This window comes from Astatotilapia calliptera, unplaced genomic scaffold (assembly GCF_900246225.1).
Source record: "Astatotilapia calliptera unplaced genomic scaffold, fAstCal1.2 U_scaffold_18, whole genome shotgun sequence".
Lineage (NCBI taxonomy): Eukaryota > Metazoa > Chordata > Actinopteri > Cichliformes > Cichlidae > Astatotilapia > Astatotilapia calliptera.
Genome location: NW_020535707.1, coordinates 156,847 through 228,935, shown reverse-complemented (window position 1 = coordinate 228,935; position 72,089 = coordinate 156,847). Strand labels below are relative to the sequence as shown.

Here is a 72,089-nt window from a genome sequence, read left to right as displayed (position 1 = left end):
CACAGACACAAGCTAAAGGTCCATGAAGTGATGTTTGGATGGGTTCAGTCAATCAGATGACTGTCATGGTGAAGCTTTGCTAGTCCTGCTGATCCCACTGAGAATTAACAACTCAGTTCCAGATGTCTGTAGTTTTCTGCTCAGTTTCTTTAGTCCCAACAGCTCTTACCATCTCCTGCATAAAGCTTTCCCTCCATGCTCAGATGCCCTGGAACAAGGTGCTCTCTTTATATCAGTGACTGGTTTAAAGTGCCAACTTGCAGTGCTCGCCAAACTTTGTGTCAGCAAAAGTAGTTCTAATGTTTCTTACATTTATTATATTTTTTACATTTTTACACACAAACCAATGAACGCAAAAACATAAACTTTTCAGATATTTTGTTTTACAATGTTACAAAACTCAGTTCACAACTACACAGTCTGATTTACAAGCAGTGTTGGTCAAGTTACTTGAAAAAAGTAATTAGTTACTGATTACTGATTACTTCTCAAAAAAAGTAATCCCGTTACTTTACTGATTACTTATTTTCAAAAGCAATTAATTACTTAGTTATTTAGTTACTTTTAAAAAACATGTTCACTACCTGAATGCGTGATAAATCAATAGACCTTTTGGGCCAATTCTATTTTTTCTGCATAATCCATCATATAAAAGTGAATCAAATGGAAAAGTGTCTTTTTAAGTGTTATTTGTTTATTACTTTTAATCTTAACTTTATAAACAGTTCATCAAACAAAAAGTTAAATTAAATTCAACAGTCTTTGACTTTAATAAATTTGTTTAACATTTGAACATATTTCTGCACATTACACCATGTTTTAAGAAAATAAAGGCTTAAACTGTATTTCTGCATACTCCAGCATATAACATAAATTATTTTTGTGTATATACACATCTTTTCATATAAATAAAGCAAAAAATAAATAAATAAAATAAATAAAATTAACAAAAACATCTTTTAACAGTTGGTAAAGTGCAGAGAGGCATAATGTTGAGATTACAAAAACAGAAAATGCTATTGCATGCTACATTCAGGCTGTTAATCCAGTCTCAGTTTGTGGCAACCCTGAAAAAGACCTATGTTTTATTGTTTTCTTTTGGACTGAAACAGTGGTTATATCGCATCAGCAGAAGTTTCTCAAACCTTCTATCAGACATTCTGTTTTTTTGGGGGGAAAGCACCAATCCACCTAAATTGAACAGCCGTTCCACTGGTGCACTGGATGGAGTTGGACTGTTGTATTTCATGTACATCTTTTTGAGATTTGGAAACTGATTCAGAATCTCAAGCTCATAGCCTGACTTTAAAAAGTCAGTTACCGCACTTCTTTTTCTGCTGAGAAGCTTTCTGTGGGCTGATTCTGAAATTCAAAAAAGTCAATTTTGGCTGGGCTGGCTGGGATTTGGGACACATTAGTGTTCTCAGTTGCAGGAGCTCCTTCACATACTCTCTCCTACGCTCATCTCTCAGCCAACGAAGTTTAAACTTGGGACAAGTGGCCGCTGCGAGAAGTCCTTCTTGGCTGTCCAGAACAGCATCAAAACGAGTCTTGAGGGCCTGTAACATACAATATGATGCAACTAAGAATAAAATTATTTTACTGTATAATTACCTATTGTCAATATTTTGTGGGCTTTACAGCTCTAAACCATCTATATTTTCTATTATCATGTATGTATTGTATGTATGTACTGTATGAGATTTAATTTTGGCTGAGGCTTTTGTTGATATTATGATTAATATTCATGATTAATGATGATCAATGTCCCTGATATTTAACAAGGGGTGAATACTTGGTCTTTTATTCTATCATTTTACTAATTGTACCCACTGCTTAAAACAAAGTATAACATCCACCCACTGTGAATGGTATAATAAATTTAACAAATCCACCCGAAGCAATTAATAATAATCTTACCTTTACAATGACATCTGGAAGGCTGGCTGTCATTCTAGAGAGGTCATCTTTCAGGGAAAGGGTCTTTGACATCAGGCTTGTGAGTGTTGGCAGTAAAGCCCCGTAGGTGCACTCATCCCCTTGTAAGATGTCCAGAGCCACTGTCAGGGGCTTCATCACAGTACAGTACTCTTTCAAGAACTGGTACTCCCTTTCATTAAGGCACTTGATTCCCAGTTTTACACACAGGGGATTAAGTTCATTCAAGGGAATTGTGATGATTCTAGAAATGGCCTCATACAGGGAATTCCACCTTGTGGATGTCGGTACCATTAGTTTCCTCCGACTGACTTCCTCCACCTGTTCAGAGGCTAATGTTGATCGACCACAGCGGCCACGTCAGTGAGGGGATCCTGGGGGTTTTCTGTCAATTTAACATTCTTGTGGCAGCGTGCTAGGTGCTTGCTCAGGTTGGAAGTGAAATTTTTCGACGTAGAAAGAAGTTTTCTTCCGATGCAGAGTGTACAACGTACGCTTGTGTTTTTGTTGCTTTTTAAAGAGTCAAATTCAAAGTAATGTCGGTATTTCCAAGTACTCGGCCCTGAAAACCTTAGAAATATGGTATCTAAGCAGATTCTTACTCTGGATGGTGTTAGGTATTTTAGTACCATGGGAGCATTTACTGGATATTGTTTTATAGTGACATTATGCAGGAAAACTCTGTCATTCAATAAGGCCCCTTTGTTTCAGTGTTTTTCTCTTTGACCCAAGAATTGATGTGTGAGAATCACAGGCTGGTACAAGGTTGAAATACCACAGAGATCACTCCCTCAGCTACATTAGTTTCTTAATCTTTTAGACGCCTGTTGAAGGCCAAATGGTTTGTTTCAGATTTCACTAATGTAAGAACTCTTCGTTTTGTGCCTTGAAAATATGTCGCTGAGATAATCACAATTGTAGCTGAACTAATAAACTACACAAAGGATGCTTCTTCACCCACGGGCAGGAAGACGCTGCCTTATCTTGGTCTGTACTGGTTTAAACTGATAATCTGCTGTCTCATGAATTTTACCCTCTATATAAACTGTTGTACTTGTGAATAAAGTTGAGTCACTTTGGGAAGACAATCTAAAGCAGTCTCTGTTTTCTTGTTCTCCCAAGCTGCTCCCGAGCTGCTCGTACTAACACGCTGAATGGCATGCTTGAATATTACTTGAGAATATATTTGACTGTGTTACAGACTAAGGGACATTCTCTGCTGATAGGTGAAGGTACATTCTCTGCTGATAGACGTCCACGCCTCGGAGGAAGCCGATCCACGGAGTAGGCCCTGGAAACAGTTTCCTTCAATTTTGGTGTCAGAAGTGGGATCCTGACGAAGGTAGGCACTTGTCTTTTTATTTTATAAGACTGTGTTATGCCTTTCTCAGTGATCCACATAGAAACGGGATACGCTGACGAGGCCTTCTTCAGTGGCCCACATAGTAACAAGTGGGATACACTGAGGAGCCTTATTTAGTGGCCCACATAGAAACACAGGAAGTTGCCTGTTGTTTTGTAAATAAAAGCAGAAAGGACACAGGAAGTTGCCTGCTGTCATAAACTAAGAAGTTGCTCACCAGCAGAAAGGACACAGGAAGTTGCCTGGGGTCATAAAACGAGAAGTTGCTCGTTAAAAAGTGAGAAGTTGCTCACTAAAAACATAAAAATTGCTAGCAAAAAATCAAGTAACCTCAGGTGTGCCACAGCAAAAATAAAAACTAACTTAAATCCTTCAAAGCGTCTAAACCCCTCTGGAAATCACTGACCATGGGTCAGAATAATTCAAAGACCTTAGACGGGTCCGATAAAAAATCAAAATTAACTGTAAAACCGAAAAAAATAAAATATAAAATCACAAATAGCGGCTCAGTACGACTCCCACTTCCGGTTACGTTTAACCCACGCTCGCGAATCAATGAAGACTTCCATGATTACGTAGCCAGAACATGCGGAAGTGCTTACGTGACTGATTTCGTCTCGAACTTAAGAACTATAACTTTAATGCATCCTAATGTATTTCCGGAGCCCTATCCCGAGCGATTATCGCCAGAAAACAGGTCAGTAGAAATGTTAAATACTATTTGTGATAAGGAAAGTAGGCTGATTAAAAAGTCCTGTAAAAAATATATGATAGAATGTCGTGATGTGACCAATCGCATGCTACCACTATGGAAAAAAGGACCCGAGCCAGACGTAAATGCTTTAAATCAAGCCAGTGCAGGCTCTAGTAAATCCACTGCAGAAAAAACTAGCCTTATATGCCCATCCGTTCAACCTACGGCTCCGCCGCCTTATGATGAAAAAACAGAATTAATAGCTGCTGCGGCGGCTGCACGTCATCAGCGCGTATATCCTGATTTAACAGCAGAATCCCAAAAGAGTGAGGAAGGCACTGAAATGACACCTAAATCAGAAGAAGATGACTGGTTTAACCTAGATCAAAGACAGGAACGAGAATACACTGAACGAGAAAGAGAGTTACAGGAACATAAAAAGCAAACAAAACAGTTAATGGCAGAGTGTGAGGAAATCATGAAAGATCCTTTAACTGAACGTACGGAAGCTGAACTGCAGGAAGCCGTTTCCGTCATAGATAATCATGTTCAGCGCCACACTAGAGTAGCGAATGGTTTGACTGTGCCAAAAGCAATAACTAACACCAGAAATTTAATAAGGAACTACTTAAAGCAGAAAAAAGAGGAAAAAACTCAAGAGGGCCCCCACAAAAACACCCGTTATAAAGAAAAGCAGGGATCACAATTTAATGACGTCAGCACCTCCCTCCCGTTCATGATAATAGGGGACATGTGTTGCATTCAACCCCCTAAAATTTCAGAGTTAGCAGCAACCATTAAAGAACTCCCCGATCCTCTACAAAATCCTACAGCCTTTGTTTCTGCATTACAGAGAAGTACCAGATACCACCACTTGGGTGGGCCTGACTATAGATATATATTATGTCAACGAATCCCAGGTGTGACTGAATCTCAGCTTATTGAAGAAGTAGAGGAACTAGACCCTAAAAACGACCAAGCAGCCAACACCACCTCGTTTTTGTGGATAAATGATGACAAAATCACAGCCTTTTTTCAAAATCTAAAGAAATTTCTGCTCACAATGTCTAGAGATAAAATTGATTTAAATGCAGTAACCATGTGTAAGCAAAAGCCAGATGAATCCATTCTAGTGTTTATGAAACGTTTCACACACTGCTGGACTAATGAGGCATGCATGCCTGAAGGAGGAAATGATCAGATTTTCATAACAACATTCTTAAACAATATTCATCCAGAATGTTCACAACTATTGAAGCTGACTGCCACTGATAATCTCTATGACATGAAAATAAAGAACTTTATCACACTTGTCAAAACAAAAGCTGGTGCAGATCTTTTCCCCAACAGCACGAAGGCTAAAACTGTTAAGATGTTGTTGAACTTTGATGTTGAAGGCTCAGAGGAAAGTGAAAAAATGATGTATGCAGGGGCCCCGTCCCCTCAACAAGCGCAGCAGGGAGATTTCAGAAGGAGAGATAGGAGTGGAGACGTATGTTTTTATTGTGGAATAATAGGACACTGGAGGAGGGAATGCAAATCAGCGGCACATAGGTCTCAACCACAAAACACAGGACCAGCTCCTGCCACTAGGCGTAAGCAGAGCTCTTACAGACAAGGTAACTGGCAACGCAGACAGGAATCACATCAAAATAATGGCCCCTTTGCACTTAGGCAGCAACCTTATAATCCACATTTTAATCCCCACCCACATGATAACGAAAGACTGGACCGACAATAGGGAGGCCCAGGTGATGATGAGGGACAGTGTGAAGCACTACACACGATGCTGCATTTGCAATTGTCCCGTAACACAGAAAGCTTGCCCATGTTAGATATAGAGATAGGTGAAAAGATTTATTCCTTTTTAGTTGACAGTGGAGCCACTAAAAGTTCACTGTCTGGAAAATTCTATAGTGGGCCTGTTTCCTCTGTGTGCATCAACACCATGGGAATAAACGGAACTCTAGTGCAATGCCCCAAAACTCATTCTCTAAAAACACGCTGGGGCCCAAAACCAGATGAAATTACATATCATCCATTCATAATTATTCCAAACTCGCCTGTGAATCTATTAGGCAGAGATTTAATGGCAAAAATGAACTTGTGTATTTCATTTAACACAAAGGGTGAAATGTTTGCAGATACTGATAACAGCTATGTTTTCTCTGCCCTATGCACCGACACCATGGAGAAGGAACAGCCTCTGTGTCAGCTGGACGCCTCAGCGGAGAATGAACTCAATATCCATCTGACTGGTATCCCACGTCACACTCTGTGTCAAAAACATGTGCAAACACCGTTACCAGGTAGCCCCATGCCTGGAAGCCACATATTTGTTTCTCTCACACTGTTCAACAACATGATAACTGCTCACACCAGTGAAGGCCAAACAGTGGTTTTGTCACATAACTCAGACATAGGCTATGACATCACTGCACCATGTCAACACATAGATCTAACCTACCCCATACACTGTACTATCTCTGCTGTCACATTGCCAGCTGAATATCAAAACATGACATTATGGTCAAGAGGTGAGAATGATGTAGGATTTATTGACTGTACACCTTATCATGCTCAGCTGAAAAACAACAAGCCGGTATATGTCAAGCAATATCCCATTTCCGCTGAAAAAGCCGCAGCCTTAGACATCATCATAGGAGATTTATTGACAGCTGGAGTAATAAAGCCCACAGTATCTCCATATAACACTCCTGTCAATCCTGTGCCAAAGCCTAACAAACCTGGCGTATGGCGTTTCACACAAGACTTAAGGCAAGTTAATGCAGTCATTATGCCTCTGCCACCTATTGTCCCAGATGTTCCCAGCATACTGACAGGTATTCCAGCAACAGCTACACATTTTACTGTGGTGGATTTGTGCTCCGCCTTTTTCTCAGTACCTGTGCATGAAGACACACAGCCGATATTTGCTTTTACACATAGAGATAAGCAGTACACATGGACTCGCTTACCCCAAGGCATGGTAGACAGCCCTGCGGCTTTCTCAATGGTAGTACGTGCTACCCTGGACGGCTTCACTCCTCCAGAGGGCTGTACTCTGATCCAGTATGTAGATGATCTCCTCCTCTGTGCTGAAAGTGAAAAACTATGTCAAACTGCCACACACATGCTACTCCAGCACCTCCAACAGACTGGCCACAAAGCATCAGCAAAGAAAATGCAGTACTGTCAGACTTCTGTTCAATATTTGGGATTTACACTGTCTCACGGACAACGTTCTATGACTACAGACAGGGTCAAAGCTGTGACCTCTGTCCCTAAGCCCACTACACAGAAAGAAATGCTGTCTTTCCTAGGCATGGTGAACTATTGCAGACAGTGGATACCAGACTGTTCTTTTCATGACCACATTCTGCGTGAATGCTGCAAAAAAGACAAGCCTCCTCGAATACTGTGGCCCACAGAAATGACTGCCTCTTTCAATGCATTACAGGGAGCGCTGACCTCCGCCCCTTGTTTGGGTCTGCCTGACTACCACTTACCGTTCCACCTGTACGTCACAGAGAACGGCACAACCTGTGCAGGTGTATTGGCCCAAGAGCATGGCTGTGGCTACCGTCCAGTAGCCTTCTACTCAAAGGTACTGCCAGCAGTAGTTCAGGGGATGCCGGCCTGCCTGAGAGCAGTAGCAGCTTGCTCTATCATGATAAGGGACTGCGAGAAGCTCACACTCTCACATGACACTATTCTACACACCAATCACCAGGTCACGACCATTCTAGCAAACATAACTACACAACACATGACCGCACAACGTCGCTCAGGTTATGAAGCTACACTAACTTCAACAGCAAATCTCACTATAAAAGCAAGCAGCACACCCAATTCGCCAGCACACTTACTCATTCGTATGCTGTGTTCCTCTGACCGACAGGATGGTTCAGACGACCCTGACGATCATGATTGTATGACACGTATACAGGAATCCACAGCACCACGCCCAGACTTAGAGCAGACACCAATCCCAGACTCAGTCATTGTTTATGTGGACGGGTCCTGTTCAAAACCAAATGACAACTTATTTCTTTGTGGCTATTCGGTGGTGACATTGCCTGACATCATACTAGAGGCTCACTCATTACCATTTCACTCAGCACAAAAAGCAGAGCTCATGGCTTTAATACGCGCCTGTGAGTTACATGTGGATAAGCGGGTAACAATTTACACTGATAGCCGTTATGCATTCGGTGTGGTGCATGACTTTGGCACATTGTGGAGACAAAGAGGATTTAGATCTGCTGATGGAAAATCGATCGCTAATTCTGACCTTGTTCAAAGACTTTTGCAGGCTATACAGCTGCCATCGGCAATTGCAGTTGTTAAAACGAAGGGGCACAGCACGGCTGACACAGACGAAGCAGTGGGAAATGCTCTTGCAGACGTAACCGCGAAAGCAGCTGCTGCCTCACAGCAACCACCCAGAAGGGAAGTATTATCTTTGCCTTTACAGCTGCCACTTGTCATGCTCCCAGACTATTTAGAAACAAATGTTGACCTAAAATTCATACAAGAGCAAGCCTCTGCCTTAGATTACACTTACTGGGAAAGTAATGATTGTACCTTAGATAACAGAGACGGCTTATACAAAAACCTTGAGGGTTTGATTGCCCTCCCATCTTCACTACTGCCAATCCTTGTCCGCCATTTTCATGGTGTGAGTCATGTCGGACAAAGAGGGGTAATAGGAGCAATAAAATCAAGATTTGTAATCAAGAAAACATCACACGCAGTAAAACGCATATTAGCAACCTGTCTAACATGTGCACGAACTAATGTAGGAAAACCAAAAGCAAAACATCAGCATTTACCACAACCAGATTTCCCATTTCATACATTACAAATTGATTTTACACACATGCCAGCACAAGGAAGCATCAAGTACTTACTGGTAATAGTGGACCAATTTAGTAAATGGGTAGAAGCTTATCCAACATCAAAAGAAACTGCAGAAGTAGTCTGTCAAAAGTTGTGCAATGAAATAATACCCAGATTCGGAATACCTCACCAAATTAACAGTGATAGAGGACCTTCATTCACATCAGAAGTAATTCAAAAGTGTGCTAAAACTCTAGCAATAGACTGGAAATATCATGTGCCATACCATCCTCAGAGTTCAGGAGTTGTAGAAAGAATGAATAGGACCATAAAAAATCGCCTGACTAAAGCAATGATAGAAACAGGAATGACCTGGATCAAACTACTTCCTCAAATCCTCTGCGAGATTAGAATGACTCCATCCGCAGCAACCAAATTATCTCCATTTGAAATAATCATGGGAAGACCGTTTCCAACACCATGGTCAGCCTCCAGAGGGGCACCGCTATTGGAAGGGGACATAGACACTGCATTGTCTGACTATGTTCATAACCTGGTAGAAACACTGAATAATAACTATCAGAAAGTTTGTCTCTCTCAGCCTCTCCCTTCCATAGATCCAACCCATCCGTGGAAACCAGGAGATGCGGTATTGGTAAAGTTGCTAAAACCAAGGGCACTCGGGGAGGCCGCGTGTTCCAGCCCCCAGACTGTACTTGCAGTGACGAGAACCAGCATCCTAACAGACGGACAACCTCAGTGGATTCATGCCAGCAGGGTTAAGACCAGCCCCACCAAACCACCTAAGGCGTCGGATCAAGTAGATGACGTCTCCGGCGAGCCAGCGCCCGGATTCAATACACCTATAGATGACGACTCAAGCGAGCCAGCGCCCGGATCCAATCCACCTACACACACACAATCACTGATTAACACACAACGCCTGAAAGAGCCAAGACTCAGAAAGCCCTCTGATCCCCCGCCTGAACAACAACAAGGTACTCGAACATCCAGCAGGAACAGAAAGCCTAGAGTACCACACAATGTCTAACCTGATAAAGATAGACTCGTTTCATCCTGATAATGGAGAAAATGAAATGCCCATTGTCATCACACGACGCTTATACGGTGTCTCTCGAACCTGGGACCAGGCCAGGAGACGACTAAAGAACTGTCTTTTTTATATATTTAGGTTATTAATCATATCTACTGCATTAACCTTAGGATTTTTATTTACTATTTCGTATTGTAAAGTGCAACCCTGTTCACATTTCTGCAAGCCACATTTTGCTGACAATACCTCATGCTCCACTTGGCAAGACACCCACCTAGTACACTCGTCACGTTCTCTAAAATCAGTAGAAAGCAACACAGATACCACCAATAAACCATCTTATGCACCCCCTAGAACAGGAACTAACGCCTGGTATGACAATGCCAGAACAGCCGCTCGTGACTTAGGAAACAGTAACTGTTATGTCTGTTCAAAGGGTAATCCAGAACAGGTAATAGTGGGATATCCAATTTCAGGTTTTCCCTTAACAAAGATGCTATTCAAAAATGATAAAAAGGGGCCCTTAACGGTAACCCTGATTGAAGCGCTGCGAGTAGAACTAAGTCCTTTAGATTGTTTATTCATATACACAGCACAAGTCTCTAGTAAGGATGTTAGCATGATTAATGATTCTACCCACCCCTGCAACCAAATGAAGCGCCCCGAAGACCGCACTGAACCTCTTTCGCCCCCAACACAGGTGCGCCATCACCCAAATATTTTGATGACATGCATACACCGACCAAAACTTGAAAACATAAATTATGACACACAAAACTATACGTTCTTTTCTGACTCTCCAGGAGCACGCTGTAACGAAACATGGCTAGCAGCGAGTGTTGACAGGACACAATATAAACATATGTTTTCTTATATATATGCATATATAAGTACGCATTCAGATAACTCAACAATCCTGCATTCGCCCAACACACTAAACGACTCGTACTGGGGAGGCATATTAAAAGGCTTTACAGCTTCGCGCCTAACCAGACCAATCCCACATGCTTATTGGATGTGCAATAATACTCTTAGATTAGCCTTACCTGTTAATTGGACCGGTACCTGCGGTCTAGTAACTTTAGCTCAAGAACTACTGATACAACAAACCTCGGATCTGCCTGTATCCAGCAGACGGACGGAACGCTCCGCTTATTCACATAACGTTTACATAGATGCTATAGGAGTTCCACGCGGGATACCAAATGAATTAAAGGCACAAGGAGAAATATCAGCAGGGTTTGTCTCAATACTACCGTGGATACAGGTAAACAAAAATGTAGGCTGGATCAATTATGTTTATTACAATCAGCAAAGACTTACTAATTTGACCAATACGGCCCTTAAAGCCCTAGGAGAACAGATGTCTGCTGCCTCCTTAATGACCATGCAAAATAGAATGGCCTTGGATATGCTGTTAGCTGAGAAAGGAGGTGTTTGTGCTATGTTTGAAGATGTTTGTTGTACTTTTATTCCCAATAATACCGCCCCTAATGGTTCATTTACACAAGCTATGAATAAACTTGAAGCATTGCAGATAGAACTAAGAGCCAATACAGGTCACGGTCAGTGGCTAGACAAGTGGCTGCAGGACACGTTTGGAAAATGGAAGGAACTCATTGTAGCCTTTGTAACAGTTGTAGCATGTATTATTTTGTTTTTGATGATTATTGCCTGTTGTGTGATACCCTGTGTACGCTCAATGATAACCCATATAGCTACCAGTACAGCTACTTCAATGTATTTGCAATTAGCACAAATTGATCCTGAGGATGTGCCAGATGTTACCAATGATGTTCCTGATGTGTATATTGAACATTAGGTTGTGAACTATTACATTTTATGATTTGCTTTTTATATTATCTTATTACATTTGTGATTTTTCCTTTCTATTTGAGTTATTATTTTTAAAAATAATAAAAGAGGGGAACTGTTAGGTATTTTAGTACCATGGGAGCATTTACTGGATATTGTTTTATAGTGACATTATGCAGGAAAACTCTGTCATTCAATAAGGCCCCTTTGTTTCAGTGTTTTTCTCTTTGACCCAAGAATTGATGTGTGAGAATCACAGGCTGGTACAAGGTTGAAATACCACAGAGATCACTCCCTCAGCTACATTAGTTTCTTAATCTTTTAGACGCCTGTTGAAGGCCAAATGGTTTGTTTCAGATTTCACTAATGTAAGAACTCTTCGTTTTGTGCCTTGAAAATATGTCGCTGAGATAATCACAATTGTAGCTGAACTAATAAACTACACAAAGGATGCTTCTTCACCCACGGGCAGGAAGACGCTGCCTTATCTTGGTCTGTACTGGTTTAAACTGATAATCTGCTGTCTCATGAATTTTACCCTCTATATAAACTGTTGTACTTGTGAATAAAGTTGAGTCACTTTGGGAAGACAATCTAAAGCAGTCTCTGTTTTCTTGTTCTCCCAAGCTGCTCCCGAGCTGCTCGTACTAACACGCTGAATGGCATGCTTGAATATTACTTGAGAATATATTTGACTGTGTTACAGACTAAGGGACATTCTCTGCTGATAGGTGAAGGTACATTCTCTGCTGATAGACGTCCACGCCTCGGAGGAAGCCGATCCACGGAGTAGGCCCTGGAAACAGTTTCCTTCAGATGGCATTACCTTGGCCTCCAGTAACACTGTGAGGAACTTTGGAGTCATTTTTGACCTGGACATGTCCTTCAATGCACATATTAAACAAATATGTAAGACTGTGTTCTTCCATTTGTGCAACATCTCTAAAGTTAGAAATATCCTGTCTCAGAGTGACGCTGAAAAACTAGTTCATGCATTTATTACTTCCAGGCTGGACGACTGTAATTCATTATTATCGGGAAGTTCTAAAAACTCGCTGAAAAGCCTTCAGCTGATCCAAAATGCTGCAGCAAGAGTCCTGACAGGGACTAGAAAGAGAGAGCATATTTCTCCTGTTTTGGCTTCCTGTTAAGTCCAGAATTCAAAATCCTGCTCCTCACATACAAGGTATTAAATAATCAGGCCCCATCTTATCTTAATGACCTTGTAGTATCATATCACCCTATTAGAGCACTTTGCTCTCACACTGCAGGCCTACTTCTTGTTCCTAGAGTATTTAAAAGTAGAATGGGAGGGAGAGCCTTCAGTTTTCAGGCCCCTCTTCTGTGGAACCAGCTTCCAGTTTGGATTCTGGAGACAGACACTGTCTCTACTTTTAAGATTAGGCTTCAAACTTTCCTTCTTACTTAACGATTAAGTCCCTGTATTCCACCGTTATATGGAAATCAGCCATTATAACTTGTGTCAAATCTACTTGTACCTCACAGTTTTCTAAGCACACAGAGAGCAGTAAACCTCAGAGCAGCAGCACATCAGACTGTGCAAAAAATCTAGAAGAGAAAATATTTTGACCCATTTCTAAATTATTCTTGTGACCATGCTGCACCACAATACCTGATCTCTATTTTCCAGACCTCTTCAATCCCACTTTAATACTTGACTAAACTCATTTTCCTGTTTAGGTGTTGAGGCAAAGCCGCCCATCTACAATGCAGGCAACAGCAAACGGAGCTATTTTCTACTTTTGTGCTACAAAATGTTCAAGCTGATTAAATTTATTAGAATAAAAGTTCAGATAATTTGCTTTAGTCCAAAGAGCAGAACATTTTGCAATGCTACTCCTATATACAGCCTTGGTGTCTGCACAGGAATTTAGATGTTTGTCAACATCGCTTGTTGAAATCAAGTTAATTGTGTGATCAAGTTAATTCCCCTTGTCTGGTTATGTCCAATGAATCCTGCTGTGTCTCCCTTTTCTCATTCCCTGATGGCTCTTTTGTGTATATGAGCCCTTTGTTTTCTCCTGCTTGTTGCTGGTTCGTCTGTGTTATCTCCCCGTGTCTCCGTTTAAGGTTTCAGGTTAGTTTTTTAGTTTTTCAGTAGAGGTTATCTTAGCTTCTGCACAGGCCATCTTCACTGCACTTCACCGTTTCAATAAAGCTCACTCACTTCACAGCAGTGTCGGCATCTTGGGTCCTTTATTAAATTCAACATGGCTCGCCCCGCTAGCCGTGACATAAGATGTGAAAACAATATCCAAAAAACATGAGGGACAAACAGGGAATAGTTTTAAGGTGCAGGGCCAACAAACTGAGTCTAGTTATAAACTCAGAGATGATTGAATTAGCATTTTGAATTGGCTGATCTGAGTTACTTCAATCAAGTCTATGTTCACTTTGAGTTAAGATTATACGTGATTAATGTCAAAGAAACAAGCCATCATCAGCAACTGATTCTGATTTAGCAGGTTTTCAAATCTAAACGGTACCCATCCCTAGCTGGCTGTAGTTAAACCTTTACTTAAAAAGCATCCCTAGACCCAGCTGTCTTAGCTAATTATAGGCCGATCTCCAACCTGACAATCCTTGAAAGAGTAGTTGGGGAGACAGTCAGAGGGGCAGTGTGATGATCTTACAAACTCAGTTCAGCTTTTTACAGGAAAACAAATGTCCCTGAATGCAACAGTAAGACACAGTCTGCCTGTGTGGCTGTGATAGCTGCCGTTAGGAGCGCTCATGTGTTTGCAGTTAGACGAGGAGATGTTACCATCATGGACACGTTAACAAATCCTGCAGCATCACGTGGCACAAACACTTTGTGTTCCTGTCATCTGCAAGCAACAGGAAGTTCATTAATAAAGGCGGGATGGAGACGTGACTGTGATGGTTCTCCTTCATCCAGCTGTTACACACATCTGGGCTCACACGACGAGCCTTTGTCTAATACAGCAGCTGCTCTCTGACCACTTTTCTGAAGAGGAGCTGCACAAACCTTTGTTTGCTTTCTAGAGCAGCGTATCAAAGTCAAACTACCCACTGCTAGCAGCTGTTTCTATCATAGTTTAGGATCCAGATGTGTGAGGTCTAAATTTACACCTCTGATTAAAATACATAGTTAAAAACAGCCAATTGAGTCCAAATGTGTCTTAAACCAGATAAACTGACAGTTACAGCTGAGCCTGTGTGTCCTTGGAGACACTGCTCTGCTACAGAGATGCATTTTAGAAACCAGGAAACATCAAAATCATTTAAATCAGAGAGTTCTTGTTACTAACAGCTCACCTCTCTGCAGCAGACACTGGCTGGGATTTAAAATTAATGCCTCGAGGATTGGACCGGTCACTCTTTAAGGACACAGAGCTGGATGGTTTCTGATTGACGCTAAAAATAAGTGAACATGAAACATGTGTCACATCCAATGTGTCCAATACATTAGATAAAAACTATAAATAAACTATGTAAATAGTTTATTATTTAAATCGTTAAATAGTAAAAAGCTGATTAAAATTTCAAACATTTTAATACTGACATGAACTTACTTTTCGTCAGATGACTTCTTTTGCCCTAAATTACGAAAGAAATGCTTCACCCGTTTGCTCTTAGACGACACAGAGCTGGGTGGAGGTCCAGGCTGGTTCCTGTGAATAATGATGGAGCAGTGATGTGAGTGCTGAGCTGTGACATGGAGAAGAGTCATGGACAGTTAGAGATGGTCATCTCACCTCTGAGCTGTGGTCTGGCTCTCATGTTCCCCACACAGAGTGCTTTTAGAGGGAGGGACTCCCTCCTCTCTGTCCTCACACTGATCCATGCTGCTCAATCCACATCAGCTCACACACACTTTCTACCTTCACCTGCAGAGGAAACACAAATCATTCATGTGCACATCAACTGAGAGCTGCAGAGGTCGTGTCTGATGTGTTGGACTAACATCCATCTGAGACGCAGCTTTCATCAGTTCACTACAAAAAGTGTCACAGAGCCCAGTTCAGCCTCCAAATCCTCCATTACTGTAGTCCTACAAAGCAGCAGGTCAAACATGGCTGCAGAGAGCAGCTTTATGTCAGTAACCATGTCCAGGACCGAGCTGACTGCTTACAGAGTTCATACTCTAACTGCTAGCTGCTCTGCTAGCTAAGCTAACTCAGTAACAGTGACTCTGACAGCAGTTACTGTGGAACAGCGGCCGAGCTCAGGACACATTCAGTGTGTTTAGTCTGAGTCCTGGACTCTGATTCAATGGATTCAATCCAGCTCAGAGTTTCATGTGTTCATCAGAATAAAATACATGTACTAATATAACAGAAGTAATGCTCTGAATGCAGGACTGTAATGGAGGATAAATAAGGTTTTTACAGCCTGAAAGAAACATTCAGTTCATTTATTTGTAGACAGTGAAGCAGTTTTTAATACTGCAGCTGTTTCCTTCACCTGTGTGTGTGTGAGCCACACCTTCATGTGCTGCTTTAGAAATATGTGGTCTGACTGCTCAGACTGAGTCTAGGAGGAAAGTTCACATGCTGGAGAAAGTTTTGTTCCTAACTTTGTCAGAGTTCGGCTCCAAAGACGAAGAAGACGGAGCTCACAGTCTGTAGATGCAACAACCAACAAATAAAAGAATTTGGTTCATTTCAAAGAAATTCACACGGTGACCAAGTAAAGTAACCGTAGTAAAGGAGACAACATCCCGTTGATGGTGGGATTATTTGAAAGATTTGCTTTAGTCACGTCACCAAATGCAGTTGAACCACCCGTGGATCCATGTTTGACCATTCTACCACTCTGAGCTCTGCTTTTTAATCATTTTATTATTATCATCATTCATTTATTCATTCTTTGGAGGGGGGCTATTTCCTGATGCCGCCCTAATAAGCTGATGTTCAAGGGGAAATATAACAGAAACTCTTTCAGTGTTATTCATTAATAAATTAACAGATAAACTGTGAAGAAGAAAAAACTGAGATTTAAAGGAGAGAGTGAGAAACTTGATCATCCATCCTCATAATACATGTTTATCAGTATCTGCTGTGACCATACTGCAGTAATAACTACAAGTCTACATTTCTGTGACTGTTGATCAATCACAGCAGGAATCTGAGCTCATCTCTGCACACAGAGCAGCTTCAGCTCTGGGATAAACTGCTCGCTTCACGTCCTTCTCAGCTCACAGACACTCACCCTGATATTTTCCTTTAACATTTGATGGTATAATTCATCTGAGTTTGCACTTTATCTGCATGAATACAGAAAAACAGACCCAAACACCAGAAACCATCAGTTTCACCATGTAGAATATATTGTTGTTTCCTTGCTTTTAATTCAGAGAAAAACTCTGATTTGGATTTTCTCTGTTCTCTTTGCTGCTTAGTCACTATCTCATCTTCACTCTCAAACATTTAAAAAGCAGCGAGTCTGCAGCTGAGGGAACACAAACTCAAACTGTCGGAACAGGTTTGATCGTTTCTTGCGTTTATTAATTTGGTGATTCATCAAATGTATAACTGTCATAATCTGCTGCTGAGTCTCTTACGCTGATGAAAATGCAGAAAACACAGATCACGAACACCAGTTCAACCAATCACATTCATTCCACTTTGATCTGTGACAGACTGATGCATTCATCTCTGTTAAAGTGTTGCGTTAGTCTGCTATATATTTTTGTGTTCTTTATGCTGTAGATTTTCATGTCTCTGGAATAGTTGGCAGCAATAAGGATGATTTTCTGTAAAATCATATTGATATGAGCCGTGAGTTATTCGTAGATGAGCGTTAGATTAGTTTGATGGGTTAACTCAGAGAGCTGAAGATATCGTGGACATGCTGACCTCGCTCCGTGGTGAACAGGGCCGTTTACCCTCATGATTAATATTCACAATAAAAAAACGAGGCGAACATCATGAAGTCTGTGTGTGTTTCATAGTGTCGAACCACCTTTGTACAGTTAAACCTAACAGTTACTACATGACGGAAACACCAACGTTATTTCTTTTATGCGTTTATCAGGTCATGCTGATTATTGAACAAAAACCCAAACATCAGCTGTTAATCGAATTTTTTTGCTCTCTCTCCTCCTTAAACATGTTTTTAATGTTAGTTATAATTCAGAATTGGCGACTGGAACACGTATGACACATACGAACATCAGGAAATAAAACCTCAGTAAATGAAGTCAGTGTACAGCGGGGGTTATGGCAGCTGTGTACCGGGACATGCGCTTTGTCGGTGGTAATAACAGCTCGATTGCTTGCGAGGCGAGCGGGTCTGTCCCACGCTTTGCCGTGAGCAGGGTTCCTACGCCTTTTTCAGGGTCAAATTCAAGCACTTTTTAAGCACTTTCAAGGTCCCTTTTCAAGCTTTTCCAGCACATCAGCCCCCCTGCCAAAAAAAAAAAGAATGCATGTTTCAATTCGCATTACCTCAGTAAGACCATGTGTAAATGAAAACAAATCATCCTACGTGAACTTAAATACCTTTGTTCAACTTTTGCTAAGAAATAGAAAAACGCACCACACAAAAATACAGTGGAACCCCGACTTACGAATATTTTACGAATATTATATTACGAATAATATTTCTGCCCGTGTTATGGCAAAATGCCCGAGTATCAAAATCCGCTGGCTCCGATTGGCTGAGCCTACAACGCCCACAATGCCTTCCGAATCATGTGACAACCCCTTGGTTTCCACACTTGCGCTTCACCGTTCCACTTGAACGACGAATTGTTGTTCTAGTTAGCAATTAGCCTATAGCCTATCGTTCAGCATCGCCTCACTTAAAACGCGCAACTCAATTACGAAAGACCCTCGGGAATGAATTCATTTTGTAAGTCGGGGTTCCACTGTACTGTACTACCTTATATACATAGTGTATAAACTCTAAATGCCCATTTCACTTAAAAATTAAGATGTGAAAATGTGAACAAAAAAAGAAAGAAATAAGTCTGCTCATCAGATATTGATGCTTCTTTCCTGTGTGACAAGAATTAGGAGACAGATATTTGTTTGTTTTTTAAGTTAATTCCCAGTAAAACTGTTTTATTGCTAACTACATTGCTGTCTGTATTATTGCTGAAGTCCTAAAGGATCACCTTTAAAGTGTTTGTGCTAATAACATGTACAGTGAGACAGGCATGGAGAACAGCACTGACTGGGAGGCTTTGAACAGATCAAATAGTTCAATTCAACATATAAGACTTTAAGAATGCACAAGCATCTACTTAAAATCTATTGAATTTGTCATCTGTGATATTATTTTGTACAATTCCAATGTATTTTGTTCATCTCCCTTAAATAAACAGGCAGTCTTAAAGTATGAAATATTCATATACAAACACATATAAATGTGTGAACTGTCTCAGTGGCTGATTGTGCCCCACAGGCCTCAGTGTGAGCTTGAAAAGACATTTATAATGTTTAAGTAGTTTAATGTGCAGGTGCTGACCATAAACACATTTTGAATGAAAGCCGGGGAACTTTGGTAGCACAGAAACAAGTGGCTATTCTTTGTGACTATATGGACCACTCATATTACCGTTATTTCAAATACTCCAGAAAGCTGGTGTCCAGGGTGTAATTGGCCGTTTTTGACTACTTTTGATGTGGCCTCTGTATTTCACATTTAAAAACTGTTTATCTTGCCAATCTGTTATTTTCTCATTTTGACAAAATGTATCAGCAGAATTTATCTAAATTCAGACAAAATTTAAAATACGAGTAGAAAGTGATATTTTTGACTGTAAAAACCACAAGCATGTTAAACAAATCATTTTCATAACTTGAAATGCAAACAGAAATTGTACATTTTTTAAAATACACAAAAGTTTTGCAGACAACAAAGTTATATTTACCTAAAAATGCAGCCAAGGCTCAGACGCTTTTTATGTAACTATTTCAAACTATTTACAGAACAATCAGGCGCAAGGCAGCCCAGGCGGGGAAATTTTGCTTTTACATTTTGCAACGCATTTTATTTCTCTATCTGATAAGAAAACTATTCAATCAGATAGTTGTTTGTGGTGAGCAATAATAAACAATGGATAATCCGTATACAAACAAATTCAAGCTTTTCTCCTCAACGGAGAGCCTCCCCCGATTGAACAACAACGCGTCAACAACATGCTGTGACTCTTCTTCCCTCTAAAGTCCTGGTGTTAACACTCACCCTGCATCAGCTTCACCTATTTTAAATTGTTTTTACTTTTCAAACCGACGAATCATTTGAAGCCAACCATCCAAAAACTGCTTCAGCTGTGTTTGATGTTTATGCTACAGCCTGTTTACCAATATAATCAATATCAGATATCAGAGCAACAGAAACCTCGGTGATCAGGACGCTGGGACTGACAACAGGAAGTGGCTCAAACGTCACAGTTTCATAACGTCACCCTGAACTCCACTCACGGAGTTTCTGTCGCCATTGTAGCTTTTAAAGTCCCGTGATAAAGGCGGGGCATTCTGTGAATCCGCACGCTCATTGGCTAATAGCTCGAGATTGACACATCGTTATCCAATGAGCGTGCGGGAACTTCCGACATAAAGTTGTTTCCTTTGAAAAACCAAAGTCTGATTATTTTTGCCTCCACTGACGGAGCCTGTTGTTCCCGCCACAGAGACACAGTAATGTCAGAGCGGTGTTAACACTCACCCTGCCTCAGCACAGCTCTCACTCTCCTCCTGCTCTCTCACACTAAACGGAGGCTCAGCTAAACTCACTTCCTCTCTACTTACAGGAAACCAGCGCTCAGAGGAGCCGACCGGCCTCACATTTCACCCACAGACACGAACAGCGTGGAATTATTTTATGTCATAAGAAGAAACATATTCATGTTAACACTCACCTGCAAAGGCGTAGATTTGGTTTTGGCATTGGTGGGGACGGATGATTCAACCACCGAACCCTGCTCTGTTTCTTTTGTTCCCCTTTTTGTCTTTGCTTCTTGATAAAAAAGGAGAAGTATACTTGCCTACATATGCTATTCTACCTGCTTTTAAACCATTTAAAATTACAATTCATAGTTTTATATGTGAATTTTGCAAAAAAGAGTGAGCAAATATTTCCACATCAAGATGTGCCATGCTAATAGGTTCCTACCCAAAAAGACTGATTAGAGTGATAAAAGGCAAAGGTGCTGCAACAAAGTATTAGTTTAAGGGTGTGCATATTTGTGCAACCGGGTTATTTTAAGTTTTTTATTTTCACCTGTGATCTTGTGTCACCATTACTCTCTGAGCTTTGTGTTGGTTCTTCTGTCACCTGACAAATAGAACATACATGACAATAAGAATAAAATGTGGAGCTGCTTCAGTGTTTCTGTCACTTTGTGCAGATCTTGACTCGTCAGTAATGTTTGTAGGGTGAGTGCATTTTTAAAACAATTTGTGCAAACTGCACTACAAGGTTTTATTTTTATTTATTTGCAAAATCATGACTACCTCGTTATATTTTGTCTCAAAAATGAACCCTATGAATATATCAGTGCCATTAGGATGAAATTATTGTGTCACCAGCATTTTAACGTCAGACATATAATTTTAACAGCCTCTGTAAACTAATATCCTGGCTCGCTCGACGCTGCCGTTTTCTCTGACAGTTTCAATCAAAATTAGAAATGCTGCTCAGAGACTGAGAGAACAAATAGTGCTGCCTGTTGTGCAGTTAGTTTCCAAAACACGTTATTCATGGTTACATACAATTTTAGACTGATGTCTAATGAATGGCTATCGTGGCTCAAGAGTTGGGAGTTCGCCTTGTAATCGGAAGGTTGCCGGTTCGAGCCCCGGCTCGGACAGTCTCGGTCGTTGTGTCCTTGGGCAAGACACTTCACCCGTTGCCTACTGGTGGTGGTCAGAGGGCCCGGTGGCGCCAGTGTCCGGCAGCCTCGCCTCTGTCAGTGCGCCCCAGGGCGGCTGTGGCTACAATGTAGCTTGCCATCACCAGCCTGTAATGTTATTGTGATGGACACATTTTATGAGTGAGCTTGACTTTAAGTAACTTACAGGTTTCTTTGAAAAACACTTTCTTATATCCAGGTTCTTCCTTTTTGCTGCCACCCACCTCTCCTCCTTGCAGGCTAGCTAGCAGCGCAGGCTTGCCGCTGCTAAAACTGTGCGGATCGATACTGAAATATCGATTCTTCCGATACCAGCAATTTATGTTCTAGAATTGATTCTCATATTATAATATCGATATTTTAGTACTCTGGGGTAAATTTGTAGTTTTTCCATTAAAATGAACGCAGTGGAAAGAAACTATATCATTCGGATCGTCTAATTTGGAAGGAACTACTTCCTCTTATGCCTTTCATAGTCATATGCGAAATACGGCTGTATAAATGTGTCGCAGCCCATTGCGTGCACACTCACCACAATGGCAGAGCGCAAACAGAGTCATGTGTGGACGCGTTTTACCTCCACAAACAGCCCAGACGCGGTTTGTGATATATGTGGCAAGACAGTGAGGTGTTGTGGCAACACCACTGACCTTGTCAAACACCTCGGAGTAAATCACATCACAGAATATGATGAGCTTATGTTGAGGTGAACTGAAGAGGAGGACAGGGACAGGTGCTGCTAGAGCGAGACAGACGTCTCTCGCAGAGTCCTTTAGTGCTGCAGGCAGGCAACATGCTCAAATAGCGCACAATGTCAGTTTTTTTTTATTTCTATACGATTATTCTGCATTATTAAGCAATAAAAACAAGTTGTCTGATATCCTCTAATCATTATGAAGCAATATGGTTATGTTATTATTACAATTACATAATACAATTATACACAGCAAATTCAAAAGTGTTAAATTTTTTGGTGTTAATAGTCTTCTTGCAAAAGTAGAGTTAATTTTACTCTAAGCAGAGTCACATTCTTTTAATGTAACTCTGAGGTGTAAAATGATAGTAGTTAAAATCGAGTGTTAAAAATGAGTGTTTCTATGTCAAATCTGGAGGTGTTACAATGGAAACATTAACTCTTGACCTCTTAACTCTGAACTCCTAGAGGGGCTATGACACCAATAGAGTAAATTCATAGACTCCACCCCCAGCACAGCTCCAATCGAAGCTGAAGTGAAGCCGTTTCGGAACATTTTGCTCTACATATTTGAGTTGTTTGCCATGCTTGGTAAGTCATTCTTTCAAAGATTGTTTCAATTATTTCTATTAGCTTTTACTTCTGTGGCTCTTTGGAGTTGAGACGAAGCTGTGTGAAAGGCATTAGCTATGTTGCTCGGTGATAGCATAACATTCTGTTTTAGCTAGCTGAAAGGTATTGTTTGCGGCAAATACCACAGCCTTGAAAAAAAGCTTGAATGTGAATTTTCAGTCAAACTTTTGGTCAAATACACCTAAAACAATGTCTAGAATGTGAAACGTTGGTATAATGGTGCTACTTGAAGCCTGAAAACGATCGCCCATAAAAACAAAAACAAACGAGCAAACAGCAGTAGCAGGCGTCCTGACCGGAGTCTATGTTAGCATTTAGATCCCTCCAGTTTTATGCACACGGTTTAGGTAAAAATGAAAAAAGTTGAGGTTTTACATTTAGTTCAGTATTACCTGTTGCCTGTGTCCTTGTCTTTTGGGAAAATACTTTACACAAGTAATGGCTCAAAGAGGATTCCTTTTTTTTTTTTACTGTGCTGCAATTGATTACTGGATTATTTGTGCCATTAATTAGTGTCAACTAATTTTTATTCAATCTCCGCACAGGATATGCTTGTGAAGATGGAATATGGGGGAGAGCAGAAGTGCGTTGAAGTTCCACAAAGGGATGAATGAAGGACATGCATATTGTATTGAAGAAATAAGTGATGAGAATGCTGTTATTTGCATTTACCATGTCAGACCTTTTGATAAACACAATTCTAATGAAAGTGAGAACATGTACACTGTTACATCTTTCAGAAAATGTTTTGAAATTGTGGTGCACAGTTCAGAATAAATGTTTTTCAAAAACCATTGCATCTTTTTAGTAAATGTTTATTTCCAAAAGAAATTTCTAGAAGTTCAGAACAGTAAAATTCCCGCTTTTTAGAATGAATTAGAAAATAACTCTTAAGTAGTTAAACTAAAATACTCTTTGAGAGTTAATATATAAACTCTTAACACTAAGTGTTAAATTATCAACTCCAGACAGATTTGGTGTTTAACACTAAATCAGAGTTAATGTACCAACTCTCCAAAAAGAGTTAAATTAACACTCTCTGGTGTGGACCCATATAGACACTTTAATAGTGTTGAAATCAAATCCGACAGTGTTAATTTGGACATGCTGGATTTGCTGTGTATATTGTATTATGAAATGCAATGAAACATTAAGTTTTTGTACAGAGTATCTGTATCGGATCAGTATCACCAGATACCACCCTGAATTTTACTTGGTATCGGATCGGAAAGGAAATCAGTGGTATCGCACATCACTACTAAACAGAGCTCCCTGAAAGGCACAGCCAATCACATTGGCCATATTTGTCACATGACGTAGGACTCCAGTAGAGAACGTAATTTAACTCTTTCTGCACCGCTGGGTGAACGAGATGTTGACAGATTGTTTTTTTCTTTCTTTCTATCGGGTTTGTTTTTCTTTTCTCGAAGAGATCAAATTATTGGTGGGGACACGTCCCTCCCGTCCATGCAAAATCTATGCCTTTGCTCACCTGCCTCAGCTCCACCTTCCTCCTCCTTCTCCTCTCAACGGAGGCTCAATACTTTCACTTTCACTTCTCCTCCCTAAACACAGCGGATGCTGGGACTTGTAGTTTTTTCCTTCCGGTTCGGTCTTCCTCTTTGTTTGTTTGTGTTTGTGTTCAAGTTACTTCGATCACGAAGACATAGGGTTGCCAACTCCCTGAAAAATAAATAAGGGACACCTCGTGGCCAGGGCCGGGCAACCCAGTTGTCTTCACCCTTCCCAGTGTGGTGAATTTTTTAGCTCTTTTTTTTTTGTGTGTGAAATTATTTTTTAACCATTTGACTTGAATTTGATTTAAGTAGATGCATATTCTTTGTGATATGAACACATGGGAAACAAATGATCATTTGGCCATTTATTTTTAGCTCAAAATGACAACATTAACACAGTAAAACAGGTCTCTTTCTTAAACAGAAGCCTGTCATGCTTAACTTTTGAGAATAAAAGTAAATCTTTCTTTAAAAGAACTCTGTCCTGCTTAATTTAAAATTATATAAATTAATAGAAAACAATAGAAGGCACCATTTCCATTGAGAAAAATGGACATTCAAAGTTTGAATTTTTTTTTTTTTTTAAAAGAGCCATGGCTTGAAAAGTGAAAACTGCAGTAATAAAGGCCCCAAGTTGAAAAGTGCCAGAAAAATAAGTTTCACTATGTCCTGAAACTTTACCAGTGCTGGCTTAAAAGAAAGGATGGTACATATTCGAAGAGGTAAACATGTTGTTCCCACATCATAACTGGAAAACTGTTCAATCGTACAGTCTGGTCCTGAAAACCTGGGCCTTCTTTGAAAGGCTGTTCCTTTTGAGCTCCATAACCAGTTTCTATAATATCTCAAAGGTATACTTTTCCAGTGGGTAGGTGAGGTTCAAAGTGTACATTAGTCCAAACAGCATTTCAGCTGCTAGGGTATAGTTATCCAAATCCTGCCAGACTCTCTGGCCTTCAAGGACTATCCTGATGTCCTCAAGGCTGCCATTGCCATCTCTTGACTTTTTGATGTAAATTCCCATGGTTGTTTCCTTATTAGATCGTTGGATAATGGCTTCATCTGTGGCCTAGAAAATGCAGAATTCCAAAATTTAATTAAACAGAACACTGGTCAAAGAACATTATACCAAATCTTATTTTAATCTGTGTCACTATTCCAAAAAATGTTAACATTAACACATTAGGTGAACAAAAAACGGATTCATTACAGCATGTGATTTGAGTCCTCAGAATGCTTAAAAAGGTAATGCATGAAGTGAAATCTCCATGCAAAGAAGCAGAATACTGTCAGAGCATAGAGAGGTGTTCAACTATGAACTCCACACACAGTTCTAATGCAGGTAAAAGAAAAAAAAAGAAAAATAAACGCACCCATGGTAAATTGTGAAAATCCCAGGTGATTTTCAACATACTCCTGGGATAGAGTGACAAGCAGCCTTTTGTTAAAATTATTATTTTCCCTAAAGTGTATACACAAATTTATTTTTTTCTTACCTGGGCCGTGGGCTCCAGAATGTTCTGAAGTCTTCTTCCTATTTGTCCTTCTCGACTTTTCAAGACCTTTATTAGTTTGTCAGATAGCACATCTATCTGCGAGAGTAATCTGGACTGCAGTGGCATGGTGGTAATGCGCTTAAACTCTGCATTTATCTAAAAAGAGAAGTTGTCACATAAAAATGCTGCCAAAATCTCAAATCTCACAAGGTTACATCCACACAAAGTTGTTATTTTATGTCATATTACTATTTATTAGCTATGGGTCCCATGTTTTTTTTGTTTTTTTTTTTGTTTTTTTTTTTTGGCTTGTCCCGTTTGGCTCTTTTGCCATCAGAATTGTTGTCTAAAGGCAAAGAAAGATGCCCAACGGATTTACTTTACCAAACTGACCATCCCAGCCTTGCCGTAATGGTCCATTTGATTCACCTTTTATTGTTTATTTTATTTTCACTTACTGAATACGGGACAGACTTGACTGGGGGAAAGAAGGTGTTAAGGTTCAAAATTGAGGAAGGAGAGTACAAACCACCCTTGGTCCAGAAGCTCTTGGTCAAACAATGATTTTTAATGAATACACACGTGTGGGAAGAACACTCTGTGCGCAGACAGCAAGTGGTCTTCGACTTCCTCAAAGCATACACAGATTTTATACCGTCAGGGCTTGATTTACTGACGCCCCTTCATGCGTCACAGACAGGATATATACACATACGTCAATATCAAAACCACAATGACTTTTAACACAGTTTAAAAGAACGTTGTCTTCGTCTCGTCTGGAACACGAGCCCCACATCCTGCCAGACGCTGTTCCTCTTTCCAGAGACAAACATGACCAACTTCTCACCTATAAATGAGTCTACTAATGTGTGTGTGTGTATGTGTTGACCTTACATGCCCTCTCATCTCACCCGTTGCACTTCTGACCTTTTACCAGACCAGAGGCTCATCCTTATGTGTAATAACCTAACTGAAACTATATGTACTATGTTGAATAAATGTTTTAATCAAGAACCTCTACTAAGAGCTTAATAAAAGAATATAAAAGTATAACAGACAATTTGAATAACCTAGTAATTCAAATAGCCTCGTCTAACCTGCTCAGAATAACTTAGACTCTGCTTTCACTTCTGCTTTCCCTTCTGCAAACTCTCTGCAACTTCCTGTCAGCCTGCAACTTATTCTTTCTAAAACACACACACTGTTTAAACCTCTGAATACAATATTAATGCTGCAGATTCTATTATTAATGCAATGGTAATGATGATTATTTAACAATAGCAGTAAAATAATTTCCCTGCTCCTCAAAGGGGAGAAAGAAAGAGGGAAAGAGAAACAGCTGAGAAGAGGGACGGGGGAGAAGGGCAAAAGACAAAAACCAACAGAACGGGCAGAGAAAAAAAAATGCATATATCAATCACCTGGATCACCTGCTGAGAAAGAAAAAAGAAAGCAAGCAGAAGAGAACAAGAGTAATAGAATAAACAACATCACAATGATATATGGGAATATGACAGTAAATACTAAATGTTAAACATTATTTTGCAGCACATAAGATCAACAGAACACAGTGTGCTTTGAGGTAGGAGCCAAAAAGGGTGTAGTTTGTGGGTGTGATCACCCGTGTGTACACCTGTGAGCATGGACACGCTTGTTTTTTGTTTTTTTAAAAGGTTCCTTCATGTAATAATCTGCTAGAGGGTGTTGGGGGGCCACAGCCCCGTCCTCCAGGGCGTGAAGCAGGTGTGGAGGAGATCAAAACTCCAGACATCCAGAGGCCCCCAGAACACAAGAGACCAAGGAAGACCAACAGAGGGGTAGCTGCGCCACTGTCCCGGAAAGAGCTGAGGAGAGTCCCAGATGAGGGCTCACTCAGCAGCCGCGGAGCAGAAGCCAGGGGGAGTTGCAGTGACGCGCCCGTGAGCTCCGCCGGCAGCCAGCTGCGCCTGAGTGACCGAGCCGGGGGCACCCCACCTCCGAAGTGGCCCGAGCGAGCCCCAGGCTCCAGGCCCCGATAAGCGGCCGCCAAGGAGTGAGCCGGTGTGTACCTGGACGCCCATCCCCGGACACAAAGAACCACCAATGCACCGATGTCTGAGGGGGTCCGCCACTGGCAGGGGAAGTGGTGGTAGGGGGAGATAGGCCTCCAAACCTTGGAGGGCCTGAGATGTCCCCAGAGAGGTGGCGCCTGACACCCAACCTGACATATAGACACAGACATACAGGCACACACAGATACAAACATCCATTCCCACCCTCATGCTCTCATATGCACTTACTCCACACTCAACCAACGTGGAGACAGACATAAAGAGACGTTGTACACACGATCACACTCCCCAAGCGTACTCTACAAACCGGGTCTAGGTGCCCCCGCCCCTGGAGGGGGGAACTGCACCCAGACCCAGGTGGTGTTTCCCTTTTCCCTGCGGTGGGGGGAGGCAGACCGCCCCGACTCCGCAGCAGCAGGAAGGCTCCACACTCCAGACCGCAGTCGGACGGCCTACTCCTCCTCCTAGTCCTAGCCCCCCTGCTCCAGCAGGTCGCAGAGAACGGGGGTGAGAGAAGACTCCGAACCTCCCTCCACCCGCTCATTGTAATGTTGATGCATGTGTGTTCTAAGGTGCATTTAAAACCCAGGAGGGCTTGGAGCTACCTGCCAGAGAGCAGCAGGTAAGCGCATGGTCCCTCCTGCTAGCCCTCAATGTCTACGTGTATTTAAAATTGAGAGGTGGGCAACGATGCCAGGGGTGGGGTGTACACCCTGATGGTACTTTGGACTCCGTGTATCGTGCCCACCCCCAAGATCCTATATGTATGTGTAATGAGAGTGTGAGTAATGTGAATGTCTAAGTTGTGGGATAAAATTGAGGCAGAGGCAGCCAGAAGGGGACAGAGGGGGGGGTAGCCTCCTCTGCACCCTGGTGACATACCCCTACTCCAAGGCCCTGCATGTGTGGGTGGTTGTGGTGGAGCGGGAAGAGGGAGGCAGCTGGAGATGGGGAGGGAAGGAGGGGAGGGGCAAGTGACCCCTCCCTGGGGCCAGCTCCCCCGCTGACCCCAGTAGGCACCCCCATACTCCGCGACCCGCCAGGGAAAGTGGGCCCAGGCCCATCCAGACCGGGCCCAGTGCAGCAGCGCCGCCCGGCCCCACAGAGCCCGGGACAGTCCACCCAACCCCACCACAGAGAAAACTGCACCCACCCCACCATCCACTCATCTTCCAGACTACATAAGACAATAAACACCCAGGCTGAGATCTTCCTCCACCTCTCCTGTATCTCCCCCTCCTGCAGAGGCAGCTCCTGAGGAGAGGAAAGCTCCTGCAAGATGTGACAATCTCCCCCACCAGTTGAAGAGCCCCCCAGGTGGCTCGACGCACCGGCGGCACCCTGCTCCAGGGCTGGGCCCCCATGCACCCACCCGCCCACAACCCCGGCAACACACCAACCAGGACCCAAGCCCCCGAGGCCCGGTCCGGGTCCCAGCCCAGAGACGGAGCGCCCCCAGAACCTCACGCCCATCCCGGACCCACCCAGGGGCAGCCAGGCTACCAGGTCAGTAACCCACGTCCGTCAGCACAGACCCTCCCCTAGCCCCGCTGCACGCAGCCGCGAGGAAACAGTCACCGGAGAGCCAACAGAGCCCCTAACCGGACATGACCACTACCCCGGGTTGAGCCCCCCAAGGAAGATGCCTCCGGGGAACCCCCCGATGCCGAAGCCTGTCCCTACCCCCACACCAATCACAACAGTGAAGGCGGGACCAAACTATGACCCCCCACCCCCACTAGGTGATGGAGCTGATCAAAGGAGCCCAGAGCAATTGATCTGATGTGGTGGCAGAGGCTGTATCAAGACTAATGTAATCTAATAGATAATTTCTATATTGGTTAGAATTAAGATTATTTTTATTTTTCCAGTTCATGAGGACTGTTTTCTTGGCTATGCATAGGGCAGTGAAAACCATATGGGCGATATTCTTTTCTGAAGTGACATTATCTAAGCTGCCCAACAAACACACTAAGGGGGAAGTTGGAATGTTACATTTCAGACACTTTGATAAGTCTTCACATATCTCGCGCCAAAACTTCTGAACTGGTGGACAGAACCAAAGAGCGTGGATATAATTGTCCGGTGAATTGGTTTGGCAGTGTGAGCAGTTGTTGGTAGACGTAAAGCCCATCTTGAACATCCGATGACCTGTATAGTGCACTCTATGTAATATTTTGTATTGAATTAATTGAAGACTGGGATTTCTAATTAGATGAAAGGTTTTTAAGCAAATCTGAGACCAGAAGTTTAGGTCTAAGTTAACTGATAAATCCGCTTCCCATTTTGCAATAGGAAGTGATATTGATTCATCTGTTTTAGAAAGCATTCTGTATATTTTGGATAGTAATTTGGGGGGTTTAAGAGTAAGAAATTGAACCACACTTGGTGGTGTTTGTAGTTCAACTTGACCCGGTTTAAATTTCTTTTTTACTATGGATTTAATTTGTTGATATTCTAAAAATCTTTTCTTGTTGATCCCATATTGTGTAACTAGTCCATCAAATGAAATAAATTCTGTTCCTTCTAGTATATGTTCTAAATATTTGATTCCTTTATCACTCCAATCTGAAAAGTTTATCATATTATTGTTTTGTAATATGTCAGGGTTGTTCCAGATAGGTGTACGTTTGCATGGGATTAATGAAGACGCCGTCAATTTTAGAAACTCCCACCATGCTGTCAGAGAAGAGCTGATGTTGATGCTTTTAAAGCATTCATGTCGTTGGATGTTTGAGCTGATAAATGGTAGGTCTGAGATCTCTAGATTATTGCAGAGTGCTTGTTCTACATCTAGCCAAGGTTCATCTAAGAGGGTGTGTTTTAGCCATCCTGAGATAAACTGAAGCCTGTTGGCTAAGAAGTAGTGCTGAAAGTTAGGCAGTTCTAGTCCTCCTTTATCCTTGGTCTTTTGTAGTGTTTTTAAGCTTATACGTGGGGGTTTATTTTTCCAAAGGAATTTGGACATACATGAATCTAGAGATCTGAACCAATCTTGTGGCGGTTTAGTTGGGATCATTGAGAATAAATAATTTATTTTTGGTAAGACCTTCATTTTTATAGCGGCAACCCTTCCCATGAGTGATATGGGTAGACATTTCCATCTAGCCAGATCATCTTCTACCTTCTTTAAAAGTGGGATATGGTTTAATTTAGTTAAATCTCACAAGGTTACATCCACACAAAGTTGTTATTTTATGTCATATTACTATTTATTAGCTATGGGTCCCATGTTGCTGAGCAGTTCCATAGTTGCCCTTACTTCCATACCACCCAAAGCCTGTTTGCAACCACAGCAGTTGCCTCCTTCTGGGCCATTTTGCAGTTCTGCCAAATGACCCAGAAACTACATCTATTATTGTCATATACACATCAAGGTCTTTCATTAATACTTAGTTAAATTAGTTAATTTGACCTTTCCAGAAAATTTACCTTACAGAATGTGAGATAACATATGCAAATCTTCACTAGTAAATAAAATAATGTTATTAAAACCTTAACTGTAACACCTCTACGTAACAGTGCTAGAGAATTGTTCTGAAGCAACACCAATCTGCCCTTCAGCAGGGATAAGCACCATATATCGATACAGAAAAAATAAATTTAACATATTTATATTGTCATTATTTTTATCTCTTTAAGCCCTCCTTTCAGTCTTTCTATAAATCAGTTAAAACAATTTGGTGTCATGCCCTAAATAAACCGACTTTAGTGAAGACCCCCCCCCCCCCCCCCCCCCCAACCAACACACACACAGAGCCCACCCCATGGCAAACTAGCTTATTTAACTGTTTAACTAAAACATTTTAGGTACAACCAGGGGCCCGTTCTTCGTACCTCGCTAAGTAAGTTAGCTGGATTTGATTGTTGACGATTTCGCATTGATCTTGGATCGTTCGGTTCCCCGAAGCTCATCCGGGACTTGCTGTCATAGCAACAGAGCCGTAAGCGTAAACCTGCTCGGGAGCAGGTTTACTTTATGTAAACAGGATTAGATCGCGGCCACGCAGGTATGTCCGCTTCATTTATACGAAAGCAACAGCGATATTCCACCACTGTTTCACCATAAATAAATAACATCAATGTAACTAAAGATAATGCAGCACTTGATCCTTGTATTGATGTCACACAGATACATACAGGTCATTTCCTAAAAAAGGGAAATGTACTATTAACATTCTATTACATGTATGTGATTATTACAGATGTAATTCATATTTCAGAGTAGTAATTGTAAATTACTTCGTGTAATCAAGATGAGAGACCACGGCTATAAAAGCGAAGGTGGATTTGGGAAGCCTGTCGCAGCCATGTCCTGTCCGTATACGCGACCAACCCATTGCGGAAGGTGCAAGATTGATAAGGAGAGTCCCCAGAATTCAGCGTATATTGCGGGATAGACAGGATCCTTTAGCTCAGCGCGACAGTGTGCTCATTGAGAGATATCGATATTCCCGTGAGGGTATTATTTACTTAACCAACTTGTTGACGAGGGGGTGCAGGACCACCACCTGTCTTTTTTTCCTCTGCCCTTTTCTTGGTTGCTGTTATGAACAAACTAACAGAGTATTACAGGCCAGTATTACCTTGCCAAGAGACGAAAAGCAATCTAAGAGATAAATATTACCATTCTGCAGAATACTCCTGTATTCCACTTTTACTTGTTCCCATGTTCTTGTGGGTCCTGTTGTGGCTCTAATGTGAAAGGGGATATAATATAACATATTATAATATAATATAATGCCATATGATATTGGACAATATAGTGTCATATGATAGATCTACCCTACTGCCTACTGGTGTTGGCCAGAGGGGCCGATGGCGCGATATGGCAGCCTGGCTACAACCGTAGCTGCTTCCACCAGTGTGTGAATGTGGGAGTGAATGAATAGTGGTATCGTAAAGCGCTTTGGGTGCCTTGGAAAGCGCTATATAAACCCAATCCATTATTATTATTATTATTAAATTACCTACGAGTTTGATTTGTCAGCAACTTTCTGCCAGCCCTCTCTCCTTGCTTTTGCAGCCTTTGCAGTGTTCTCTTGCGTTTTAATTAAACTCTGAAACTCCTGAAATCCCTCACTCATGAGTTCTTGCTCTGCTGCCGGAAAATACCGAGCACGCCCCTTCGACATTTTCGCCGACCAATCAGCGGGTTGCCGATCAATGTTTCTACTATCGATGCGTAGCCCCTTTTACGACACCCAGTGATGTCACATTACTGCGTCCAGCTGTACTAATCGTCAACAGCAGGTGTGTTCGGGGAACCGGATTAGCGAGCTCACGGTTAGCGCGATGGTTTGGTCTTGGATGTGTCATTTGATCTTGGATGTAGTAAGCGACGTACGAAGAACGGGCCCCAGTTAACTAAATGGACACAAGTTTGTTAGTCTGTATTCACTGAGAAAAAACAAGCGAATGTGACTGGGCACACACTGAAAAAAAGCTAATGCACATAATATTGTCTCGCAGCTTAAGCTAGCATTATCGTTAGTTAACTTAAGGAATGACTTGTTTTTTACATTATGTTGCACAACAGCAATTCATGAGAAAAACTTCCCCATCTAATGGATGTTCTCTTCGTGTCCTCTCAAACATGTAGTTTTCAGTTTACCTCTACAAAGTAAAGCTCAGCACCAAACGTAAACGAAGCGAAGACAAAAAATGGCGGACCGCCACAGTGAATTTTCCCTCGCAGAACACACCCGGGGGGGGGGGAGTTTCAACAGAAAGCATAACTATTTTCTGTTATTTTGATATGACTGGTTTTAAAAGACTGAACATCCTTCTAAAACAAGTGAAAGGCGTGAGACTTAATTATGTTTATGTTCCGTTATTTGAGGTTATGGATGTTCCTACCACTTAACATTTACCTGATACTACAGTTTAGACCAAAAATATAAATGATTCATGTTGGATATATTTACTGTATTTTTACTAATTTAACAACCTCATCATTGCATTAGTCGCTTTATGCTATAGCATTACGCTTACATTAGCTTGAAGCTCAAGGTCGTCATTTTATTTAATTTCTTTTTCTGGGCTTACAAACAGGACACACAACATTTAGATAACCGTTACACTGAATCTTGGGTCTGTGTTGAGTCTTCCAGCTGCTGACTACAGAAGCTAGATTGACCTTTCAGCATGTTTATAGCGGCTGTGGCTATGTGCTGGTAATGTTACCTTGTGTGAGCAGTCACATTGGCAGCAGACACGTTTCAACAAACTAGTCATATCCCAGCCCTACATTAGCTTGTTTAATGGTTAAGACACTGCAGGTACCACCACTTACTACAGACACCGATGCAAGTTTGTAATAGTCTGTTAATTTAGACTGAAAGAATATACAAACAATATTAACTCACATTATATATGTTAATTACTAATTTGCTTATCGCATAATTTCGGTTACCATTAGCTAACTGGAGCCTTACATTAGCCTTTCATGGTTTTCGATAAACAGCCCACATACCTGTAAAATAACAACACCCCAGTAAAAGTCCACATGTATAAAGGGTCTACACTCTTTCTCACTGGTGTATTAGCTTTAAAATCTTATTTACCTTCAAGTGTAAAACTCCAGATGGTAGTAGATTTTCCAACGCGAGAGACAAAAATGGCGGACAGTGCAGCCGATTTTTCCTTTCCAGGGGGCGGAGCTTGAGGATAAAACACGACTAACTTGTTTCTTTTCAACATGATTTGTTCTAAAAGAATGAATATTCTTAAAGAATATGTGAAAATTAAAAGACAAAAATATGTTTAGATGTGAAATTTAAATTAGTCATGCTGGATATATGAAGTAATTCTATGCAAATTCAACAACCACCCTATTGCATTTTTTTCAGTGTGCTTAACTTTTGAGAATAAAAGTAAATCTTTCTTTAAAAGAACTCTGTCCTGCTTAATTTAAAATTATATAAATTAATAGAAAACAATAGAAAGAAAAATATTCTTGTAACAGTGCACATTTAGTGCATTTAGTGCAATTGGCTTCAGTAGAGGCATTATTTCAGCTTTTGCTCCCATTTGTAAACCCGCTTGAGTACGCATCTTAACTCATCATCATTATTCATCTATGTATTACTTTTATATATTAGTGATCTATTTGTTGTAATCATCTATCCTTGCAGTTGTCTATTACACAAAATAAATTATATTATCACACTTCTGGCCACATAGCGCTGATATTCACTGCACATGCCCATATTAACCTTAACCAGAGGGTTTAAAAAACAAACCAGTGTTTACATACCATATCTGCTTCTGCCGTGGCCTGGTGGACAAGAAATTGGTTAAGGGTTCCCCGAGCTTTCACGCCCCTCATGTTCTTCATGTGCCCACCACTAGAAGCATGCCTATGGAAAAAGTGCGCCGGCACACAGTGCAGTGCGCTTTATAGGTGTTATGGTGACCTTTTCCAGCCAGGTGTTTCCCTTTTCCCATTCCTCCTGTACTTTTGCAGCCTTTTTTTCTTTCTCTGAGGGGAACAAACATTTCTCGCTCGTCAGGGTGTCACCGCAGCCGCTCACACTGCTCACGCGCAAACACGTAAACGTCGGTGAAAAAGACGGAGCAGCACGGCTGTGCGGCGTGTGATCTGGACACAAGCGATGGAGACACAACTTGTAGAACTTTGGAAAGCTCATCCGAGCCTTTTCGATGTGGCATCACAAAATGATCACGACCACAACAACCGTGAAAATAGTTGGATTTACACTGCTGCTCAATCACAGCTGCCTGATCAATGTTTTTCATTAGCAATTTAGCAAAGTTGATGGTGGTGGTGTGTCTGTGTGAGTGAAAGAAAGAAGGAGAGCGAGCGACAGATTTTCTGTTATAAGCTTCATTTTATGGAGGCACAGTGTGAGCACTCGGGTCGCATCAGAGCATCGGGCGATATAGTGTGAGACCTGCATCGTGACCTACGAACTTATAACCCCTGCGAGCCAATCGTGCAGTTTGAAAATTGCAGTGTCTGCCCAGCTTTAGGTGTACTGTCGTCCGAGACTTGCACCGCAGTGTCGGCATTTGTTTCCCCGTTGGCCAGGGCTGGACTGGGACAAAAACTCAGCCCGGGCATTTTGACTAGAGACCGGCCCACCAGGTATTAAAGCCATAAAGCCTTTGAATGAAAACAAACGCTGTTGTGACACTGATGTACAGTCTTGTTGGTATATGTATGATTTCTATACATTTTACATCAGATAAAAAACTTTGGTTGTAAGATTCAGATAATTATTTGTTAAAAGCGAGACATTTTAAATGAGAATAAGAAAGAAAAGTGTTTCTTTGTGCCCCCCTCTCCCTGTTAATGCCCTACCTGCCCCCCTGGCAACACTTTGCTAGACCCGCCCCTGCACAGTTACCAGCTGTCAGCTACATAGAAAAGGATCCTGGTGTAATTTGTCTCTCAGAAACAGTTCATAACTTCCCTTCAACTCATTCATGTCACCTGAAAGGTAAACCTGTTTCTCCATCACCTGTTCAGCTCTGATGATCCAGTAAGGACATCTCCTGGTTTCATCTTCATGTTTCCCTCTCACCACATATCCAAACTGATATTATGACCAGCAGCTTTTACAGCTGTGGCTCAGCATGAACGTTTTCTTTTGGTTTTTTTCTGCCCATGCCTGTGATGCCGCCCCCACCACGCTTTAATCATAGACTGTATTTTAGGTGTTGCATTTCTTCTTGTTAATTGCGTAGAATGATGCACAGAGTGAACCTCAGCCAAGACCAGTGCGCTGGAAAAAACGTGACAGACAGGGAGATTTTATTCCTCAAAGACCATCATCCAGTCGAAGTACTAGTTGCCATGTGGTCAGTGTTCTCACAACCATTGATTTTATCTCACAACTTGTTTTCACCAAAGAATTTCAGTAAGTAAATATTCTTCGATCTCTTTTCCCCCCCAGTGTCTGCAGATCAGCATCAGTGTCCACGTGAAGAACCTAGTTATGTTGCCAGTGTCAACCCAACAAAAGGTACTTTACCTTCTTTTATATGTTGTTATTCCTTTTTTAAAGTTTACTTTTATATTTGTTGTTATAGTTGAGTTAGGCAGGGCTTTTGTGCAGTCCTAAGAAACATACTGCCTAGAGTGTTTTTCACTTTGTGGAAGAGTTTCTTTATTATTTTCTGTTAGTGTGTGGAACTGAGGTGCTTCGTCAGGAGCTCCTTCAGTTGTTGGAGGATGGAGAAGAGGACGCAGCCATGACTTGTGAGACGTCGTCTGAGGCAGCTGCTACTCACTGGGCGATCAGAAACATGGTGTCCTTGCTAAAGTGGAAAGAGGCCAGGCCTTGTCTTATAGACAATATGTTAGCTACTCTGGATCCACAGTCACACCGTGTGTGTCAGTGTGGCAAACAAGTAGTTGTGAGGTGTCTGGACTGCCTGCCTCTTCCATTCCTTTGTGCTGACTGTGATATTGCAGTTCACACACGCTTTGTCCTGCACAGCAGAGAGGCAGTAACAGGAGGGTTTTTGAAGCCTTCATCAGAGTTTCACAGGCCAATAGGTACGGTTTTTAAGTCCTATGCATTTCTTGCTATGTACTATGAGTGTGTGCTGTTATTGTATATTTATTGTGTATCAGTTCATTTCTAATTCTTTTTGTATATATTGTGTGTTTTAATGTTAGTTCGGCTGTTGCCTGTGCAAAGGCCAGACTGTGTGTGACTGCCCAGCAGGTAACGTTGAGGTTTCACCCGGTGCAATTGTGGCTCTTGTAACCATAAATGGTAAGTTACTCTTTTGTCACACACTACATACACAATAGATGTGTTTGCAGGTTTTAGTGCAAATTGTACATTGCTACATTGTTTTGAATTACCCTCGGCCCGCAGTATATGTGGGCACCTGTCAAAGGTCATTTGGATTTACCAGACCGCTTTGAAAACAACATGAAATCTAGTCTAATCTAATCTTATGATGACTGTCCTTGAATATTCTGTTGTTTGTCCTCTACTTAAAAGACTGGCCGAATATCAGCTGATGCCTTCAGTAAAAGTTTCTTGGAGTGGAGTGCTGTAAAGTGTGAAGTGGACAGGATGTGCAAGGAGCCATGCTTTAGCTTCCCTGCCTGCACTCCAGACATGCTCGCCGTGTCAGTTGATGGAAACCGCAAGCTTTATCGCTTTCAATCAAATGCAAGGTACGTTATGCATTGTGGACATAAATCAAATATGGATTTGTACAAAAATTGTATTTTGATGTTTCTTTTCAAACAACTGTCACTGTGTTCGTTCAGCACTTCAGAGCAGGGGAACTTTGAAGGTGTCTTCATTGAAGAAAATGAGGAAGTTGCTGAGTTTGTGAAATACATCCAGAGACACACAAATGATGTAAGATACACATATATATCAGTGCTGTCAGCGTTAATCTTGTTAAAATGACGTTAACGCCATAACCATATACTCATACGTGTGTGTGTGTGGATACATATTTGGATGGGTGGATATTTATTTTGTTTTTCTCTTGGTGTTGTCGTAATACTATTTACTTGACTTTATCTTAATGCATACTTCATTTTGTCACCATGTGTATTTAACAAAAAAAATGATGCAGTGATAAGTGGAACAAAATTCTTTCTTTCAGATTCAAATGATTCATGTTATGCAACAAATAATGTTTAACACATTAATTTTGAGGAAGCATTTTCACTATCACTCGCAGCTCAATTCACTTTGATTTCCTTTTGTTTCCAGATTCAGATCAATCATGGGAGTGGCTCTTCAGTTTGGTTTCTGTAGCTAACTGACCTGTTCAAATGTGTTAAGGCTTAATAAAGCCAAAGTTCTTACAGGCTACCAGCCAGTGGCAGTCAATAGTAACATTTTATCAGACCCAAAAGTGCAACAAGTAATGCTGTAAAAACAAAAATTAGTAACTTTTAAACTTTTCTTTGCATCTCACTCAAAAATAAAGACCTGCCTTACTACAAACAAAAGCTTGTCAGTCCAACAAACCCCACCCTGTAGTTGCTGTGATGCGTGTTTTCAAGCTATATAACACAGACTATTTGTTTTTCCCTGAGTAAACCAGCAGATGATAGTAACGTGCACGTGAGCCTGGTTGTGAGTGTTGTACTTGTCTGAGCAACGCCCAGTAGAAACTGACTGTTAGTCAAACCTGAGTAATTATACAAGTTTGAACTGGTCTAGTTCACTGTGGTTATTTTCCGTGTGAAACTCAAGTGTATTGATTCACTTCCACACACACTTTAATTTGTAGTTCAAATGCATTCTTTGCCTTTGAACATTAAATCTGTTGCAATAATTTGTACAGAGCTGCATGAGATATCAAGACTGTAACAGTTCTCCAAAACCACATTCAAGTTAACGCCTCCATTATTGGGCCACAGTTTGTGTTGATACCTGAATTTTTATTTAGAGAGAAAAAAAAAACAAAAAAACAACTTTTTACCTCAGGCCTGATCAGCTGATTATGACTACATAATGAACAAAACTCAAATCCATTATTGTAAAATGTTTCCAGTTTACTCTTCATGTGAACAACCTGCAAAGATCACAGCTTTCATTAGACCAACATGCCTCAGTGACTCATTAACAGCTTCAACTATCACAATACAAGAAGATGGAACCATGACATGATACTGGAAATGTTTCCGTTTCAGAGTAATTGAAAACCAAGATGCACCCCATGTGAACTGTTGTATTCAAGGATTCATTCAATATATTTTTTACTCAACCAAAATTTCTGTGTTTCTTGAAATTGGCAATAAATGCCATTGAAGCTGGCATTTATTTTCTGTTGAGAAGTTGTTCTCTTGTGTGTTTTCCTGAAATTTGGATTTTGGCTTTTGACTTCTCTGGATTTTTGGGTTAGCTTTTTAATCCTTTCTGCCTGTGAGTTCACATTTTGGTTCTCATATACCCACAGCTACGAGGAGTAAAAACTTTAGGACTCTAGTGGAACATTCTAAAGTGCAGATTTAAGAGTGGATATTTTTTTTACAGGTTTTATTGATTATTTGTAAAAAAAAAAAAAAAGAAAAAAGACTAAAGTAAAAAAAAGAGTTGTCTTTAATAAGGCCCTTAAACCTTTAATGGAGTTAGATTGGTTTTAGGGATTTTTTATCATTATTTTTTTTTAATTAACCACACTAAGAAGTGTGGAAATGATTTAAATGTGTCGTTGTGCAGTTAAAGCTGTTTATGTGACACCCTGACCTCCTGTGGAGCAGCTCTGAAAGAAATAGTCAATCGGCAGAGGACACATCGACAGTTTAGTCCATTCACAGAAGAAAAGACCAGAGAAAGGCCTGGACGTCCACAGAAGACACGTGTGGATGATCCAGATCCTATCATGGTAAAAAAAAGCCTTCATCACAACATCAGCCAAGTGAGGAAGACTCTCAAGGAGGGAGACCATCATTACCCAAGTCTTCCATTAAGAGAGTTCATTGTAAATCCAGTGTTTGTAACTGTCTCTAAAGCCAAACACCAAAACAGACCACATAAAAGTAAAAATTAATACAAGCTCAATTTATCTATTCTGTTGGTTATGATTAACAGAGCAAACAGTGGATCATGACAGATACATTTTTCTGTTTCAGTAATTCTTGTTTACCTGCTGTTGTCATAACCTTTCTTATGAAAAAGAGTCAATATACTTTGTTTTTTTAAAACTAAGAAAAAAGGGGGTTGTGTTTGTACAATATCTAAATGTATGTATTTTTTCTAAATTGTGCTAAATTTGCCCACAGAAATTTGCCCATTTTGTACTGAAATCCAGCGACTGAATACCTTCTGTAACATCGCCACTTTGAATAAAATTATGTTTGTTTTTAGGCAGCAGTTCATTTTTTGGTAATTCATAAATGTGTGTAAATATGATGTTAAGACGACTGTGTATTTATCTTTCAATTTTCTGAGTGATTGACAGACTGATTTATGATATGTTAACATGATAAATTTTGTCAGTCTAATCCCATCAGGATAACAAATATTTACTTCCTGTTGTAGAAAATCCATTAGTTTGTGAAGCAGTGTTTTGAATCAGGTACTTACATATTTAATATTTATATGAACTCCAGATATCAAATGTCATCTGTTCATCAAACTATTTGATTCCAGCCACACTAGAATTTCACATGTCAAATCACAAAAAAGTGATCTATAATATAATAAATATATAAGTTTATGGTAAAAAGAAGAGAGACTTACAGGTTGTTCAAACAGAGCAGAAGCTGAAGAATCTCTACTATACACCCAAGGTTTGTCACTGTGTTCTTGTCTCAACTTGTGTTGTCTGGCTCCAAATGTTCATCAGCTTTGCTTGTTTTTCTTGTTTGTATTTTTTTTCTCCACCCATTTGATTAAGGGTGCATTGGGAATATAAAATACCATAAAGGCACAAATAAGTCACATAAAAAACAAACAAACAAAAAACAGCACAGAGTGATAAAAAAAGTTTACATTTATTTTTTATATCTCTCTTTGAATGTGTTGGTGTGAGATTCTATCCAGAAAGAAGAAAACAGGAAACTGAGAATAATACACAAATTATTTCATTTAAAAATAGTTTTAAATATTCTTGTTACTGCAGTCAGTAGGTTTTAATTTGTTTAGAATAAATTCATAATTATTCTATAGATGTCACATTGACTCCAGAAAAAAATAAAATAATATAAATATATATATATATAATATAAAAACATAATATAAAAATAAAATTAAATAATAAATAATAAATAAATGCTTCAAAGTGTTAAAAGGGCACGAAAGAGAGCATGTGAGCACAAAAGCATGACCATGGCAGTCAAGAAAAAAAAGGTTAACCGTTGTATTTCAGACCAACCCATTCTTTCTACATCTCAACCCCATTAAATGATCTTGCTGTTTGCTCTCATTTACATGTCGTCTCAGGCCTAAATGTTTGCTTATTCCAGTATCATTCCATAGATGTTTTCTAATCTAATCGAGGATGTATTCCCTGCTAGTAAAATTAATAATGTAGTTAACAAGTAGAAAAAAAAAAATATGTGAGTGCCCTGTGTGAGAAAACAATTTGGTTTATTCTGCTGATACCCCTCCATTATCCAAGTGTGTGCTTTTTTAATGACTTAAAAGTATAAAACCTCAATTTCAATTCCATGAATACAAACTTTGTGTCGTGGATTATGAATCTATAGATTAAAGGTCATGATTACTTCACAGCCTGGCTTGAGACAGAGTTGTGAGACTGTCAGTCTACATTGTCTCTGCAGAAAATGACCCTATGAAACAAACTACAGCTGATTATTTTACACACACCAGACTGGATTTATTTAACCTCCCAGCTTCAGGACACATTTGATCATTTTAAACCAAAATATCAATCATCATATGTTAAAAATGGCATTAAAATCAGCTGACTACACTTCCTGCAGGTGAAGAAATAAAGTAGAATTTTATTACAGCTATAAATTTTGTGAACAGCAATGTTAACATTACTTTTATTTTTGTTACACAGAACTATAAAAACAAGAACTTGTGAGCTGCAGCCACATAAGTCTAATTTCCCCCTGTGGAAACCTGCAGATAATGTGCACTCCATGTCAGTGTTTTTTATCATGGTTTGCAATCCATACCGGGTGCTCTGCCATGGTGATGTGTCCTCATGTTCCACACACACTTTAGTATGCAGTGTGTGTTTCCTCTTTGCCTTTGAACATTAATATATTATTAAAGAATATTTCTTTAGTGGGAAGAAGGAACAAAAGACAGGGAAACAGTGCAGCTGCTCAACATCTGGAAGCCCCCCCCCCCCCCCTACACAACCAGAACTTTGTTTTTGTTGTTTGTGCAACAAGGATTTCTGCTTCTTTGAGGAGCACAATGCAGCTGGAATGTAGGAGTTACCCTCCTGAGCTGAAAATTTACATTTACATTTGCAATGATTGATTACACAGCAGTGGGGAGTAGATGTCATCACAGTAGATGTCTTTCTGAAAGTGCTGTAACTAAGTTTAAGAATATAATGCACCCACTGTTATCATCTTCAATGCCCTGTACCAACATAGAGCAGAGGAGCTATCTGAACGCTACCCCAACAGAGGTCGATTATCTTGTTAATAATTTTACCTCCTCACTACGTACGACTCTGGATACTGTAGCTCCTGTGAAAACTAAGGCCTCAAATCAGAAGTACCTGACTCCGTGGTATAATTCTGAAACACGTACCCTAAAGCAGATGACTCGTAAGCTGGAGAGGAAAATTTAGAGGATCATCATTTAGCCTGGAGAAATAGTTTGCTGCTTTATAAGAAAGCCCTCCGCAAAGCCAGAACATCTTACTATTCATCACTGATTGAAGAAAATAAGAACAACCCCAGGTTTCTCTTCAGCACTGTAGCCAGGCTGACAAAAAGTCAGAGCTCTTTTGAGCCAACCATCCCTTTAACGTTAACTAGTAATGACTTCATGAACTTCTTCACAAATAAAATTTTTATCATTAGAGAAAAAATTACCAATAATCATCCCACAGATGCAATATTATCTACAGTTACTCTTAGTACCATTGATGTTAAGTTAGACTCTTTTTCTCTAATTGATCTTTCTGAGTTAACTTCAATAATTACTTCCTCACTTCACTGTTAATTCCTCCATCAACGGTTAGCTGAGCTGGTCAGAGCGTGGTGCTAATAATGCCAAAGTCATGGGTTCAAGTTTTTTTTCCACTATGTTGAAGTAATTTCTTGTAAACACACATTTCTCTTGTGTTCTTAACAGTTCTTCCACCCTCTTTTTTGGTATATTGGACAACAAAAGGGGTCGGTTTAGGCACAAGTTGTGGGCCGGTTAGCTCAGCTGGTCAGAGCCTGGTGCTAATAACGCCAAGGTCATGGGTTCGATCCCCATACTGGCCATTCCAGCAGCCATCCAAGGTGCTGTCTCGTGATAGACTGTGGATTTTATTTGGTGGGATCCAAGAAAAAACCTCTGCCAACTTCCAGGTGAGTGATGTACGCAACTACAAATGACAGCAAACCACAAAATTCACTGACACATGACACGCTAATGAATACATTACATGCTTAGCTACAATCTCCAAATCACTTTTCCAGCTACTTTCTGGATAAATCACTCATTTCCAAAGTCTGACACAGCATACTGCATCAAAAACTGCTGCTTTATATCCTCACCTATCGACCCTAACAGTAGAAGACGCACACCATGTATTGTTTTGTGGCAAATTTCTTCTGAAAGCATTTTTTGTAAGTCAACAGAAGAGGTTTTTTTCCCACTATGTTGAAGTAATTTCTTGTAAACACACATTTCTCTTGTGTTCTTAACAGTTCTTCCACCCTCTTTTTTGGTATATTAGACAAAAAAAAGGGGTCGGTTTAGGCACAAGTTGTGGGCCGGTTAGCTCAGCTGGTCAGAGCGTGGTGCTAATAACGCCAAAGTCATGGGTTCAATCCCCATACTGGCCATTCCAGTATGGAAGGTGCTGTCTCATGGTAGACTGTGGTTTTGTTTGGTGGGATCCAAGAAAAAAACTTCTGCCAACTTCCAGGTGACAGATCGGGCCACGTAAGCTTTATGACGTCCATTGGCAGTTGATACTCTGGCTTAGTGGGTGGATCCACTGTGCATGTGGCAGGTAGGACTACGTTTTTAAGAGCGTGATACATGGGAGAAATGCTGTGGCATGCACTTATTTCAAGCAACAATCAATTATTTCAAGCAACAATCAAGCAATATCCACCAGCCACGTGACCAACCCAACACCAGCAGTTGGCTCAAGCAGACTCCAACGAACGTTCGTGAAAAGTGGGAGCTTCTGCCAGACCACGTGGCCTAACGGACAAGGTGTCTGACTTCGGATCAGAAGATTGAGGGATCGAGTCCCTTCGTGGTTGGTTGTGAGTCCTTGAGGAGCAGGCATGCGTTCGCAGCATGCCAACCTCAGCTCCTTTATGTCATCCAAAATTGCTACGCTGTTGTCAACTTCATGTCCTTCAACAGAGACTCTACGAGTTCTCAAACGAGGCTCGAATGGCCAGGTTGGGGACTGAAGCCATGAACTTGGCCTTATCAGTGCCAGGCTCCAGTAGTCTTGGCTTAGAAGCAACCATAGAAAGTCAATAACATGCCATGACCTCAAGCGACACGGGTGAAAAAATCACGACTTGGAAGCAGGCTGTTGGTGGAACTCCACCTGCATAGGTGGCTTCTGATCAGTGGGAGCTTCCAAGAGTTGGCTTTCATTGGTACAGCTTGAAGTAATTTCTTGTAAACACACATTTCTCTTGTGTTCTTAACAGTTCTTCCACCCTCTTTTTTGGTATATTAGTCAACAAAAGGATTAATTTGCACACAAGTTGTAGGCCGGTTAGCTCAGCTGGGCAGAGCGTGGTGCTAATAACACCAAGGTCATGGTTTCAATCCCCATACTGGCCATTCCAGCAGCAATCTAAGGTGCTGTCTGGTGATAGATTGTGGATTTTATTTGGTGCGATCCAAGAAAAAACCTCTGCCAACTTCCAGGTGAGTGATGTACGCAACTACAAATGACAGCAAACCACAAAATTCACTGACACATGACACGCTAATGAATACATTACATGCTTAGCTACAATCTCCAAATCACTTTTCCAGCTACTTTCTGGATAAATCACTCATTTCCAAAGTCTGACACAGCATACTGCATCAAAAACTGCTGCTTTATATCCTCACCTATCGACCCTAACAGTAGAAGACGCGCACCATGTATTGTTTTGTGGCAAATTTCTTCTGAAAGCATTTTTTGTAAGTCAACAGAAGAGGTTTTTTTTCCCACTATGTTGAAGTAATTTCTTGTAAACACACATTTCTCTTGTGTTCTTAACAGTTCTTCCACCCTCTTTTTTGGTATATTAGACAAAAAAAAGGGGTTGGTTTAGGCACAAGTTGTGGGCCGGTTAGCTCAGCTGGGCAGAGCGTGGTGCTAATAACGCAAAAGTCATGGGTTCAATCCCCATACTGGCCATTCCAGTATGGAAGGTGCTGTCTCATGGTAGACTGTGGTTTTGTTTGGTGGGATCCAAGAAAAAAACTTCTGCCAACTTCCAGGTGACAGATCGGGCCACGTAAGCTTTATGACGTCCATTGGCAGTTGATACTCTGGCTTAGTGGGTGGATCCACTGTGCATGTGGCAGGTAGGACTACGTTTTTAAGAGCGTGATACATGGGAGAAATGCTGTGGCATGCACTTATTTCAAGCAACAATCAATTATTTCAAGCAACAATCAAGCAATATCCACCAGCCACGTGACCAACCCAACACCAGCAGTTGGCTCAAGCAGACTCCAACGAACGTTCGTGAAAAGTGGGAGCTTCTGCCAGACCACGTGGCCTAACGGACAAGGTGTCTGACTTCGGATCAGAAGATTGAGGGTTCGAGTCCCTTCGTGGTTGGTTGTGAGTCCTTGAGGAGCAGGCATGCGTTTGCAGCATGCCAACCTCAGCTCCTTTATGTCATCCAAAATTGCTACGCTGTTGTCAACTTCATGTCCTTCAACAGAGACTCTACGAGTTCTCAAACGAGGCTCCAATGGCCAGGTTGGGGACTGAAGCCATGAACTTGGCCTTATCAGTGCCAGGCTCCAGTAGTCTTGGCTTAGAAGCAACCATAGAAAGTCAATAACATGCCATGACCTCAAGCGACACGGGTGAAAAAATCACGACTTGGAAGCAGGCTGTTGGTGGAACTCCACCTGCATAGGTGGCTTCTGATCAGTGGGAGCTTCCAAGAGTTGGCTTTCATTGGTACAGCTTGAAGTAATTTCTTGTAAACACACATTTCTCTTGTGTTCTTAACAGTTCTTCCACCCTCTTTTTTGGTATATTAGTCAACAAAAGGATTAATTTGCACACAAGTTGTAGGCCGGTTAGCTCAGCTGGTCAGAGCGTGGTGCTAATAACGCCAAGGTCATGGGTTCAATCCCCATACTGGCCATTCCAGCAGCCATCTAAGGTGCTGTCTGGTGATAGATTGTGGATTTTATTTGGTGCGATCCAAGAAAAAACCTCTGCCAACTTCCAGGTGAGTGATGTACGCAACTACAAATGACAGCAAACCACAAAATTCACTGACACATGACACGCTAATGAATACATTACATGCTTAGCTACAATCTCCAAATCACTTTTCCAGCTACTTTCTGGATAAATCACTCATTTCCAAAGTCTGACACAGCATACTGCATCAAAAACTGCTGCTTTATATCCTCACCTATCGACCCTAACAGTAGAAGACGCACACCATGTATTGTTTTGTGGCAAATTTCTTCTGAAAGCATTTTTTGTAAGTCAACAGAAGAGGTTTTTTTCCCACTATGTTGAAGTAATTTCTTGTAAACACACATTTCTCTTGTGTTCTTAACAGTTCTTCCACCCTCTTTTTTGGTATTTTAGACAAAAAAAAGGGGTCGGTTTAGGCACAAGTTGTGGGCCGGTTAGCTCAGCTGGTCAGAGCGTGGTGCTAATAACGCCAAAGTCATGGGTTCAATCCCCATACTGGCCATTCCAGTATGGAAGGTGCTGTCTCATTGTAGACGGTGGTTTTGTTTGGTGGGATCCAAGAAAAAAACTTCTGCCAACTTCCAGGTGACAGATCGGGCCACGTAAGCTTTATGACGTCCATTGGCAGTTGATACTCTGGCTTAGTGGGTGGATCCACTGTGCATGTGGCAGGTAGGACTACGTTTTTAAGAGCGTGATACATGGGAGAAATGCTGTGGCATGCACTTATTTAAAGCAACAATCAATTATTTCAAGCAACAATCAAGCAATGTCCACCAGCCACGTGACCAACCCAACACCAGCAGTTGGCTCAAGCAGACTCCAACGAACGTTCGTGAAAAGTGGGAGCTTCTGCCAGACCACGTGGCCTAACGGACAAGGCGTCTGACTTCGGATCAGAAGATTGAGGGTTCGAGTCCCTTCGTGGTTGGTTGTGAGTCCTTGAGGAGCAGGCATGCGTTCGCAGCATGCTAACCTCAGCTCCTTTATGTCATCCAAAATTGCTACGCTGTTGTCAACTTCATGTCCTTCAACAGAGACTCTACGAGTTCTCAAACGAGGCTCGAATGGCCAGGTTGGGGACTGAAGCCATGAACTTGGCCTTATCAGTGCCAGGCTCCAGTAGTCTTGGCTTAGAAGCAACCATAGAAAGTCAATAACATGCCATGACCTCAAGCGACACGGGTGAAAAAATCACGACTTGGAAGCAGGCTGTTGGTGGAACTCCACCTGCATAGGTGGCTTCTGATCAGTGGGAGCTTCCAAGAGTTGGCTTTCATTGGTACAGCTTGAAGTAATTTCTTGTAAACACACATTTCTCTTGTGTTCTTAACAGTTCTTCCACCCTCTTTTTTGGTATATTAGTCAACAAAAGGATCAGTTTGCACACAAGTTGTAGGCCGGTTAGCTCAGCTGGTCAGAGCGTGGTGCTAATAACGCCAAGGTCATGGGTTGAACCCCCATACTGGCCGTTCCAGCAGCCATCTAAGGTGCTGTCTGGTGATAGATTGTGGATTTTATTTGGTGGGATCCAAGAAAAAACCTCTACCAACTTCCAGGTGAGTGATGTACGCAACTACAAATGACAGCAAACCACAAAATTCACTTACACATGACACGCTAATGAATACATTACATGCTTAGCTACAATCTCCAAATCACTTTTCCAGCTACTTTCTGGATAAATCACTCATTTCCAAAGTCTGACACAGCATACTGCATCAAAAACTGCTGCTTTATATCCTCACTGTTAGATTATAATATTATTTTATGCCATGTTAGACCCCTAATTAAAGATTGTGAATTATTATGTAGTTTTACTTTGCATTATTCTCCTGAATTAGAAGAAGCCGACAACTATTGCATTAGTTAAACTGATTTGCATTAAAGTAGACTGCTGATTTATTGTGAATGAATGATATTGTTTTATGATGCATTATACTGCTGAGTTATAAGAAATACTGTTCGCAGAAAGTCATTGCCTTATTTGTCTGATTAGAAGAGAACAGAACATACTGGAGTTTTCTGCCCCATCTCAGCAGGAGCAGATAAACAGGGAGCCAAGGTCGTAGCTTAGGCGCTGTGTGAGAGAAAGCATGTGAATGTTTAGGCTTTTATGATAAGGTGGGAGAACCAGAGGCTATAAAAGTTTGAGCAATGCTCCACCATTTTGAGATCTGATGCTGTCTGCAGTTTCCATCTCCCACGTGTGTGATCATTAAAATCATCGTTTGCCTCAACCCGACCGGACCAGTGTTGTTATTGTGGTTTTTCTCTTGTCTCCATCCCCAATATTTTTGAACCATAACATCACCTATCGACCCTAACAGTAGAAGACGCACACCATGTATTGTTTTGTGGCAAATTTCTTCTTAAAGCATTTTTTGTAAGTCAACAGAAGAGTTTTTTTCCCACTATGTTGAAGTAATTTCTTGTAAACACACATTGCTCTTGTGTTCTTAACAGTTCTTCCACCCTCTTTTTTGGTATATTAGACAAAAAAAAGGTGTCGGTTTAGGGACAAGTTGTGGGCCGGATAGCTCAGCTGGTCAGAGCGTGGTGCTAATAACGCCAAAGTCATGGGTTCAATCCCCATACTGGCCATTCCAGTATGGAAGGTGCTGTCTCATGGTAGACTGTGGTTTTGTTTGGTGGGATCCAAGAAAAAAACTTCTGCCAACTTCCAGGTGTCAGATCGGGCCACGTAAGCTTTATGACGTCCATTGGCAGTTGATACTCTGGCTTAGTGGGTGGATCCACTGTGCATGTGGCAGGTAGGACTACGTTTTTAAGAGCGTGATACATGGGAGAAATGCTGTGGCATGCACTTATTTCAAGCAACAATCAATTATTTCAAGCAACAATCAAGCAATATCCACCAGCCACGTGACCAACCCAACACCAGCAGTTGGCTCAAGCAGACTCCAACGAACGTTCGTGAAAAGTGGGAGCTTCTGCCAGACCACGTGGCCTAACGGACAAGGCGTCTGACTTCGGATCAGAAGATTGAGGGTTCGAGTCCCTTCGTGGTTGGTTGTGAGTCCTTGAGGAGCAGGCATGCGTTCGCAGCATGCCAACCTCAGCTCCTTTATGTCATCCAAAATTGCTACGCTGTTGTCAACTTCATGTCCTTCAACAGAGACTCTACGAGTTCTCAAACGAGGCTCGAATGGCCAGGTTGGGAACTGAAGCCATGAACTTGGCCTTATCAGTGCCAGGCTCCAGTAGTCTTGGCTTAGAAGCAACCATAGAAAGTCAATAACATGCCATGACCTCAAGCGACACGGGTGAAAAAATCACGACTTGGAAGCAGGCTGTTGGTGGAACTCCACCTGCATAGGTGGCTTCTGATCAGTGGGAGCTTCCAAGAGTTGGCTTTCATTGGTACAGCTTGAAGTAATTTCTTGTAAACACACATTTCTCTTGTGTTCTTAACAGTTCTTCCACCCTCTTTTTTGGTATATTAGTCAACAAAAGGATTAATTTGCACACAAGCTGTAGGCCGGTTAGCTCAGCTGGGCAGAGCGTGGTGCTAATAACGCCAAGGTCATGGGTTCAATCCCCATACTGGCCATTCCAGCAGCCATCTAAGGTGCTGTCTGGTGATAGATTGTGGATTTTATTTGGTGCGATCCAAGAAAAAACCTCTGCCAACTTCCAGGTGAGTGATGTACGCAACTACAAATGACAGCAAACCACAAAATTCACTGACACATGACACGCTAATGAATACATTACATGCTTAGCTACAATCTCCAAATCACTTTTCCAGCTACTTTCTGGATAAATCACTCATTTCCAAAGTCTGACACAGCATACTGCATCAAAAACTGCTGCTTTATATCCTCACCTATCGACCCTAACAGTAGAAGACGCACACCATGTATTGTTTTGTGGCAAATTTCTTCTGAAAGCATTTTTTGTAAGTCAACAGAAGAGGTTTTTTTTCCCACTATGTTGAAGTAATTTCTTGTAAACACACATTTCTCTTGTGTTCTTAACAGTTCTTCCACCCTCTTTTTTGGTATATTAGACAAAAAAAAGGTGTCGGTTTAGGGACAAGTTGTGGGCCGGTTAGCTCAGCTGGTCAGAGCGTGGTGCTAATAACGCCAAAGTCATGGGTTCAATCCCCATACTGGCCATTCCAGTATGGAATGTGCTGTCTCATTGTAGACGGTGGTTTTGTTTGGTGGGATCCAAGAAAAAAACTTCTGCCAACTTCCAGGTGACAGATCGGGCCACGTAAGCTTTATGACGTCCATTGGCAGTTGATACTCTGGCTTAGTGGGTGGATCCACTGTGCATGTGGCAGGTAGGACTACGTTTTTAAGAGCGTGATACATGGGAGAAATGCTGTGGCATGCACTTATTTCAAGCAACAATCAATTATTTCAAGCAACAATCAAGCAATGTCCACCAGCCACGTGACCAACCCAACACCAGCAGTTGGCTCAAGCAGACTCCAACGAACGTTCGTGAAAAGTGGGAGCTTCTGCCAGACCACGTGGCCTAACGGACAAGGCGTCTGACTTCGGATCAGAAGATTGAGGGTTCGAGTCCCTTCGTGGTTGGTTGTGCGTCCTTGAGGAGCAGGCATGCGTTCGCAGCATGCTAACCTCAGCTCCTTTATGTCATCCAAAATTGCTACGCTGTTGTCAACTTCATGTCCTTCAACAGAGACTCTACGAGTTCTCAAACGAGGCTCCAATGGCCAGGTTGGGGACTGAAGCCATGAACTTGGCCTTATCAGTGCCAGGCTCCAGTAGTCTTGGCTTAGAAGCAACCATAGAAAGTCAATAACATGCCATGACCTCAAGCGACACGGGTGAAAAAATCACGACTTGGAAGCAGGCTGTTGGTGGAACTCCACCTGCATAGGTGGCTTCTGATCAGTGGGAGCTTCCAAGAGTTGGCTTTCATTGGTACAGCTTGAAGTAATTTCTTGTAAACACACATTTCTCTTGTGTTCTTAACAGTTCTTCCACCCTCTTTTTTGGTATATTAGTCAACAAAAGGATCAGTTTGCACACAAGTTGTAGGCCGGTTAGCTCAGCTGGTCAGAGCGTGGTGCTAATAACGCCAAGGTCATGGGTTGAACCCCCATACTGGCCGTTCCAGCAGCCATCTAAGGTGCTGTCTGGTGATAGATTGTGGATTTTATTTGGTGGGATCCAAGAAAAAACCTCTACCAACTTCCAGGTGAGTGATGTACGCAACTACAAATGACAGCAAACCACAAAATTCACTTACACATGACACGCTAATGAATACATTACATGCTTAGCTACAATCTCCAAATCACTTTTCCAGCTACTTTCTGGATAAATCACTCATTTCCAAAGTCTGACACAGCATACTGCATCAAAAACTGCTGCTTTATATCCTCACTGTTAGATTATAATATTATTTTATGCCATGTTAGACCCCTAATTAAAGATTGTGAATTATTATGTAGTTTTACTTTGCATTATTCTCCTGAATTAGAAGAAGCCGACAACTATTGCATTAGTTAAACTGATTTGCATTAAAGTAGACTGCTGATTTATTGTGAATGAATGATATTGTTTTATGATGCATTATACTGCTGAGTTATAAGAAATACTGTTCGCAGAAAGTCATTGCCTTATTTGTCTGATTAGAAGAGAACAGAACATACTGGAGTTTTCTGCCCCATCTCAGCAGGAGCAGATAAACAGGGAGCCAAGGTCGTAGCTTAGGCGCTGTGTGAGAGAAAGCATGTGAATGTTTAGGCTTTTATGATAAGGTGGGAGAACCAGAGGCTATAAAAGTTTGAGCAATGCTCCACCATTTTGAGATCTGATGCTGTCTGCAGTTTCCATCTCCCACGTGTGTGATCATTAAAATCATCGTTTGACTCAACCCGACCGGACCAGTGTTGTTATTGTGGTTTTTCTCTTGTCTCCATCCCCAATATTTTTGAACCATAACATCACCTATCGACCCTAACAGTAGAAGACGCACACCATGTATTGTTTTGTGGCAAATTTCTTCTTAAAGCATTTTTTGTAAGTCAACAGAAGAGTTTTTTTCCCACTATGTTGAAGTAATTTCTTGTAAACACACATTGCTCTTGTGTTCTTAACAGTTCTTCCACCCTCTTTTTTGGTATATTAGACAAAAAAAAGGTGTCGGTTTAGGGACAAGTTGTGGGCCGGATAGCTCAGCTGGTCAGAGCGTGGTGCTAATAACGCCAAAGTCATGGGTTCAATCCCCATACTGGCTGTTACACCCCGGCCTAGGCAACCGGGGTGCAACGCAGGAAAATAAAAATAAGGAAAATAAAACTACGAAGAAAAACACTAAGGCTCTCCACCAAAATCCCAAAAAGTGTCTCAAAACGAATTTATTTACATCAAAACACAAAACGTCAAACTATTTACAACGGGGGGGAAGATCGCGACCATGACATACAGAAACACAGGGCTTAAATACATAGAAGGAGCAATCAGGGAATGGACCACAGGAGGGAAACACAGCCGGGGCAAATTAGAACTGACGAGACAAGGAAACGTAAACTGAACACACTAAGATGACACAGACTTTCAAAGTAAAGTAGGAAACACATAACAGTCACGCAAAAACAACACATTACCAACGCCAAATCGTAACATACCCGGAGGAGCACCTAGACACTCAAATCCCCACACAATTACGGCCACAGTCGTAACACCCCCTTACCCAAGAATTAACATTAACCCCAAAATGTTTAATTCAAGGAGACAGTGCTCTAGACAGGGTGTCAGCCAATACGTTAACCTTCCCTTTCTTGTAGCTGATCTCAAAGTTAAAATCTTGCAACAACAAGGACCAGCGCATAAGTCTTTGATTGGAGTTGCACATTCGGGAAAGGAACACCAGTGGGTCGTGACCGGTAAACACCTGCACAGGCAGCACACTTGACCCAGCATAGACCTAACATACCCCCCACCCAAAAAAAACAAACATTTAAAACATACAACCCCAACGAAAAAATGAAAAGTTCCATGTCCAGCCCATACGGCACCGGCCACCGTCCCGCAGGCGACGCTGATGACTGGACGGGTCCTCCAGTGGAAACGGAAAACCGGAGCGGGCCCTCGGATCCTCCAGCGAAGACAAACGAAGCTGATGAAGGCTGGAGCGGTCCCTCGGACACTCCAGCGAAGGCGGATGAAGGCTGGAGCGGCCCCACGGACCCTCCAGCAGACGACGAAGGCTGAGGCGGTCCCTCGGACCCCCCAGCGAAGGCAAATGAAGACTGAAGCGGTCCCACGGACCCTCCAGCGGAGGCAGATGAAACTGATGGAGGCTGGAGCGGTCCCCCTGACCCTCCAGCAGACGACGAAGGCCGAGGCGGTCCCTCGGACCCTCCAGCGGAGGCAGATGAAACTGATGGAGGCTGGAGCGGTCCCCCTGACCCTCCAGCAGACGACGAAGGCTGAGGCGGCCCCTCGGACCCCCCAGCGAAGGCAAATGAAAACTGAAGCGGTCCCACGGACCCTCCAGCGGAGGCAGATGAAACTGATGGAGGCTGGAGCGGTCCCCCTGACCCTCCAGCAGACGACGAAGGCTGAGGCGGTCCCTCGGACCCCCCAGCGAAGGCAAATGAAGACTGAAGCGGACCCCCGGACCCTCCAGCGGAGGCAGATGAAACTGATGGAGGCTGGAGCGGTCCCCCTGACCCTCCAGCAGACGACGAAGGCTGGAGTGGTCCCACGGACCCTCCAGCGAAGGCGGATGAAGGCTGGAGCGGTCCCACGGACCCTCCAGCGAAGACAGACGGAGGCTGAAGCGGTCCTCGGACCCCACAGTGATTGGACGAGCCCCCATATGTTACACCCCGGCCTAGGCAACCGGGGTGCAACGCAGGAAAATAAAAATAAGGAAAATAAAAGTAAGGTAAAGACACACGAGAAAAAAAACTAATACGGGTTTCCACAAAAATCATCCCAAAACGACCACTATTTTCTTTAAAGCAAAATGATATTTATTTACATCAAAACACAAAACGTCAAACTATTTACAACGGGGGGAAGATCGCGACCATGACATACAGAAACACCGGGCTTAAATACATAGAAGGAGCAATCAGGGAATGGACCACAGGAGGGAAACACAGCCGGGGCAAATTAGAACTAACGAGACAAGGAAACGTAAACTGAACACACTAAGATGACACAGACTTTCAAAGTAAAGTAGGAAACACATAACAGTCACGCAAAAACAACACATTACCAACGCCAAATCGTAACATACCCGGAGGAGCACCTAGACACTCAAATCCCCACACAATTACGGCCACAGTCGTAACACTGGCCATTCCAGTATGGAAGGTGCTGTCTCATGGTAGACTGTAGTTTTGTTTGGTGGGATCCAAGAAAAAAACTTCTGCCAACTTCCAGGTGTCAGATCGGGCCACGTAAGCTTTATGACGTCCATTGGCAGTTGATACTCTGGCTTAGTGGGTGGATCCACTGTGCATGTGGCAGGTAGGACTACGTTTTTAAGAGCGTGATACATGGGAGAAATGCTGTGGCATGCACTTATTTCAAGCAACAATCAATTATTTCAAGCAACAATCAAGCAATATCCACCAGCCACGTGACCAACCCAACACCAGCAGTTGGCTCAAGCAGACTCCAACGAACGTTCGTGAAAAGTGGGAGCTTCTGCCAGACCACGTGGCCTAACGGACAAGGCGTCTGACTTCGGATCAGAAGATTGAGGGTTCGAGTCCCTTCGTGGTTGGTTGTGAGTCCTTGAGGAGCAGGCATGCGTTCGCAGCATGCCAACCTCAGCTCCTTTATGTCATCCAAAATTGCTACGCTGTTGTCAACTTCATGTCCTTCAACAGAGACTCTACGAGTTCTCAAACGAGGCTCGAATGGCCAGGTTGGGAACTGAAGCCATGAACTTGGCCTTATCAGTGCCAGGCTCCAGTAGTCTTGGCTTAGAAGCAACCATAGAAAGTCAATAACATGCCATGACCTCAAGCGACACGGGTGAAAAAATCACGACTTGGAAGCAGGCTGTTGGTGGAACTCCACCTGCATAGGTGGCTTCTGATCAGTGGGAGCTTCCAAGAGTTGGCTTTCATTGGTACAGCTTGAAGTAATTTCTTGTAAACACACATTTCTCTTGTGTTCTTAACAGTTCTTCCACCCTCTTTTTTGGTATATTAGTCAACAAAAGGATTAATTTGCACACAAGTTGTAGGCCGGTTAGCTCAGCTGGGCAGAGCGTGGTGCTAATAACGCCAAGGTCATGGGTTCAATCCCCATACTGGCCATTCCAGCAGCCATCTAAGGTGCTGTCTGGTGATAGATTGTGGATTTTATTTGGTGCGATCCAAGAAAAAACCTCTGCCAACTTCCAGGTGAGTGATGTACGCAACTACAAATGACAGCAAACCACAAAATTCACTGACACATGACACGCTAATGAATACATTACATGCTTAGCTACAATCTCCAAATCACTTTTCCAGCTACTTTCTGGATAAATCACTCATTTCCAAAGTCTGACACAGCATACTGCATCAAAAACTGCTGCTTTATATCCTCACCTATCGACCCTAACAGTAGAAGACGCGCACCATGTATTGTTTTGTGGCAAATTTCTTCTGAAAGCATTTTTTGTAAGTCAACAGAAGAGGTTTTTTTCCCACTATGTTGAAGTAATTTCTTGTAAACACACATTTCTCTTGTGTTCTTAACAGTTCTTCCACCCTCTTTTTTGGTATATTAGACAAAAAAAAAGGGGTCCGTTTAGGGACAAGTTGTGGGCCGGTTAGCTCAGCTGGTCAGAGCTTGCTGCTAATAATGCCAAAGTCATGGGTTCAATCCCCATACTGGCCATTCCAGTATGGAAGGTGCTGTCTCATTGTAGACGGTGGTTTTGTTTGGTGGGATCCAAGAAAAAAACTTCTGCCAACTTCCAGGTGACAGATCGGGCCACGTAAGCTTTATGACGTCCATTGGCAGTTGATACTCTGGCTTAGTGGGTGGATCCACTGTGCATGTGGCAGGTAGGACTACGTTTTTAAGAGCATGATACATGGGAGAAATGCTGTGGCATGCACTTATTTCAAGCAACAATCAATTATTTCAAGCAACAATCAAGCAATATCCACCAGCCACGTGACCAACCCAACACCAGCAGTTGGCTCAAGCAGACTCCAACTGACGTTCGTGAAAAGTGGGAGCTTGTGCCAGACCACGTGGCCTAACGGACAAGGCGTCTGACTTCGGATCAGACCATTGCAGATTCGAGTCCCCTCATGGTTGGTTGTGAGTTCTTGAGGAGCAGGCATGCGTTGCTAAGTGCTGCTGGATGTCTGCTGGAAGCTGAGACCTGCTGTTATTTGACAGCTACTGGATGTTGCAGGTGACTGCTTGAAGCAGAGGGCTGCTAGCAGCTGAGAACTGCTGCAGGGTGAGATCTGCCAGTGGTTTAAAGCTGCTTGAAGCACCTTGAGGCTGCTTGAGGCTTGAAGCTGCTGGAAGCTGCTTGAATCACTTGAGTTTAAATTATACTACTCTTCATATTCAGTATGTTTGAAACCTTTCATCGGTCTGGTTAGTGCTTTTATTCTGTTGTTGCCAGAGGCGGAGCCAGACATTTGAAACACCCGGGGCTTAGCCCAAAAGGGTAGTATGCATGTGGGATTTCTTTTTTTTTTTTTTGGGGGGGGGGTAGAAATTACTGAAAGATTAATTGGCTCTGTTTTGAGTTTTGTTCAAAAAACAATGACTTCATATAGGGAAAAATATATATCACATGTGCAGGACACCTTAAACTAGTTTTTTAATTAGGCAGCAAGGCAGAACAAAATCGGGGCTGCATCAAGACATAAGGACTAAACCCCAATTCAACCAGACCCAGAACTGATCCGGAATTAAAACAGGACTACAACAGTTCAAAATCAGGACTACTGAGGACTTAACCAAGACAGAACCAGAATCAGAACTAGATGATAGTAGCACTAAAAGTCATCATAGACCTGCAGTACATTTATTGTTTAATTCTACCAAAGTACAATATTTAGATTGAGAAAAGTTTATATAATTATTTAGCCTTGTTGTGCAAACAAGCCTGCAGAACTTAATAAATATAGAATTTGAAAAATAACAAACCTAAAAAGAAACACTAGGTACGAGATACATGAGGACGGTGATACTTTTGGTAAACAACCATTTGACTAACATGTGTGTCTCACCTGCTCTTGTTCCACCTCTGTTCTGTCCTCATTCTCCTCTCTCTCCCTCTCTGTTCCTCTCTCTCTCTTTGTGCTGACAGTCATCAAATATACAGTTGAAACCACATATTTATGTACTCTTCAGATCAAAACACAAACACTTTTTTAATTGTAACATCAAATCAGACTAAATGTTTATTTTTTAGACTGATAAATCTAAAAAACATATTTGTTAACTTTAAGAGTAAAGAGAGAAACTATCTGTATTTCTTAATTGCAAATGGCACCAAATTGTATTCAAACTGAGCCACACTTATGGAGCTCCACAATTCTTTTCCTGGTGTTTTGGTTGACATCTTTTGATTTTCCCATGTCACAGAAAATTTACTCACATGGACTCTACTAACCTATCAGAAGCTTCTTCAGCTCAGAATGGAATCGTCTGGAGTTTCTTATTAGTTAACAATAAACTTAGTGTACATTGTCGAGGAGGGAAATTATTTTACTGCTATTGTTAAATAATTGTCATTGCATTAATAATATAATCTGCAGCATGGATATTGTATTCCAAGGTTTAAACAGTGTCTCTTTCAGAAAGACTGAGTTGCAGGCTGACAGGAAGTTGTATGCAGAAGTGAAACCAGGAAGTTATTTTGAGCCGCAGGCTAAGACGAGGCTTTAACAATGTAACAGATAGCTTTAAGAAGGCCTTAAGCAGCTATGACTATTTTATACACAATGCATATCTGTGCTTATTAAAGAGTTGGAGCTCGGTCAATTAATTGGGGGTCGGAAGCTTTGTTCGGCGCGATGTTCGGACAATCTATTGTGCAAGTGACTTGGAGCCATAGAAGGAATTGCAATACATGCTTACAAAACACTTATATCAGGTCATTTTATATTAAGGTTCAAGTAGAGGTTCTTGATTAAAACATTTATTTAGTAGAAGACATACACATAGTTTCAGTGAGCTTCTGGTCTGGTAAAAGGTCAGAAGTGCAACAGGTGAATTGAGAAAGAGCATTTGAGGACGAGACACAGACAGTAGGTGAAGAGGTGACACAAAGAGCATGTGAGGTCGTGACACACACACATAGAGTTAAATTTATTCAGAGGAACCGTTTCTTGTTGTCTCGGCAAGAAAGAGGAACAATTCATTTTAAGATAAGAACGGAAAGTACCAAGCCATGAAAATAGAAGATGATTTTCTGGGTGAAAAGTCATGATGATGTTGATCTGATCTATGTATAAAATGTGTCTGTGACGTATGAAGGGGCGTCAGTAAACAAACCCTGATGCTATAAAATATCTGTTCATGCTTTGATTGAGTCGAAGACTACTTCCTGTCTGCGTACAGAGTTCTCTTCCCACGCGTGTATTCATTAAAATCTTCGTTTGACTTCAGCCGGCCGGATCGGTGTGGTTATTCTTCGATCACCTCTTGTACCCTTCCTCAATATTGAATCTTAACATTTGGGGGCTTCGTCCGGTTATTGAGGAGGGAGAGTTGGAGGTTTGGACGGAGAAATCCGGGGTCTTGGGTGGTCTGACGGGCAGACATGAATTCCAGTGGTCTAAGTGAGTGGGCATAAGCCGGCTTATCCAAAAGGTAAGGCACTACCTGTTGAATTATTTCCAAAGTGTGCCAAATTGGACATGATAAAATTTAAGTCTACTCACTGAAGTTACTGGTGCATGTCTGTTTTGATTTTGATGAAAATCTCATGAGTTGAAGCAGTTAGAGTTCTGCTAAGAAGAAATGAAAGTAGTTAAGAGTCTGATAAGAAAAGTTTAAATACTGGGTTGAAGTCCCAAAGAAATTGAGTTAGAGTCTCAAGTAGTTTGGTAGGGAATTGGTTATTGTGTTGGTTAGAGTCCAAATTTGGTCATAAGAGTGGACCTGAGCGGTCATTTTGTGAGTTGGAGTCTCCATTTGACCACTAGGTTGCACCTGCTTCAGTTATACACTTGTTTCGGGTGTTGATTGTTGTTTCAAAGTATTATAAATTATTCTAGAACGGCAGTTCGAGTCTGCTAGGAAGCGCAGAGCCCGGAGGTTACGCTCCCTCCTTGTCGTGGACGCGCGACATTGACCTCTCGGCGAAGAGGGTTAGTTCAGTGTGGTTTAGCTGTGGGGTACAGGGCATCCCGGAATTAAGCTAGGAGTTAGAGTCTCCTTACCGTTTGCAACGGTATCTGCGCTTTTTTGGCCAGCAGAAGTGGACTTCGGGCGTGTAACTTTAACCTAAAACTTCAAAAAAGTTTGGGTTGGTTGACGCTTTTAAATTGAGTTAGGGATTTTAGAAATGAGGCCAGAAACAGTTAAAGTCTTGATACTGGTTAATTGATCGCAAAAAACGGTTATGTTAAATTTGTCGAAATTCGATAGGTGTTAAAAGGTTTAAAATCTGTGCAGTTGTAAATATAAGACGTCTCTGTAATAAAAAAGATCTCTGTGGGTCGAGTCAGCAATGCACTGACTGCCTGCTGCTATTCTTAGATGAAGAGTGTGTGTGCATGCAAATGAGGCAGCTGATGCAGAGCGCATGAGAGGACTATGCTTTCGGTTTTGTGTGTCATTCAGCTCTATAACTATTGTTTGCAAATGTGGATAAATGTCTGCAATTAAAATGCTGGCTTAGTAAATAATAACATTGTAAATATATGAATGGTGACAGCGTTTCAAAATAGAATATAAGAATTGTTTGTGTTTAAAACCAACGTTTAGGTAAAGAAGATTTAAGGTGGATTTAAAGGCATAAACAAAAAATAAAAGGGTTACAGTCTGCAAGGGTTGTTAATTCATGAGCTGACTGGATGCAGAGTAAGTGGAGTGGTCATCCTGAGAGGATTGAATGATGCTCTAACTCTGTGGTCAAGTCAGACATAGGCTTTAAGCAACCATGAGCCACTAATAAGCGTGACAAATTAATGAGTATGTGTAAATTGAACTTGTTAAATAGCTTTGATAGGAGTAACTCAATGAGCACGCAATAAAGTGGACTTTTTAGGGGCAGTTTATCACTGACACCATAAAAAGCAACTTAATTAGTAGTTCAATAACAAATTGTAAAGATAACCTTTGTTATTTGATAAGAGAGAGAAAATTCAGGTTACATATAGTGAATAAATAAGGAAATGTTAATCTCTGCGTCATTCCACACTGAAATTTCAATTGTAGGGGATCATTTGGAGGTGAATTGTGTAGGACACGGGGAGACAGAAGAATCTCCCCATGAGTTTTCGGTGTGCATAGAAATTGAGGAGGCTGAACTGGAAGCCTGCCTGGGTCGTTGTTTTTGTTTATTTGAGGGTCTGCTGGAAGTTTGTGAAAACGACCACCTTGATATGTGGGAGCCTTCTCGGGCAGCGATTTTTTGTTAAACCTGTGGCAGGCTGTGCAACATGGAGAAAGCTTTGACATAATGTCATAAAGGTGATTTCTTGGTTTTAGATTTATTAGTACGGGATGCTTGAGGGTGTGTTGCTGTAAAGTATATAAGGGACGCGCAGCGCCGTTAATGGGTTTAAAATAAATGAAAAAACACTAATCCGAGGAACTATTGGAGAGGTAAGTATACGGAGGTGAGCGCGTTGCGCATAAGGGTTGCTGGTGTCATATATTAACACTTTGAGGGCGAATAATTTTGATTGAGTGTCAACGCTTGAGAACGCGAGGACAGCGTCTAAAGTGCTGGGTTAAACTTTGTGTATCACCGAGCAGGGGAAGAGGAGCCAGTGGTTGCGAGAACAGCGAGACGAAGACTGAAACCGAAAGTTAAGCGTGTCTGGGTGACCTAGACCAAGAAGGTGGAGTCGACCAACGCCATTGGAAGAGGTAAGTCTGTGTTTCAGAGAATGGCTGACAGCTCGGGTGCGACACCTAGTGGGAAAAGGGGATGCAAACCTCTGAAGGATCAGCTTGAACAGCTTAAGAAAGCTATTCGTTTGGCCTCACCTGGAGTATTAAAATCAGCAGAGAAAGAGTGCCAAGCGATGGAGGTTGAGGTAAGTAAACCTATTACATCCCAACAGAAAGGGCTGGGTGATAAAATACCTCTGAGCTTGGTACTAAAAACTGAAGGAGAAGTGTATGGACAAATGCATGAGGCCCTACGTGCGTCCATAGAGGCATTAACGGCATTGGAGGTTATAAAGCAGAGAGTAATGCAGGGAGGGCCAGAAGAGGAGAATGAAGACCGTGCGACGTCATCAGAAGAAGAAGACGATGAGGAGGACGAAGATGGAGGAGCTGAACCTCAACCAAGTACAAGCCTAATTTTGAGGAAAAGAAGTGTGAAGAGAGACCAAGCACAGAGACGGCCCATATTTAAGAGCTCAAAGGGGAAAGGAAAGTGGAGGAAGAGTAGAAGAGTGAGTTTTGAACAAGGAGCTCCTGACCCTGGTTTAAATCTGCCTCTAATAGTAGGTCCAGAGAACGAACCAGTTTATCGCGCCTATAAGGTGAGAGATTTGGAAGCATTGGTTAAACAACTTCCACCAATAACCAAGGGAGAACATTGGGAAGGAGAAGAATTAGCGCTGGGCGACTTTCGCGCTTTGGCCGGACAGCAACCCTATTTCCCTATTAAGACCAAAAATTTTAATCACATCTGCCCATTTTTTCAGGGAAAAACTTACACATAAATTTTGCATCTGATATGCCTGTGGTAAACTCTCAAGGGACCCCAGAACAGACTGTATTGGGAAATCCATCAAGGAAAGCTCAATGTCCTTCCATTTTGCCTCAAACTTAGAGTTACACCAGCACACTAGAGGTCTGATCTGGGCTGCCAGATAGTAATCCTCAAAGCACGGTAGAGCCATGCCCCCCCGCTCACCAGGCAGCTGCATTGTTGCATATTTCACTCTCGGCCTTTTGTTTCCCCATATGAATCTTGAGCAATGCATATCCCACTCCCTAAATTGTTTTGCTGGAACCTCAACTGGAAGTGCTGCAAACAAATATAGCAGCTTTGGGAGGATATTTATCTTTATCGCTCTAATTCTGCTGCCCAGATCGAGGGGGAGCAGACCCCACCTCTCCAGATCTTCATATATCTTCTTGTTCACCCGATTATAATTAACTTCATATAACAATGCAGGGTCTTTTGTCAGCAGGATCCCCAAATACTCCATTTGAGATTGATGCCATCCGAATCTATATCTTGCTACCAATTGTCTTGAGGGGTTAAAGAAGAATGTCAAGATTTGAGTTTTTTGAATGTTCAGTCTATAACCAGACAGTCTGCCATATTCTTCCAGTGTTTCCATAAGCAGAGGAATTCCCTCTTCCGGGTTTCCTAGCGCTACCAGCACATCGTCTGCATACAAGCAGATTTTATTTTCCACATTCCCCGTTGTAACCCCCTCCAATCGAGTATCTTCTCTGATGCATTGAGCCAACGGCTCAATGAAAAGGTTAAAGAGCAGTGGGCTCAACGGGCAGCCCTGCCTGCAGCCACGTTGTAGTGTTATCCGATTTGAGAGGCTTCCATTAACTTTGATCCTCTATCTGGTCAATAATATGAATGGCCCTTCTGATATTATCGTGTGTTTGTCTGTTACCAATGAAGCCTGTTTGATCCTCCTCTATCAGCATGGGCATCATTGTACTCAACCTCCTAGCCAAAATCGCGGCAAATAGTTTATAGTCTATATTTAACACGCTAATAGGTCTATAACCTCTGGGGTCAGTTTTATCCTTCCCTCCTTTTGGTATGACAGAGATATACGCCTCCCGCCACGATGGTGGGAGCGCCCCCCCACTCAGAGAGTAATTAAAAGAGGCCTTTAGTAGCGGGATTAAGGGTTCCCTCATCTGCCTATACCACTCTGGTGGAAATCCATCACATCCTGGGGCTTTAAAAGTCTTGAGTTTTGAGATCCCAATGTTAATCTCTTCTGCTGATATTTCTCTTATAAGTTTTTCATTCTGCAGCTTACCTATAAATGGTAGATCTAGGCTGGATAAGAAATTCTGAATCCTATGCTCATCCGCTTTATCCGGTTGTGTATATAGCTCAGCGTAATATTCTTCAAATGCTCTCTGAATTTCTTCAAGTTTATTAGTTATCTTATTTGTTTTTAAATTTCGAACTTTATGAATAGTGTTCTCCTGTTGTTGCCTCCTGAGTCTCCATGATAATAGCCTAGCAGCTTTGGGTCTTGCCTCATACCACCGTTGTCTATTATATTTTAATTTTTTTTCAATTTCTTCACTTAAAATTTTGTGGATCTCCTGTTTAACCGGCCTCATCTGATCCAATACCTGGGGGCACCTTGTAACGGTGTGCAGTTGTTCCAATTTTTCCAAATTTTCCTGTAAATCTGTCAGCTTTTTTGCTCTCACCTTCTTTAGGACTGCACATTTCGCAATAATTTTACCCCTAAGGTATGCCTTAGCCGCATCCCATAAAATTGTAGGATTAACTGTTCCATTGTCATTGAGTTCTAAATATGTTTTTAACTCCTGTCCCATTTCTCTTTTAAACGAGTCATTATTTAACAGACCTATGTTAAGCCTCCATAAGGTGTTTTTGGGGCTAGCTTTAAACCCAATCTTCATAGTTAGTCCCGAATGATCAGATAAATCTCTCTGTCCTATTATACAATCCTTCACTCTGTGGAGATCTTTACTAAAAGTAAAAAAATAATCAATCCTCGAGTACATATCATGTCTCGCTGAATAAAATGTAAATTTGCATTCATGTTTGTGTAAATATCTCCATATATCTATAAGCCCCAATTCAGATAACATTGTTTTTACTTGTTTCTCTAATTTAGTTCCCCTCCGGTCTCGGCTAGTTGTATCCCATTTTAGATGGAGAAGTAAGTTAAAATCTCCTGCACATATACATGTACCAACACTTTCTGCGGCAATAAGACTAAATATCTCCTTAAAGAACCCTGTACTACTACCAGGGGGTGCATATATATTACACAGCGTGACGTCTTCCCGTTCCATTTTCCCTTTCACCAACACAAATCTTCCCTCTTTATCTTTATGTTCTCCAGTAAACTCAAAACCAACCCTGTTCGGTATCAGAATGGCCACTCCTCTTTTTTTGCCAGATCTATGTGAGGCATAATAAATATTTTTGAATCCCATCCTCTTCCACTTCTCATGTTTTTCCATTGATAGATGCGTTTCTTTTAGAAATGCAATATCAATTTTTTCCCTTTTTAGCTTCGAAACAATCTTACTCCTCTTAATGGGATTCTTTATACCATTTACATTCAAAGACAATACCTTATAATACCGCATATGTTCTATGTATTTCCAACTTATTTTCCTGCACCAACATAACAATACTCCCAGCCCTCAGAACACATAATAAACACACATGAACAAAGACAGAACTTGTCTTAACCAAATAAACCAGGTCTTCCATAAGAGAGGTTTTTTTTTTTTCTCTCCTCTCAGTCTGGGGGAAATGCCACAGTGTGGGGCCCCTCTCGTTCCCTATTTTAAAAGAAAAAGGGGAACTAAAAAACAAAAACAAAAAACATGTGAGTCACCTGCATCGGACCCTCACCACTCTATGATCAAAGGGGGATCGACGTGTCATCTTAACAGCGAAACGAGGCGGGTGGGGCGCAGGTGTTACTCCTCCGTACCGACGTCCTCCGTGCGCTGGAAAACCTTCAGCTTTTCCCGTGCGCTCCCGCGTAGATCAGCTGTATTCCCGGCGCGCCGCGGCCCAACCACGCTCATCGGTAGCATACTGCTGATCATCTCCGCCGTAATGCCTTTGGGCTTTCTTGTGGCCACCGGTCCCACCGTGTATCCGCGTCTTCTTAGATCCGCCGCAGCTTCCTCCGCGGTATTGTATAGGACCATTCCCGAGTCAAAATGAACCCGCATTTTAGCAAGCGGGGTCTGGAACCGGATGGCGTTTTCTTTAAGTACTTTTTTAACCGGGCCATACTCTTTTCTCTTCATTTGTATGTTTTCGGCATAGTCGTGATCAAAGAAAATCCGTTTCTCCTTTATATATACCGGCTTCTTCCATGCAGCGCGTAGGAGTTGTTCTTTAATATTGAACTTTAAGAAGCGCACCACCGTTGATCGGGGGGGCGCCCCCGGCGGCGGCTGCACTCCCAGCGCCCGGTGAGCTCTCTCTATCCCTAGGTTCTTCTCGCTGCCCAAGTCCACACCGTCCCCCAACTCCGATATCATCATGCTTTCCACATACCTTAGCATGGAGGTGCCTTCTATGTTATCAGGGATGCCATATATCCGTATGTTATTACGGCGTGAGCGCCCCTCCAAATCCGTAACCTTCTCTTGGAGCTGCCTCTGATTATCCAGCAGCTGAACAATGGCATCCCTCACTCCATTGTCCCATTTCTCCTTCCCTACCATGTTTTCTTTCCATTTCTTCCAGACATTTCCTTACCTCCTCGATCCTGCTTGTGGCGGCGGTAACCTGTTGATTTATCTCGTGTGTTAACTCGCTCATTTGGGCTTTCGTGTCCTCTTTCAAACTTGTTCTCACGAGCGATAGCTCCTTCTTCATCTCCGCCTTAAGGTCTTGCATGCCCTCCGCCACTACTTCACTCACCACCTGTCTGACGGGGCCTAGCGCTGATGTTGCGGCCGCCGCCATCTTCTCGCCCTCTTGCTCGGAGCGTGTTTCATATGTCTTACTCTCAAGTTGCGTTTCTAAGCTTCGGCCCGGGGCTCGTCCCTTCTTATTCTTATCTCCGCTCATTATCCTTGAAGGGAAAGTCGCTTTTAATGAATTATGTTCTTGAATTGCGGATTAGTTTAGCTATCGATGCAGGAGCTCCTGTTTATGCTGCTACTCTCGCCACCATGACACCGGAAGTCCCCTGGTATAGGTCCTTGATAGAGGATTTTTATTATGCAATATGATCAAGTATAATCAAATGTGCTTTATATTCAAATACAATATAATCAAGTGTGCCTTATAACCGAGTGTTCATATATTTTCACATAACCAAGCTTATTGTTAAAGAGAACATAATGCATTCCTTACTTCAGTGTCTGAGATGTTTGACACAACATGATATAATGATGCATTCTTTACTTCAGTGTCTGTGATGTCAGATAAGCATGATATACTTCTGTGTTGTTATTTTTAGTGAATGTGTGCAGAGGTTAGATAGCTGAGATAATGCTTAAACTCTCCCCTTTCTGTTAAAAGAGGAAGTACTATGTAACCCATTTTGGCTTATAAATAAAGCAAGCAGCTTGCTCTCGGTGTGTGTGTTTCTCAGAGACATCCACCCGTGCGCACGTTCTTATACTTTCTGAGTCGGTCTGCAGTGTCTTATTGATCTTGCTTGTGTTTGAACAAATGTCTACCCCTGACATTTAATTGGTCCTTCGTAGCCGGAGAACTGACTGTTATTTTTAACGTCTAGTTTTCCACAGACGGTTTTCATCGGATTTTGACGTCGTGATCGCCTGCTGGAAAAAAATCTGTGCACAGTAAAGAGGAAAATCCGGGAGCGTGAATTCGATCTCCGGTCAGCGAGGCCCCACGGCGCCAGGACCTGATGTGCCGGATCCAAAACGCAGCGCCACAGTAAGGTGAATATGAAACACTGCATTCCATTTAGCGTTAAAATACGTTGATATTGAGATTTTCCTCTAAAATAGTGTGTAAACCTGGTTAGCGCCAACAGATCTCAATCCAGAAGGGATTTAGAGACAACAGGCAAGAGCGAAATTCTAGAAATCGCTATTAAAAGTTCCGGTTGCTCTGGGAAAGCAGCTGTAACGAAACAAGTTCTGGTGGCTCTGGGAGTGGCGGCAACGGAACAGGTAGAAGGTTGCACAATAAAAATACGGAAAATCTCAATAAAAATTATAAAAGCGCGCTCTGTTTGTGTCAACAAAGAGGAGTGAGTTGTCATTTACGACCCAATAAGCGGTCGAACTACTCCTCAAAGCTGTTTTCCTGTGTACGCTCACGAACTGGTTGGAGTGGGAATCTAAGGTTGTGCGTCATCACGTAAAATCAATAACCGCTCTCTCAACTAGTGGGTGAGTAGAAGCCTGTTATTGATCACCTGCCCCCTCCTTTGTGCCAGAGAAGGTGTTACAGTTCTGACGTAATTAGTTCAAAATGGGTAATTCTAAAACTAAAGTAAAATTAACAGCAGATGAAGAGTGGTTAGGAAAAAACTGTTCAAATGCAGGAATAATCAGTGCAAAAAGGTGGAGAAATCCACATAAAATATATTGTCCAGCTTGGCAAGGCAAATGCACCCCTGATTCAATAAATGCTTTAAAAGCCGCTTTGCAAAAAGAGCTATATGAGGAAAAAGGTCAGAAGAAAAAAGCAAAACGTCTAGCAGAATGGCATCTTTTTAAAGCGTGGATGGCAGAAAATGATAAACGCATTGATAAACGCACCCAAAAACAAGAAAATAAAGATAAACAGAAAGCTGCAGGAAATGATAAAAAAAAACCCTCCTTATCCACCTCAGCCTGCACCGCTCACAGCAGCAGCAGCAGCTGCACCCATTCCTACGTCACCACTTCCTGTTGTTTCTCCTCACAACCCCTTCCTCCCAGATCCATATGCAGATGCAAAACATCACCTTAGTCTTATGACTAAACGTAATCCAGGAACTGTTGGACAGTTTCCAATGTTTGCATTATCAAATCCTAGATTTGGGCATCCCAGTGGTCCTGCGGATCCCACAGGCGCTATACCAATCGACGGAGAACCTTTGATATATGCATTTCAACCCTGGTCCCATAAAGATAGAGAAAATGTGCTAAAAGATGTCCCACCCCTTAACGAAGGTTTCCAGCCGTGGCGAAATGCAGTGGAGTTAATTCGACGCGGCTGGGGGTTAAACGGACATGAAATGTTGCAAGTACTTCAAGATTTATTAGGTCTACGTTTTCCAAGAGTGAAAGGTGACTTCACAGGAAATGCCCCAAACGGCGAAGTGCTAGGACTAGACACTGCTGAATTAGACCAAGAACTAAATGACTTGTATGGCAGAATAGAAATAAATTTAGCTCCAAGGCCAGATTATGGAAAAATAGGAGAGTGCAAACAAAAGGATGGAGAGACAGCATCAGACTATTTGGATCGCTTACGCCCAGTTTTCAGGCAAAACTCAGGACTGAATCATGATCCCGATCCACAGTCTGCTTTTCAACAACAATTAAAAAATGCCTTTCTGAATGGCCTGCTGCCCAAAATAAGAACACATGTAGACAAACATTGGGTTACTCAAAATACAGGCACTTTGCCTGACGCTCTGCAATACGCAGAGCATGCAGTAAAATTACAAAAACAAAAGGAAAAAACAGGAGTTTTCACGGTTGATCCAGAGACAGGCTTTATAGCTTTCTCAGGACAGCAAAGATACACAACAGGCTACAAGCAGCATAAGGGAAAACAAAAGGCAGGACAAAGAAAGGACAAAAGAGACATTAAATGTTACAATTGTGGAAAAAACGGGCACTTTGCTCGAGACTGCAGGAGTGTAATTCAAGAACAGGAAAGTGATGATGACAGACGTAGACGACGTGATGAATGACTAGCACGAGAGGAAGGAAGTGAAACAGATGAAGCGGAAGTTTACAATATAGAACAACTGCTGCTAGGATCAGAGGCCAAGCCAACGGTTGTAATATATGTGAACGGTATGCCGTTGAAAATGCTCTGCGATACGGGAGCGTGCAAGACAGTTTTAACTGTAGAAGTCCCAAATGTAACTTTCTCAAAAGACGCTATAATTGTGAAATCAGCCTCAGGACATGTGACAAAACAGCATTTAACCGATCCCCTTTTTATGTCACATAGAGATAGTGGCCGTGGCTGCAAAAACCAGTGCATTTATGACCCATCATGCCCTGTGAACCTGTTAGGAAGAGATGCTTTAACAAAATTAAAAATAGGAGTCATCCCTGAAGAAAGTGGCATGCAAGCCAGACTCCTACTCTCTGACAGTCAGAGACAAACTGAAAACATTTTTGTTTGTGAAGGACTAGGTGAGCTTAATTATTACTGGACTTTAGACTTACCAAAACTTGAACCTCTAGAGGCCAATGCTAATATGTATTTACCTGAACATTCATGCAGGCAAGACCCAGCAAAATACCACAACACTCTGTGGTATAAACACATCCCAGGCCCAGACAAGATTTATGATCAACAAGTACACAGACTGGGACCACAAAAACTAGTCCTACAGCCTCTGTATGTGACACAGAGTGGCAACGCAGTATGCTCAGTGTTACAGACAGACGCAGCGCATGAATAAAATGCCTAATCCACACGTATCTGTGGCACGCAATGATCAAACAGCTTGGCAGGACTCAGGTACAGTGCTGAGATCTGTAGAAACAGACAGATATGACAAAACAGAGTGTGATGGTTGCAAAAAGGCCGAAGAACAAACTGCATGAGATATACTTTGTGTTGGCCGGTGACATCCACACCAGCTACACATTTAGCCACAGCAGAACAAGATGAATGACAAGTGTTAACATCTGAGACACACCCTGAACTAGAAAAGCTACCAGAGACATTATGGTCTCAAGGGTCCACAGATGTCGGCCTAATTAAAGGAGCAGACCCAGTAGTGGTGAAAACTACAACCACATATAGGCCTGTGAAACCGCAATATCCTTTGAGTGCAGAAGCGAGGGAAGGAATTAGGCCAGTAATAGCAGACATGCAGAAAGCAGGTATTCTCGTGAAAACTAATAAAGCCACGTGTAATACACCGATTTTTCCAGTAAAAAAGGCCAATACAGGAAAATATCGCCCAGTTCATGACCTCAGAGCAATAAATGAGGTAACAGAGCAAATACCTCCAGTGGTTGCTAACCCACATACCATCTTGAACCAGGTGACCCCACAAGAACAATGGTTCTCGGTGATTGACCTCTCAAATACATTTTTCTCTGTTCTTTTACACCAAGATTCACAGAATCTATTTGGATTTACTTTTGATAATGAAAAATACACGTACACCAGGCTACCACAAGGATTTCAAAATAGCCCAACGCTGTATGCAGAAGCTTTAAAGAAATCAATGTCATCTTGCTCACTCCCTGCTCCAGGGAAATTTCTGCTGTATGTAGATGACATATTGATTACAGGCCATACACAAGATGATTGTAAAGAAAACACAATGATGGTTCTGCAACATCTGGCAGAACAAGGCCACAAAGTGTCACAACACAAGTTACAATTGCGGAGCAATAAAGTGATCTACTTAGGACATAAACTAACAGGCCAAGGCCGCACCCTACTAGAGAGCAGAAAGACAGCAGTGCAAAATGCACCAAAACCGATTACTAAACAGCAAATGATGAGTTATTTAGGTCTGTGCAATTTCTGTAGATGCTGGATTCCAGAGTATGCACTGCTGGCCCAGCCACTACAGGACCTAATTTATGGAAAAGACCTAGCATTAAAAGACAAAATACAGTGGACCCCAGAAGCAGAAAAAGCCTTCACTGATTTAAAAATAGCATTGCAAACATGTACACATGCCAGGCAGCTTTCATATGTAGGGATCTTGCTTTCGCAATCACACATAACCATAGAGAAGTGTGGCCAACTGAACCCAAGCACACTTCTCCCGACCCCTAAAGATGGAGAACAACATTGTTGTATTAAGAAATTAGAGGAAGAAACAAAACCTCGCACTGACATACACAGTTCTCCAAAGTCTAGTTTCACCAATGTTTTTGTAGACGGCTCAGCGTCAAAAAACACTTTCGGTAGTCCAGGTGATCTACCGGTGGAGGAAGGGCTGATTGGGTATATCCCGCCTCTTCACTTCGCTGGTAGTCTACTCACCAGAAGTTTAGGTGCGCCAGGTCATCCTGAAGAACAGACACATAATAAAAGAGTGACCTATCCCACCAAAGAGAAGAACTAATAACAACACCAGGGACGCCTGAATAAAAACTCAAC

At 41.9% G+C, this 72,089-nt stretch overlaps 13 non-coding genes across 13 annotated transcripts; all 13 read left to right on the top strand.

The window, feature by feature from the left end:
- The first annotated feature begins 43,750 nt into the window (after positions 1-43,750).
- On the top strand, positions 43,751-43,824 carry trnai-aau (transfer RNA isoleucine (anticodon AAU)). The gene has a single exon. It is a non-coding gene; the product is annotated as a tRNA-Ile (tRNA).
- Positions 43,825-44,317: 493 nt separating this feature from the next.
- trnai-aau (transfer RNA isoleucine (anticodon AAU)) lies at positions 44,318-44,391 on the top strand. The gene has a single exon. It is a non-coding gene; the product is annotated as a tRNA-Ile (tRNA).
- A 356-nt stretch (positions 44,392-44,747) lies between these two features.
- On the top strand, positions 44,748-44,820 carry trnar-ucg (transfer RNA arginine (anticodon UCG)). Its single transcript has one exon. It is a non-coding gene; the product is annotated as a tRNA-Arg (tRNA).
- Positions 44,821-46,285: 1,465 nt separating this feature from the next.
- On the top strand, positions 46,286-46,358 carry trnar-ucg (transfer RNA arginine (anticodon UCG)). The gene has a single exon. It is a non-coding gene; the product is annotated as a tRNA-Arg (tRNA).
- Positions 46,359-46,825: 467 nt separating this feature from the next.
- trnai-aau (transfer RNA isoleucine (anticodon AAU)) lies at positions 46,826-46,899 on the top strand. The gene has a single exon. It is a non-coding gene; the product is annotated as a tRNA-Ile (tRNA).
- Positions 46,900-47,392: 493 nt separating this feature from the next.
- Positions 47,393-47,466, top strand: trnai-aau (transfer RNA isoleucine (anticodon AAU)). Its single transcript has one exon. It is a non-coding gene; the product is annotated as a tRNA-Ile (tRNA).
- Positions 47,467-47,822: 356 nt separating this feature from the next.
- Positions 47,823-47,895, top strand: trnar-ucg (transfer RNA arginine (anticodon UCG)). The gene has a single exon. It is a non-coding gene; the product is annotated as a tRNA-Arg (tRNA).
- Positions 47,896-49,924: 2,029 nt separating this feature from the next.
- Positions 49,925-49,997, top strand: trnar-ucg (transfer RNA arginine (anticodon UCG)). The gene has a single exon. It is a non-coding gene; the product is annotated as a tRNA-Arg (tRNA).
- A 467-nt stretch (positions 49,998-50,464) lies between these two features.
- trnai-aau (transfer RNA isoleucine (anticodon AAU)) lies at positions 50,465-50,538 on the top strand. Its single transcript has one exon. It is a non-coding gene; the product is annotated as a tRNA-Ile (tRNA).
- A 494-nt stretch (positions 50,539-51,032) lies between these two features.
- On the top strand, positions 51,033-51,106 carry trnai-aau (transfer RNA isoleucine (anticodon AAU)). Its single transcript has one exon. It is a non-coding gene; the product is annotated as a tRNA-Ile (tRNA).
- A 356-nt stretch (positions 51,107-51,462) lies between these two features.
- trnar-ucg (transfer RNA arginine (anticodon UCG)) lies at positions 51,463-51,535 on the top strand. Its single transcript has one exon. It is a non-coding gene; the product is annotated as a tRNA-Arg (tRNA).
- A 4,104-nt stretch (positions 51,536-55,639) lies between these two features.
- Positions 55,640-55,712, top strand: trnar-ucg (transfer RNA arginine (anticodon UCG)). Its single transcript has one exon. It is a non-coding gene; the product is annotated as a tRNA-Arg (tRNA).
- A 467-nt stretch (positions 55,713-56,179) lies between these two features.
- On the top strand, positions 56,180-56,253 carry trnai-aau (transfer RNA isoleucine (anticodon AAU)). Its single transcript has one exon. It is a non-coding gene; the product is annotated as a tRNA-Ile (tRNA).
- The last annotated feature ends 15,836 nt before the right edge of the window (positions 56,254-72,089 follow it).